Source organism: Aegilops tauschii, chromosome 5, assembly GCF_002575655.3.
Source record: "Aegilops tauschii subsp. strangulata cultivar AL8/78 chromosome 5, Aet v6.0, whole genome shotgun sequence".
Classification (NCBI taxonomy): Eukaryota; Viridiplantae; Streptophyta; class Magnoliopsida; order Poales; family Poaceae; genus Aegilops; species Aegilops tauschii.
The window spans coordinates 368,214,328-368,286,416 of record NC_053039.3 but is presented as its reverse complement, the minus strand read 5'-3'; the positions used below and the strand labels follow the sequence as shown (position 1 = coordinate 368,286,416).

Genomic DNA, 72,089 nt, shown 5'->3' with positions numbered 1-72,089 from the left:
ACCAAAACTAACACCGACAGTTTGTTTCTCACAATCTATTTTAGCATTAACGGTGTTCAAGAAAGGTCTACCAAAGATAATGGGACAAAAGTCATCTTGTGGGGAACTAAGAAAAAGAAAATCAGTAGGGTATTTTATTTTCCCACACAAGACTTCAACATCTCTAACAATCCCAATCAGTGATATAGTGTCTCTATTAGCAAGTTTAATAGTAACATCTATGTCTTCTATTTCTGCGGGTGCTATGTCATTTATAATTTCTGATATAATGTGTAAGGAATAGCACTCACACTAGCACCTATGTCACATAAACCATGATAACAGCGATCTCCTATTTTAACTGAGATGGCAGGCATGCCAACAATAGGTCTATGTTTCTCCTTTTTATCAGGTTTGACAATTCTAGCAGCTTCTTCACAGAAGTAAATAACATGCCCATCCATCTATTCTTCCAAGAGATCTTTAACCATAGCAATACTAGGTTCTACTTTAATTTGTTCATCAGGTTTGGGTGTTCTAATATAGCTTTTGTTAACCACAGTTGAAACTTTAGCATGTTCCTTTATCCAAACAGGGAAATGTGGTTTCTCTATATAAGCAAAAGGAACAACTGGATCAACATTGTAAAGTATAGTTTCTTCTTTAACTCGTACTGGTTCTTTAGTTTCTTCTTTAATAGGTGGGTGATATTTAATTAAACCACTTCTCTTTAGGGAGTTCAACATGAGTAGAAAATGATTCACAAAAGGAGGCTACTATCTCAGAGTCAAGTCCATATTTAGTGCTAAACTTTTGAAAAGCATCGGTATAAAAGATTTAACACAATCATACTTAAGTTTAATACCTGACTCTTTACCTTCGTCGAGTTCCCAATCTTCAGAGTTGCCTTTAATTCTTTTTCCAAAAGATCCCACCGTAATTCAATAGTCTTCTTCATAAAGGAACCAGCACAAGAAGTATCAAGCATGGTTTGATCAATACGAGAAAGACGAGCATAAAAATTCTGTATAATAATTTCTCTTGAGAGCTCATGATTGGGGCATGAATATAACATTGACTTAAGCCTCCCCCAAGCTAGAGCGATACTTTCTCCTTCACGAGGCCAAAAATTAAATATATAATTCCGATCACGATGAACTAGATGCACCAAAAGAATTACTCAAAAAAGCATTATTATGGCTAAAACATTATAAATAACAGTAAGAAAACATGATGCAAAATGGACGTATCATTCATCGTGGTCGGAATTATATATATAATTTTTGGCTTCGTGAAGGAGAAAGTATCGCTCTAGCTTGGGGGAGGCTTAAGTCAATGTTATATTCATGCCCCAATCATGAGCTCTCAAGAGAAATTATTATCCAGAACTTTTATGCTCGGCTTTCTCGTAATGATCAAACCATGCTTGATACTTCTTGTGCTCGTTCTTTTATGAAGAAGACTATTGAATTCCAGTGGGATCTTTTGGAAAGAATTAAATGCAACTCTGAAGATTGGGAACTTGACGAAGGTAAAGAGTCAGGTATTAAACTTAAGTGTGATTGTGTTAAATCTTTTATGGATACCGATGCTTTTCAAAAGTTTAGCACTAAATATGGACTTGACTCTGAGATAGTAGCCTCCTTTGGTGAATCATTTGCTTCTCATGTTGAACTCCCTAAAGATAAGTGGTTTAAATATCACCCACATGTTAAAGAAGAAATTAAGAAACCAGTACCAGTTAAAGAAGAAACTATACTTTATAATGTTGATCCAGTTGTCCCTTCTGCTTATATTGAGAAACCACCTTTCCCTGTTAGGATAAAGGAACATGCTAAGGTTTCAACTGTGGTTAACAAAAGCTATATTAGAATACCTAAACCTGATGAACAAATTAAAGTAGAACATAACATTGCTATGGTTAAAGATATCTTGGAAGAAGAGATGGATGGGCATGTTATTTACTTCTGTGAAGAAGCTGCTAGAATTGTCAAACCTGATAAAAAGGAGAAACATAGACCTATTGTTGGCATGCCTGCCATCTCAGTTAAAATAGGAGATCATTGTTATCATGGTTTATGTGACATAGGTGCTAGTGTGAGTGCTATTCCTTACACATTATATCAAGAAATTATAAATGACATAGCACCCGCAGAAATAGAAGACATAGATGTTACTATTAAACTTGCTAATAGAGACACTATATCACCGATTGGGATTGTTAGAGATGTTGAAGTCTTGTGTGGGAAAATAAAATACCCTACTGATTTTCTTTTTCTTAGTTCCCCACAAGATGACTTTTGTCCCATTATCTTTGGTAGACCTTTCTTGAACACCGTTAATGCTAAGATAGATTGTAAGAAACAAACTGTTGGCGTTAACTTTGGTGATGAGTCTCATGAGTTTAATTTTTCCAAGTTTAGTAGAAATCATCATGAAAAAGAATTTCCTAGTATGGATGAATTAATTGGTCTTTCTTCTATTGCTATACCACCTACTGATCCTTTAGAGCAATATCTGCTAGACCATGAAAATGATTTACATATGCATGAAAGAATGAGATTGATAAGATTTTGTTTGAACAACGTCCTCCACTTAAACACAATTTGCCTGTTCAAACTCTAGGAGGTCCTCCTCCACCTAAAGGTGATCCTATGTTTGAATTAAAACAATTGTCAGACACTTTGAAATATGCTTATCTTGATGAAAAGAAAATATATCCTGTTATCCTCAGTGCTATCCTTTCAGAACATGAAGAAGAAAGATTATTGAAAGTTCTAAGGAAGCACCGAGCTGTTATTGGATATACTCTTGATGATTTAAAGGGCATTAGTCCCACTCTATGTCAGCACAAAATTAATATGGAACCTGATGCTAAACCCATTGTTGATCACCAACGTCGGTTAAATCTGAAGATGAAAGAAGTGGTTAGAATGGAAATATTAAAACTTCTGGAAGCAGGTATAATCTATCCCATAGCTGATAGTAGATGGGTAAGTCCTGTTCATTGTGTCCCTAAGAAAGGAGGTACTACTGTTGTTCCTAATGATAAGAATGAGCTTATTCCACAAAGAATTGTTACAGGCTATAGAATGGTAATTGATTACAGAAAATTAAACAAAGCAACTAGAAAAGATCATTACCGTTTGCCTTTTATTGATCAAATGCTTGAAAGATTATCTAAGCACACACACTTTTGCTTCCTAGATGGATATTCTGGTTTTTCACAAATACCTGTTTCTCAACCTGATCAAGAAAGACCACTTTTACTTGTCCCTTTGGAACTAATGCTTATAGACGTATGCCTTTTGGTTTATGTAATGAACCTACTACCTTTCAAAGATGTATGACTGCTATATTCTCTGACTTTTGTGAAAAGATTGTTGAGGTTTTCATGGATGACTTTTCTGTTTATGGGAAGTCTTTTGATGATTGTTTAAGCAATCTTGAGAGATTTTTTAAGAGATGTGAACAAACAAATCTTGTCTTGAATTCGGAGAAGTGCCACTTTATGGTTAATGAAGGCATTGTCTTGGGTCATAAAATTTCTGAAAGAGGTATTGAAGTGGACCAAGCTAAGGTTGATGCCATTGAGAAAATGCCATGTCCTAAGGATATCAAAGGTATTTGTAGTTTCCTAGGTCATGCTGGTTTCTATAGGAGATTTATCAAAGACTTCTCTAAAATTTCTAGGTCTCTTACTAATCTTTTGCAAAAGGATATTCCTTTTGTTTTTGATGATGATTGTTTAGAAGCCTTTGAAACACTCAAGAAAGCCTTAATATCTGCACCTATTGTTCAACCACCTGATTGGAACTTGCCTTTTGAAATTATGTGTGATGCTAGTGGTTATGATGTTGGTGCTGTTCTAGGACAAAGAGTTGATAAGAAATTGAATGTTATTCATTATGATAGTAAAACTCTAGACAGTGCTCAAAGAAATTATGCTACTACTGAAAAAGAATTCTTAGCAGTGGTGTTTGCTTGTGATAAATTCAGACCTTATATTGTTGATTCCAAAGTAACTGTTCACACAGACCATGCTGCTATTAAATATCTTATGGAAAAGAAAGATGCTAAACCTAGACTTATTCGATGGGTTCTCTTGTTACAAGAATTAGACTTACATATTATTGATAGAAAAGGAGCTGAGAACCCCGTAGCTGACAACTTGTCTAGGCTTGAAAATGTGCTTGATGACCCACTACTATTGATGATAGTTTTCCTCATGAGCAGTTAGCTACAATAAATGTTTCTCATAGTACTCCTTGGCATGCTAATTATATTGTTGCTAAATATTTGCCACCTAGCTTTACATATCAACAAAAGAAAAAATTCTTCTATGATATAATACATTACTTTTGGGATGACCGACATCTTTACAAAGAAGGAGTAGATGGTATTGTTAGACGTTGTGTACCTGAGCATGAACAGGGACAAATCCTACGGAAATGTCACTCTGAAGCTTATGGAGGGCATCATGCTGGAGATAGAACTGCTCACAAGGTATTGCAATCTGGATTTTATTGGCCTACTCTCTTCAAGGATGCCCGTAAGTTTGTCTCATCTTGTGATGAATGTCAAAGAATAGGTAATATCGCTAAGCGTCAAGAAATGCCTATGAATTATTCACTTACTGTTGAACCATTTGATGTTTGGGGATTTGATTACATGGGACCTTTTCCTTCCTCTAATGGGTATACACATATTTTGGTTGTTGTTGATTATGTTACTAAATGGGTAGAAGCTATTCCAACCAGTAGTACTGATCACAACACCTCTATTAAAATGCTTGAGGAAGTTATTTTCCCAAGGTTTGGAGTCCCTAGATATTTAATGACTGATGGTGGTTCACACTTTATTCATGGTGCTTTCCAAAAATGGTTGCTAAGTATGATGTTAACCATAGAATTGCATCACCCTATCATCCTCAGTCTAGTGGTCAAGTTGAACTTAGCAATAGAGAAATAAAATTAATTTTGCAAAAGACTGTCAATAGGTCCAGGAAGAATTGGTCTAAGAAATTAGATGATGCACTTTGGGCTTATAGAACAGCATATAAAAATCCTATGGGTATGTCTCCTTATAAAATGGTTTATGGAAAAACTTGTCATTTGCCTCTTGAGTTAGAACATAAAGCATATTGGGCAGTCGAAGAGCTCTCTAGATGAATGGAGAACCTATGCTTATGAAAATGCAAAGTTATTCAAAGAAAAAGTTAAAAGATGGCATGACAAAAGAATCCAAAAGCGTGAGTTTAAAATCGGAGAATTCGTTCTTTTGTACAACTCTCGTTTTAGATTTTTTGCAGGAAAGCTCCTCTCAAAATGGGAAGGCCCATATGTCATCGAGGAGATTTACCGGTCTGGAGCCATCAAAATAAATAATTATGAAGGTACTAACCCAAAGGTTGTCAATGGGCAACGAATAAAGCATTATATCTCAGGTACGCCCATTAATGTTGAAAGTAATATTATCCAAACTTTGACACTGGAAGAACACATAAAGGAGTCCTTCTGGAACACTCCAGAATCCTTAAAATAAGAAGGTACGTGGTACGGTAAGTAAACGGACTCCAAAAAGTCTGCAAAAATATTTTTTATCAGTTTTGGAATATTTAAAATTTTGGAAATAAAGAAACTCCCAGGAAGCGTCCCCTGGTGGGCACAAGACACCAGGGCGCGCCGGGCAAGCCTGGCGCGCCCAGGTGGGTAGTGCCCACCTGGGACACCTCCCGTACTCCGTTTTTCTCCCGTATGCTTGTCCTCCAAGATAAAAAATCTATATATACTTCCCGAACCTGTTAACCACCGTATCGCGGAGAAATCCTCTATTCTCTTTTCTTGCTGTTTCCGGTCAGATTTATCAAGCGAGGCATCATGTCTTCTTGCTCCTCCAACAACATGGAAGAAGATGCTTGGCTGATGTAGATCGAGACGAAGAGGGAGGAGCCCACGAACGCCGTCAAGGGAGACAAGGGCAAGGAAGCTACCATAGATCCACCCCCGGTGGCAGCACAAGCACTGCTGGCCGAGGAGGAGGAGGAAGATATCCTTAAACCCTACCTTACTAACCTTACTCCTGCTGAGATTTAAGCTTTTCGCGTCATTGAAATAGTTCGCATACAAAATAAGTATCTCACTCGTGAAAATATTTTGCATCCAGAGCATATCACCTATCTCGAAGCGTCATCCGTCGTTTGGAAAATCTCTTGATCCTTAAGGATAGGATTGCTTCATCACCACCACCATCTTCTTCAACACCAAAAGAGAACTGAGTATCGGGTATGGGTACTCCCCTTGGCTTCCGCCAAGCTTGGGGGAGGTGCCCTGGTATCGTATCATCCCACTATCTTTTTGCTTTTACATATCTTAGTTCGATCTTTTGCCTTAGATGAAATAAAGTTTAGTTCGATCCTTTCTTCTTTGAGAGTTGCTTAGTGATCTATCCTTGTAATCGTGTGCAAGTTATATAATAAAGTTAGTTTGAGTTTTTTGCTTTCTTTACTTTCATGTTGCAAATAAAGAAAAGAAATAAGAAAGAAGAAGAGAAAGGAAATAAATAAAAAGAAGGAAATAAATCAATAAGATCATATACTAATCCTATGGTAGGTGATAGCACCACATAAGGAGAAGTATAGGTAGAAAATTTTATTAGAGATTAACAAACATAGCATTAGTCAATGATGCAACTCATGAAAGAATTAATAAGGGAAGAGAAGATTCACATATAAATATACTATCCTAGAAATATTTTGTGATTGTGAGCCCTCATCAAAATATTATATGCCAAAGTTGTTGACGTTGGACAAGGAAGACAACTTAATGATTTATGTTTGTTTATATTCACATAGAAGTCATATTGTCATACATCCTTTAACATGTGATGCTTGCCCCCTATCTTTGCTATCAATTTTGTAAAGTTCTGTTGATAAATTTTTGACACTCAAAATTTTTTAGAAAATTGTACGTGAACACGATGAACCTTTTTGGAAGGAGTTCTTCGAGGAGGCGATCCTCGGGGGCATCTTCTAGTGACAGCTCCGCTCGCCGGTCTTATGTTGAACCAAGTGAAAGTTCCACACGAGATGCCGCCACGAAACCATTCTCATGGCCTTGCGATGAGTATATGATGCGTGTGGGCATTAAGGAGGAATTTGAGAAATATGTTCGCAAGGCCGGTCTCGGTCCCTACATTTCAGATAAGTGCAAACAGCGCCACATTCTCACTGAATCATTTGTCAAAGGATTTAAATTCCATCCCCGTGAGTCTAGGGTGTCGTTCATGCTTTATGATAATCCATTTACCATCTCTCTAGAGAAGTTTGCTTACCACTGCAAATTCCCGTTCTGGGGTTCGCTTGATGAACCTCCAAGGGCTAAGTACCAATCATTCTTGACTAGCCTTTGCTGCGGTGAGACGAGGGGAGTGACACAAGGTAGAATAAAGATCATTCATTTTCCCGCAATTCAGTATTTTGCATTATTTAACGGGAAGTATAGTAGGCAAGCAAAACTGTAGTACACTCTGTGCTCCAGACTTGAGCCTCATGCGCACCGCTCTCACCGGTGAAAGGAATTATAACCTTAGAGCGATTGTTGCACGCAGACTTCAGCACAACGCTAACAGTGGCTATTTCTATGGTGGAATATATGCCATGCGTTTAGCATGAGGGTTGGGTGTTTCACCTTTGCCCTTTGATCCTATCCTACCCACGCAGTATTTAGATTTTGACACCTTAAAAGATCATAAGATCCTTAAAGGAAAGATCGATAACTTCACTTACAATCTATTATTTAACCAAACATCTGTTGTGCACACATATTTGCCTGCGCCTGCTTTTTTTACTATCACAGCAAGGCAAGATATTTTGTTCTTGAGAGCGAGGCCCGAGCTCACAACGCAGCAGTGGAGGCAGCGCGGCAGGCCGAGGCATCCGCATCAAGACCCTCCGTGAGCTACCACGCCAACTACTATCCAGGCTACTGCTCGAATACCAAGTTAGGCCAAAAGCCTAAGCTTGGGGAAGTACGTGTTTCTCACCGACATTACATTCATGTCCACTTATTCAGTTGTCGGTGTCCACACTTGTTCATTGTATCATCCATGTTTAGATTTATTTTTCTTGCTTTCTTCTTGTGTGTTTGAAAAACTTTAGAAAAACCAAAAAAATTAGTTGTAGCTAATTTACTTTCTATGCATGCTTAGTAGTAATATTAAAAAGAAAACCCAAAAAGATTTCCTTGTTCTTCTTTTGCTTGTTGGGAGCTTTCCCGTGTAAATAGTTTTTCTCGTTTTTGCTTTTCCCTTTTATTTGCTTGTTCAAGAAAACCAAAAACTCCAAAAAATATTTCAGTGTGTTTCTCTGAATTTCTTTTTCTCTTATTCGAGTTGTACCAAGGAGAACACCACGATGAAAATGTTGAGTGGCTCTCATATGAATAACTGTTGATCTAATAAAGAGCCCATTTTACCATATCTTCTCCTGTTGAATAAAATATTTTGCAGATTCTAGCTTAGTCCATGGCACTCTTGCACTATTATTATTTTCACATCGTTCGGTCGTGCAAGTGAAAGGCAATAATGACGATATTCGATGAACTGGCCGTGGCAGAGAGAAACTGGTATGAACTCGACTTGTTCTGTTTGTGTAAATATGTTTAACCTAGTATCCATGATTCAGCCCATTATGATTAAACATGTTTGAAATGACAATTAGAGATTATAGTTTCTCATGCCATGCATAAGTAGTTGGGAGTGGATAATGATTTATCTTGGATATTAACATTGCGTTAAAATGATTGTGATGTAGTATGATGATATGGTATCCTCCTCTGAATGTTCAAGTGGCTTGACTTGGTAGGTGTTCATGCATGTAGTTGAATCAAAACCAACATAGCCTCTATGATATTTATGTTCATGGTGTTCATATCCTACTCATGCTAGTGTCCAATGTTACTTATGAATAATGCATGTTTATGACCGTTGTTGCTCTCTAGCTGGCCGCTTCTCAATCTAATTGCTAGCCTTCGCCTGTACTAAGTGGGAATTCTGCTTGTACATCGAAAAACCTTGAACCCAAAGTTATTCCAGATAAGTCCACCATACCTACCTATATGCGGTATTACCCTGCCGTCCTTAGGAAATTTGCATGTGCCACCTCTAAAAACTTCTAAATAAGTATCCTTTTTTGTGTACCTGGATCGTTCATGGAATGACAGGAGGTGGTCGGTATCTTCCATGCTAAGCGGTTTATTCTCAGGTCGAGTGTTTATTCACTCGCCATCGCACGAGAAAAGGGTAGTATTAGGGATGCCCAGTCCCAAACTGCAAACAGAAAAAGAGTTGATCTCTCAAATAATCAAACAAAAACTCACAATGGAGTAAAAACCTTTACTTTTATCGCTTGGGAACCGCCACTAGCGTGCTTAGCATGAAAGATATTGATAACTCTATTTTAGAAACTTGAGCTCTGGCACCTCCGCAAATCGCTGCTTCCCTCTGCGAAGGGACTATCTATTTACTTTTATGTTGTGTCATCACCTTCTGAAACAAGCGCTAGAACCTGAGAGCACAGCTGTCATGACTTATGCATTATGTCACTACTGCAGGATGCTGCTAACGCGACACTACGATCAGAGACCCTTCGAGAAACTGTGTGTGATGCAATAATCGCAAACGGTGTTGTATGAAAACCGTCAGAAATGATGCAAAACGTTTGCGATGGAGGATGCATCAAACACGGTTCGGATTTTAGTTGCGTGTGCGATTCAGGCCACATAGTTAACCCGTTCGAACTGTTTGCGATGAGGCAGAACAACAGAAACGGGCAGCCATATCAATGTGTGTGCGATATACGGCATACAGGTCGCTCCAATGAACCGTTTGCTATTACGGAGTGCAACATAAACGATTAGCCAGATCAAGGTGTGTTATATAGGGCATACGGTTCACTCGGACGAACTGTTTTCGATTAGCGAACGCAACAGAAACGGTTCAACTTAATAAGATGTGTGTGATACGTGGCAAACAGCTGAATCGGATGAATTGCTTGCGATGAGAAATTACAATACAGACGGTTAATACTGTTAGTTCGTGTGCGATTCTGTGTGTATAAAAAACTTTGAAATATGCAAACTAGTTGCTTGCGGTGGCTAGGAATATCGCACACGATGCGTCTGCGAGTACTCGTGTGTGATGATTAGTAAGTTACACATACGTTTCCTTATGTTAACACTTGTGTGATAAATAACACGTGGCACCAGATACGATTCGGGTTGTGTGTGTGCTCCACTTAGTCTTCCCGCGCTCCAGCGAATGCTTCCCGCGCTCCACATGGATGAATTGTAAAATCCATGCCTATTCCCTCACCGGTTTCCCGCCACCAGCTAAGGGCTTGCTGCATATAACCCAGGCGGCAACGCACCGCCGCGACACTCTGCGAAGATCTAGTCCTCACCCATCTACCATTAGTTATTCCAAGCATGCCAGGCGACGACCAAAGCTTCAACATCGACGCCTACCTGCGTTACATCTTCGGCGAGGAGAACGAGCCGGAGCAGGTCGGGGAGCAAGAGCTTCATCGGCCGGTGCAGGCACCTTGGCCCATCGGCAGCGATATCGGCGTCACAGTCCTTGGGAGCACAATCGACATATTGCAGAGGAGGTGTGATGAGCAGTTTGCCATCCACCGTGCAAAAGATCCAAAGCTTCTCGGCGGCATGATCGACGACCCACCCGAAGAGCCGCCGCCACCAGTGCTCATCAAGAGCCTGATGCCCCGCAAGGAATGGGCAGAGGACCTCTGCGATTCAGTCAAGAGAATGGCAGCCTATGGCTTCATCATTGCCTGCAGCGGCCGTGTCAACCTCGATCCCGATGATGTGGTGGCCAGGCTCAAGTGCATCCTTGGCGGAGTTGATGTCCCCGATGAAGTAGAACATCGCCAACGTGATATCTTGAGGATGCAGGTGATCGGCGGAATTTGCTACCAGGCCAAAGACATGGAAATGGAGCAGTTCCGCAGAGTTGTCATGCGCGCGATTGCACGCTGTCAAGCTCTTCTAGAAGAGGCCCAGCAGCCCCAAGAGCCTCCCAGCGCCAGCAGCTCTGTAGGCGGAGGTCCGAGAAGACCATCGTCGGAAGGCTGTCAGCTCAGCCTTTTAGCTTATATTTTATTATAATTGTATGCATATGTAGGTCGTGAGTGTAATGGGCCTTGCCGCATGTGGCATTTTAAATTATCCTGAATATGTAAGACAATTATTAAGAATTATTAACAGTTTCCATTGTAACTTTGCCTCAATGGCGAGCAGAGCGCGCGCAGGGACGCTAGAGCGGAGCATGCCGCGGCCGCCTCAACGGCGAGCAACCACGTGGTCAACCTTCTGCCATCAATAAATTTTGACCTTATTTCTCGTCACATTGCTGATTACAACGCAATAAGTATAATTGCAAATCTCTTCACACCTATCAAACTAATATGTGTTCACACTTAGCACCGGGCTATAAAAACTACCCACTCGAAAATTACTTCACATTTCCTCTCCTCATCACCCACAAAACTGGTTTTCTCTGTCAAGTCGTTCCGCCATGACCGGTAGGAGGAGTTTAGGGTGGACATATAACCAGGCAGCAAAGACCAAGGCCGTGGAAGCACTAGAGAGGTCCCGCTGCGAAGCCGCAGCCGCAGCCGCAGCAGAGATGTCCTGGCGCACCGCGGAGCCCTCGAACGAGCTCTCACGGGCACGCGAGGGCTCACACAAGCGCATTTGTGGCGTCGGCCATCGCGACGAGCCGACGTTCCTAAAGTCCTTCGCCGGCGATGACGACATTCTCGCTGGCGTCACTACGCAGCAGGAGCTGGTCGACGGCTTGGTGAAGCTGCTCAAGATCAGCGATGCCTCGGTTGACAAGGCGACCGGCCTCGTCGAGCAACTCATGGATCACAATGCGAAGCTCCTCAAGTTGTTCGCCGAGAAGGAGGACGAGGCCGCCGGCTGGAAGATGCTGCATGAGCAGAGCAGTGCCTCGGAGATGATGCTGAAAGCGGTTGTCAAGGAACTGATGGGTGGCTTGAGGAAGCTCCGGATCGAGCGCGAGCAGGAGGTGGAGGAATCCGTGGCTGCTTTCAAGAAAAGTCGTGAGGAATTAAATTAGGAGCTGCAGGACTTCGCCGCCCGGCGATCCATCAACGAGTAGAGACAGTAGCGACCCAGATCGTTGTCTGCAATTTCCCTCTTCTCTTGCCCCCGTGTCTTCCGGGCTTTGCCGCATGTGGCACTTTAAATTATCCGGAATATGTAAGACAATTATTATGTGCGCCATTGTAAATTTGTCGTCGTATTATCCGCTGCCATTTTATTTGTGGTCGTATTATCCGTTACCCTATGTGGCAATTAAATTAGGGCGGAATACCAGTTGAAAACACGAACAAAGCAAATGCTGTCATGGGATCACAAGCAAACACCCTCCGTCTAGGTGCTTTAATTAACCCATTAATGGAGAAGTTGTGAGCGAGGCGGGCGGCGGCTGGTGCATGGAGGTCAAAGAGCTCGCTTCCCGGTGAGCATGGGCGGCCTTGCTGCTCGCACGTGTCCCGTCGAGCCTGCGAGGTGGACAGGATGCACGCGTCCCGTCGAGCCTGCGCGGCAGACTGCTCTCACGCGTCCCGTCGATCTTGCACGGCGGACTTCTCAAGCTCGTCCCGTCTAATCAAACAGTTGCACGCACGCCACCGAGTATGGTCAAATTTCAAGATGGTAAATATAATACAACCGTTTGCGATATTAACGTGTCAGCTTTTTGTTTCAAAAAGGACTTCGCTGGCTACTAATGTGTGCGCCTCTTCTCAAACTGGACGCTTTTTTTACCACGACATATATGTGCCATGTCATGAAACCATGCCAAGTTTCATGTTTTTTGGGTGACTTTTTTATTTACTGGGATTTAAAAGCCAAGATTCTCATTGTTTCAGGACGACGACAAGTTTGTAATTCATTCTCATTCCTTAAACGAGACCTAAACATGCACCCCATGACACATGTACGATTTCCCACCCATTTTGCTTCACTGGAGCATGTGGTTGTAGTTCAAATTTGAATTATGGACTACATTAAATGCATAGAAAACTTAGTAATTAATAATATATATGCAATGGCCGAACGAACCCTGAACAGTTTCAAATTTCAGCCTGACACTCCTGTTATTCTATGTTGCATGTAGAAAACAAAGTTCAAGGCGAGAAGAGGCATCGATTATCGTTTCGCCCACAAGAGGGGCATGTTTCCCTGCTGGAACCACGAGGGTTGCGACGGGCTCCAGTTTGTAAAAGGCTTGTAATATAGCTTCGCCCAAATTGGACAATTATATATACAATGTAGTGACACCATGCCATGTTTCATGATTTCCTGGTGAGTTTTGGATTTACAGACATTTAAAAACTGAGATTCACAATGTTTGTGGCTAGTCTAGGATGGTGAGACGGTTGAATTCGTTCCCATTCGTTCCATGGGACCTAAACATGCACCCCAAGGAAACATGTACGTTTTTTCTAGCCATTTTGGTGCACTGGAGCATGTATTTGTAGTTCGGATTTGAATGATGGACATTAAATGCTTAGAAAACTCAATTAATGAATAAAAAAGGTCAAACGAACCCTGAATAATTTCAAAGTTCAGCGTGAATCTCCAGTTGTTCCGTGTCGCATGTAGAACAAAATACGAGGCTAGAAGAGGGAGTGATTATCGTTTGGCCCACAAGGGGACACGTTTCCCTATCGAAACCACGAGGGTTCTTGTGACAGGCTCCGGTTTGTAAGAGGTTTGTAATAAAGCTTGGCCCAAATTGGCAATGTTTCTACCACGACATATATGTGCCATGACATGACACCTTGCCACCTTTGATGACTTTCTGGTGAGTTTAGGATTTATGGGGACTTAAAAACCGAGATTTGAAATGTTTGAGCAAGAGCCAAGACACTAGTACGGTTGTAATTCGTTCCCATTCCTGGCATGAGACCTAGACATGCACCCAAGGACACATGTATAATTTTTCTAGCCATTTTGGTGAACTGGAGCATGTATTTGTAGTTCAGATTTGAATTATGGACATTAAATGCCTAGGAAACTCAATTAGTGTATAAAAAGGCCAAACGAACCCTGAATAAGTTTAAATGTCAGCACGGATATCCCGTGGTTCCATGTTGCCCGTGGAAGAAAATACAAGGCGAAAAGAGGCAGTGATTACGTTTCGCCCACAAGGGGAACACGTTTCCCTATCAGAACCACGAGGCTTCTTTGAGAGAAGCTCCAGTTTTTGTAAGAGGTTTGTAATAAAGCTTAGCCCAAATTGGACAATGTTTTTACCACGACATATATGTGCCATGACGGACACAATGCCACCTTTGATGACTTTCTGGTGAGTTTAGGATTTAAGGGGACTTGAAAACCAAGATTCGAAATGTTTGAGTACGAGCCATGACACTAGTACGGTTGTAATTCGTTCCCATTCCTGGCATGGGACCTAAACATGCACCAAGGACACGTACATGTATAATTTTTCTAGCCATTTTGGTGAACTGGAGCAAATATTTGTAGTTCAGATTTGAATTATGGACATTAAATGCCTATGGAAATCAATTAGTGTATAAAAAGGCCAAACGAACCCTGAATAAGTTTAAATTTCAGCACGGATATCCTGTCGTTCCATGTTGCCCGTAGAAGAAAACACAAGGTGAAAAGAGGCAGTGATTACGTTTCGCCCACAAGGGGGACACGTTTCCCTATCGGAACCACGAGGCTTCTTTGAGAGAAGCTCCGGTTTGTAAGAGGCTTGTAATAAAACTTGCGCCACAATGGACGAAAAAAATTCCTCGACATATAAGTGCGATGTTGTGACACCATGGCAGGTTTCACGATTTTCAGCTTAATTTTGGATTTACGGGGATTTAAAAACCGAGATTCTTCTCACGAAATGTTTTCAAATAGCACACGGTTCACTCACGAAAGCCGATATTCCATGAAAACTTCGTGAAACCATATTTTAAAGTTTCATACAAATCTGAAAAAATTGTGGGATGTTAAGAAGGTGATGTTTTATTGCGACACAAAATTTCAAGTTGAAAAACATTACGAGATGTGAGGTATGAAAAAGACAAATTCCGCCATAAATAGTGACATTACTATTCGGCACTATTCAACACTGATTTTGTCTTTTTCATAGCTCACATCTCTTAATGTGTTTCAACTTGAAATTTTGTGTGCCAATAAAACATCATCCTCTTAACATCCCGCATTTTTTGAAATTTTTTGAAACTTCAAAACATATTTTTCTCGTGGTTTTCACCGGTTTCCACCGAATGTTGGTTTCCGTATGATATCCCCCCACCCCCCGCTAGGCGCGCGATCTAAGTCCTGCGTTCTGACTGGCCAGAACCCAAACCCCACGGATCGTACATGTGCACCGTTGGATGCTCCCAGATCGAACGGCAACCCTGAGCCCTTTCGACAGCACATGCAGTACATGGGTAAGCACTGTGCGCATGTGTCGTGTAGCTCACGCTTCCTTCTCTACTAGTAGGTTTTCATTCAAAACAGGCTACCGTTTCTTGCCACTCCTCTCATCGGGTTCCCGCCTCTTCTCCCAGATATGCATGATGTAGATGTTTGTTTAATTCTTATAGTTCATCTCATCCAAAATCAATTAGTTTTGTAAAAAAACTATTTTAAGATTCATGGAATTGTGCATTGTAAAGGTAAAAACAAAAAGTGACAATTCATTTAGAAAAAATGGTTCGGGCAATTAAGATATGAAAGATTCTAGAGAACAAAGGAGAAGTGCTTGTGTTTTGAGGTTTGTGCATTATGCTGAAGTTCAACCATGGAGTCTTCTAGATTGTACATGTGGCAGAATCTAGTGGAATGTAGATGATATCCAACGGCCAGTAGTGCTCGGATTTGCCATCTCTGTACCGTCGGATTGGCTTCATCCAACGAGCAACTTTCATAGTTATTCGCACACTATATATGTGTATAGATGTATATATATGTGTGTGTGTCCCATGCTAGACAAAATAAAGTTTGAGCGCATGCGTGGGACCCCCCCCCCCCGGGTTGTCGCCTCGAAGTTGGGAAACTGACATCATAGGTATTGAACCAGGCTTGGAATCGGGTACGGTGTTCAGCTTGTAATGCACTTGGCATGGCCCATAGAAGTTGTGCATTTGGTATTTAAACACATCATACACCATCGTACCCATACATATTTTCGGGCCGCATGCAGTGTATACGGGGTCTTCTGATCGACCACGTCTCCCTTGTGCGGTTTTTTGTGACGACACTGATATCTGTGGGCTCCCCGAGTGTATATATATCATCCCTTTGACCGATAATGAGGGGTATGTGTTGGCCATGAATGGATTCCTCCTAGTTCATGTTAGGGTCGGTCACCGTCAAATGTCGGTCAACCAAAGCTCAAGCTCATGCGTTGTCAGGATTCCCTCCTAGATCCTCGGATTGCTGGGTTCGACCTACATCAAACCCTGCGTACGTATCTCGTCCTTAACTACCTTGCCTTCATGATTGTTGTCTGTATCGAGAGGTAGGCACCACATCTAAATTGTACATTATTCTATATTGAAAACACACATCACCCCTTCCCAACGTACATCATTTTGGGCCGCATGCAAGAGGTGCTGGTTTTGTGGTCCCTCTCGTGCGATGTTTATGATGGTTCAATCTATTGGTCCAAGCGGTTTATCGACAACAACAACTGTCATTTGACCAAACGAAAGATTCATTGGTCCGTCTTATGGTAGGTCATGGCGACATGCATGTATGACCAAAGTATCGATCATTACGTGCATCCGCCCCGCTGACACGAAGTGGGAGGTGGTGGGCCAAGCATCCTAGCTAGGTACGACATTATGTCATTATATATATCCTAGCTAGGTGGTTGTTAGGGTGCTTTCGGGTTTGCGAGGCAGGTGCCACCAAAGTTATGCATTGTGTATTTAAAGTTTTAAACATCCTCAATATTCGTACATATATTTGGCCACTTCCAGGTGGTTCTTGACTTCTGGCCCCTCTCATGGATCTTCAATGACGCACCCAAACGTGGGCCCGCGGGGTCAAAGTTGTGCATTGGAGTTTTGAACATCACATACCACCCTTTTCACTCATATATATTTGGGCCACATGCTGGTGTGGCTGTCTTTTGACCCTCCCTAACGTTATTTTTTGCTGCAAAGACTCTGATGATCCTCAACGGACACGGGGTATAATATCTTAACCGTGTGTGATACAAGTGCGATCTGAATCGCCACGACCGCGCAAGCATGAGCAAATTAAGGTGGAGGTAATGGCTCAACCATGTGCGATGCAAGTGCGCTGAAATCACCACGACCACGCAAGCGCGAGCAAAGGGTGGAGGTACTGGCTCAACCGTGTGCGATGCAAGTGCGCTGAAATCACCACGACCGTGCAAGTGCGAGCAAAGGGTGGAGGTACTGGCTCAACCGTGTGTGATGCAAGTGCGCTGAAATCACCACGACCGCGCAAGCGCGAGCAAAGGGTGGAGGTACTGGCTTAACCGTGTGCGATGCAAGTGCGTTGTAAAACCACCACCTGTGGAAGCTAAAGGTGGGTAAGTTTATTTGGAAATTAGGACGAACCGTGTGCGTTAGACCAGCTAGCTAGAAATATAAAAAACAAACTACCCGCCTTGAGCGTTGCAAAAATCAGAGGATCCGCGCCACTTCTCCTTATTATCATACACGCATATTTCTATTGGACCGTGCGCGATCTTGGGCACTGCCGCCCCGCATCAATTCCTTTACCCAAATTTTAGTAGTCGCCGTACTTCAATCGTCGCCCACACTCCTCCAGCACCGACCTTATAGTAAAATTGCAGTAGCCGAGGCATTTGAACTGTCGCCCTCCCTCGCCCACCACCATCTCCACCCACCATTACTAAAATTTTCAGTAGCCACGGCGTATCCTCAAACACCCCCCCCCCCTCAACAGTCCCCCACCCGCCCCCTCCCCCCTTCGAACCCTAGCTCGCGGCTGCCGCCGGCGCCGCCGCCAACCCTGCCGGTCTGCCCGTTCCTCCTAGCTTAGATAATAAATTCAGGTTATCCAGCGATTCCCATACCGTTGCCCCACTCCCCTGAGTTTTTAGATGAGGCATGCAGTGTCCCTCCCTACCAGATCCGCATCCCCTGCTCCAGAATGTTGCAGCCTAAGCTCGCCACGTATCCTGGGGAGCCCGACGAGCGTTCGGCCAAGAAGAGGTTTATCATGGCCTCTCCGGCGGCCGTTGGTGAGGTGGCCGTCGTTCGCCCCGACCTGTCGATCCCGGAGCAACACGTCGCCGCGGAAGCCGGTGAAAACATTCACTACGTTGCCATGCCGAAGGCTTCATGTCAGCGGGCTAGCGTATTACTGTACCTCGGGAAAGCTGGCTACGACATCAAGCTCGTCCACACCGACGGCTTCACGTGGGCCATGTCACAGGTTAAGTGGTCCATCCCCAACACCTCTGGTTCAACCGTCATCGATCTCTTCGACGGCCCTGCCGCTGATCCCCTCCGCCAAGCGGTCAAGGATTTGCGAGCTTTATACGCCATCGATCCCATTTTGTCACTTCTGAAGGACACGTTCTACGGCGGCGGCTTGGGATCCTCAATTGCCAAGTCAGATCTCATTGACCACGACCAGGAGGAGGGCACCCACGAAGGTTCTTCCAAGGTGAAACAGCCCATCTGTGACATTAGAGAGTGCACCATGGGTTTGTGCTCTTCCAACTGGAAGGATCCCGTCCATGAAATGTGAGGCAACATTCTATCAGAAAATATTACCTTTTCTAGCTTGCTAACCCGTACCCTTTGTTGTAGTAGCATTTGTCATGCGGTGCTTTAACTGTGTCGTGTTTAATTATTTCAGTTATGCAAAAATGTATTGTTCAATAGGTCTATGTGATGTTTAAGTATGAATTGTCCACTTTAGTTTCACGAATGGCTATATTTGGTTGTTTATAGTGAGTAGATGCCTTGTTTATCTGTATTTGGTTGTTAGGTTGGTTGGAGTGAACATTTTTTCAATTATCGAGCAGATGCCTTGTTTATGTGTATTTGGTTCTTAGTTTGGTTGCAGTGAGTATTTGTCCAGTTATCAAGCAGATGCCTTGTTTATCTGTATTTGGTTGTTAGGTTGCTTTTTTTAGCATTTGTCCAGTTATCAAGCAGATGCCTTGTTCTGTATTTGGTTGTTAGGTTGCTTTTTTAGCATTTCTCTAGTTATCAAGCAGATGCCTTGTTTATCTTTATCTGCTTGTTAGGTTGGTTGCAGTGAGCATTTGTCCAGTTTTCAAGCATATGCCCTGTTTATCTGTATTTGCTTGTTAGGTTGGTTGCAGTGAGACTTTGTCCAATTTTCAATGGCTATATTTGGTTGTTATACTGGTCATTTATGCCTTGTTTATTTCAGTCATTCACAATGTGTGGTTCATTATGTGCAAGTCGGAACTGTGCCGCTCGACTACATCAATACGAGTTTGAACGGCTATATTTGGTTCTAGTTATTCCTGGTGTAGTTAACACATGCCCTTTATTTCAGTTTTACACATTTATCCAGTGTGATGTTTAAGCATTACCTACGTTCTATTCATTTTCAACAATACCAGTTTGAATTGCAATATTTGATGGTTGTTAAGCCTGCTGTCGGTAACATTGCCTTCCATTTTATATCTGCTTTAATAGCATGCTGAGACCAACACATTCAAGCTATCATTTGGAGATGATGTTGTTTACCTTTTCTATATTTTTTTGATGTTAACATTGCTATACTTATCATGTCTTTCCACTACTTATGCAGGACAACAACGGGAGTGGCCACCATTTTCCGCCGAGGTTAGCTTCATCCCTCGGCTTGTACTCCCCCCGTCGTTCCATAATGTAGTGCATATAGATCCAGGCCTGGACACTAGTTAGCTTCTAATATTGACTTGTTGCTTATAGGTACATATGCCCTTGGCAAGGATCCACGCATCGACCCTTTTTGCGTATGGGGCAATGAGATATTGATGAACAAGCATCAAGTGAGGAAACTGATAAGGATTATAGCAAAAAGATACGAATGGTGGCAAGCAAATTAGTTTTTTATGCTCTATCCAACACAACAGTGAGTTGTAGGATGGTAACTACAAACTCTGCAGCTTCTCTTTTTACTGCCCATAATGAGTTGTTAGACAACAATGTCTGAATCTTTTTTCGTTCCCAGTGGTTCCCGAAGCAGTTCACTCAAGATTACCTCGCAAAGTACATGATTGGTGGACACGCAATGAAGGTTAAAGTATTTCATCCAGACCACAATGAGCATCGAGAAGTCCTAATGAAGACAGTGAAGGATGGACGGGCAGCCATCACAAGGGGTTGGCCTAGAGTCGTGCGCGCCTTACGCATGGAGGAGGGCACAATATGGGCATTCCGCTTCACCTTCTCCAGCAACCAGAATGTCTTTCGCCTCTCTCTTTACAGTCTTTAGTACAACTGTGGTTCATCATTCTTTACATGGTGCTTCTGTAGTTCTTCAGTATATGTACCTGTGCATTGAATTATGGATTCGTGGTTGAACCTATATTTGTAATAAACATGGTTGGATATGAAATAAGTGATTGCCTACTTTCAAATTCATAACATGTGATTTTTAAATTAGGGATTAATTGGATTAATTATGGATTAAATAGGGATTACACTTAACACGGTTTTTGAAAGTGAAACGTCTGCGATATACGTGGAGATCAGAAACGTTTCTACGATCCACTACGTGTGCGATCAATCTCCACTTCACACACGACTTTCTCTTGAAAACTGTTTGCGTTAGGCCACCTTGCGCAAACGTTTATCACACAAAAAGTGTGTGTGATGGACAGCCTTTGCCACACAGTTTCTTTCTATACACCGTGTGTGATGCATTCAATAACGCAAACGATAAAATTATTAATATCGTGTGCAATGGCAACGCTATCACAAACGATTTAACGGGAAAAATTGTGTGTGATGTACCTGTGAACGGAAACGTTTTCCTTGGAGCGACTGTGTGGGATGTGCATGCGAACGGAAACGTTTAGCGGGGACTGACTATGTGGGATGTACTTGCGACCGGAAACAATTTCGCCATATAATTGTATTTTTTTAATCTGTACTATACGTGTTTCCGTATTTGAGTGCTCGCCGGTCGCAGACGACCTCATTTTCCCGAATGTGTGTGCCAGGAGGGCATATCCCCGACGGTTTCTGGGTCATGTGGGAAGGATCCCCCTATCGCCCACACTCACTTGAAGACGGTTCCAGATGCCGTCGCGGAAAGGGGTTTTAAACCGTTTGTTTAGGACTGACGCGCACCAGTGTGTGTAGCTAATGGTGGGTGCATCATGACTAGATCTTTTCTACCATGAATTACAATGTTTAGTCGTTGCTTGAATTTTGGAGGTGCTCAGCATTTATGTTTTGCGGTCTCGGAAAGGGCTAGCTAGCGAGATACCACTATTGTTATATGATATCATGGTTGTTTTGATAACGTGTTGCCGTTTGAGATATCTTATTATTGCTCGATAGCTGATTATGACATTGATATGAGTTAATATGATCTTTAAGAGTTATTGTCGGCATGGTTAGTTATAATGTTGGCTGAAAACCTGGGTGTTGTTTAAGCTTATTTATGCAAAACAAGAGCAAAAGAGTTCGTAAAAGTTTTCTTTTTCACTTTCAGTTTATCAACTGAATTGCTTGAGGACTAGCAGAGGTTTAAGCTTGGGGGAGTTGATACGTCTCCAACGTATCTACTGTTCCTAACGCTTTTCCTCTTGTTTTGGACTCTAATTTGCATGATTTGAATGAAACTAACCCCGGAATGACGCTGTTTTCAGCAGAACTACCATGGTGTTGTTTTTGTGCAGAAATAAAAGTTCTCGGAATGAAATGAAACTTTGCGAGGAACTTTTATAGAAATAAAGAGAAATTCTGGAGCCAAGACCTACCGGAGAGGGTCACCTGGGTGGGCACAACCCACCAGGGCGCGCCCCCTCTCCTGGCGCGCCCAGGTGGGTTGTCCCCACCTGGTGGCCCCGCAGACCCTAAAACTGACACTATAAAATCCTATTTTTCTAGAAAAAATCAGTGAGAAAGAATTGTCGCGATCCACGAGACGGAGCCGCCGTCACCTCCTGTTCTTCATCGGGAGGCCAGCTCTGGAGTCCGTTTGGGGCTCCGGAGAGGGGGGTCTTCGTTCTTCGTCATCACCAACCCTTCTCCATCGCCAATTCCATGATGCTCCCCACCGGGAGTGAGTAATTCCTTCGTAGGCTCGCTGGTCGATGAGGAGTTGGATGAGATTCATCATGTAATCAAGTTAGTTTTGTTAGGGCTTGATCCCTAGTATCCACTATGTTCTAAGATTGATGTTGCTATGACTTTGCCATGCTTAATGCTTGTCACTTTGGGCCCGGGTGCCATGATTTCAGATCTGAACCGTTTATGTTATCATAATTATATCCATGTTCTAGATCCGATCTTGCAGGTTATAGTCACCTACTACGTGTTATGATCCGGCAACCCCGGAGTGACAATAGTCGGGACCACTCCCGGTGATGACCGTAGTTTGAGGAGTTCATGTATTCACTATGTGCTAATGCTTTGTTATGGTTCTCTATTAAAAGGAGGCCTTAATATTCCTTAGTTTCCAATAGGACCCCGCTGCCACGGGAGGGTAGGACAAAAGATGTCATGCAAGTTCTTTCCATAAGCACGTATGACTATTTACGGAATACATGCCTACATTATATTGATGAACTGGAGCTAGTGCCGTATCGCCCTAGGTTATAACTGTCTCATGATGAGTATCATCCAACAAGTCACCGATCCAATGCCTACGAATTTATCTTATATTGTTCTTGCTAAGTTACTACTACTATCATCACTGTTACACTTGCTACAAATTACTGCTATCACTATTACCGTTACCGTTACTGCTGCTACAATTATTAAAACTATCATACTACTTTGCTACTGATCACTTTGCTGCAGATAATTAATCTCCAGGTGTGGTTGAATTGACAACTCAGCTACTAATACCTTCAAATATTCTTTGGCTCCCCTTGTGTCGAATCTATAAATTTGGGTTGAATACTCTCCCCTCGAAAACGGTTGCGATCCCATATACTTGTGGGTTATCAGACACCATGCTGGAGATAGAACAACACATAAGGTATTGCAATCCGGTTTCTACTGGCCCACTCTCTTTAAACATGCCCGTAAGTTTGTCTTATCTTGTGACCAATGTCAAAGAATTGGTAATATTAGTAGACGACAGGAAATGCCTATGAACTATTCACTTGTTATTGAATCATTTGATGTTTGGGGCTTTGATTATATGAGACCTTTTCCTTCCTCTAATGGGTATACACATGTTTTAGTTGTTGTTGATTACATTACTAAATGGGTAGAAGCTATTCCAACTAGTAGTGTTGATTATAACACTTCTATTAAGATGCTTAAAGAAGTTATTTTCCGAGGTTTGGAGTCCCTAGATATTTAATGACTGATGGTGGTTCACATTTTATTCACGGTGCTTTTCATAAAATGCTTGCTAATTATGATGTTACTCATAGAATTGCATCCCATATCATCCTCAGTCTAGTGGTCAAGTAGAATTGAGCAATAGAGAGATTAGATTAATTTTGCAAAAGACTGTTAATAGATCTAGAAAGAATTGGTCTAAGAAACTTGATGATGCATTGTGGGCTTATAGAGCTGCTTATAAGAATCCTATGGGTATGTCTCCATATAAAATGGTTTATGGAAAAGCATGTCACTTACCTCTTGAACTAGAACATAAAGCTTATTGGGCTATTAAAGAGCTCAATTATGATTTCAAACTTGCCGGTGAGAAGAGGTTATTTGACATTAGCTCACTTGATGAATGGAGAACCCAAGCCTGTGAGAATGCCAAGTTGTTTAAACAAAAAGTTAAAGATGGCATGATAAAAGGATACAAAAGCATGAGTTTAATGTAGGTGATCATGTTTTGCTATACAACTCTCGTTTAAGATTTTTTGCAGGAAAGCTTCTCTCTAAATGGGAAGGCCCTTACATTATCGAGGTCTATCGTTCTAGTGCCATAAAAATCAACAACACCGAAGGTAAAAATCCGAAGGTGGTAAACGGTCAAAGACTCAAACATTATATCTCAGGTACTCCCATAAATGTTGAGACCAATATAATTGATACCATAACCCCGAAGGAGTACATAAGGGACACTTTCCAGAACATTTCAGACTCCGAAAAGGAATGGGTATGTGGTACGGTAAGTAAACCGACTCCAGAGCGTTTCCAATGATAAATTTTCTCTGTTTTGGAATATTTAAAAAATTAGGAAAATTAAAAGTAGTCTGAAAGAGACACGAGGCCACCACAAGGGTGGAGGGCACGCCCTACCCCCTGGGCGCGCCCCCCGACCTTGTGGCTACCTCGTGAGCCCTACGGACTCCGTTTTCTTGCAGGATACTTCTTTTGGTCGGTAACAATTCATTATATAATCTCCAGAGGGTTTTGACCAGCGTACCACGCAAATATCTCCTGTTTTTGTTTCGAGCTATTTTTTGATAGATCTAGATCACCATGACGTCTCCAAGCGCCCCCAAGAACAGGTTTTTCGAAAAGGTCATCAGCCCCTACCTTGTGGAGGTGCTGCAACACCCTCAAGCCATTGAGATGCGTGAGGGGGTGCTGCACATCCGTGATGTTGAGGGACCAAAGAAGACTGGAAGCGTGGAGGCAAGACTCAAAGCAATGGAGCAGCAAGTTTTCAAGTGCCAAGGGATGGTGGAACGCGGACTCAACGCCAACCACATGATGATCGTGGAGTTCACCAACAAGAACAAGCTGGACCCCAAGAGCATTGAGGAGGCCATCTTCAGGCTTCATGAGAAAATCGAGCATCTCCAAGCCCAGATCATGACTTGCAAAACCAAAACCGTGAGTATGAATATATATTCAAGAGGATGAGTTTGACTGCAGATTCGAGGATTCCGGAGACCCGCTCATCTTTCTATGATGGTGAGCCTATGCCTTGGAAGATGGATGACAAGCCTGCTTCATCAACAACTCCTTCATCACCACCTCCAAAGAAACAGATCTAATGGCATGGGTATGGGCACTCCCCTTGGCAACTGCCAAGCTTGGGGGAGTGCCCCGGTATCGTATCAGCATCACATCTTTATCTTTATCTCTTTTCTTAGTTCGATCCTTTTGGTTATATCTTGATCTAGTAGAAGAAAGTTTTTTTAGTATGATCTAGCTTTGAGTTTGCCTTATGTTCCCTCTATGTAATCAAGTCCGTGAGATATATAATAAAGAGTAGTTATGATTGAAGGGCTTTGCTTTCTTGCTATGTTCTTGAGGGAATTAAATAAAAAGAATAAAAAGAAAGAAATAAAAAGATCATAGATTGATCTTATGGAGAGTAATGACTTCACATATAAAGAGTATGATGAATAAAAGTTATTGAGAGTTGACAAACATAGTTTTGGTCATTCTTGCAATTAATAGGAAGTAATCAAGAAAGAGAGGCTTTACATATAAATATACTATCTTGGACATCTTTTGTAATTGTGAGCACTCATTAAAATATGACATGCTAAAAGGTTGATGTTGGACAAGGAAGACAACATGATGAGTTATGTTTTCTTATATCCGAATAGAAGTTATATTGTTTTGGATCATCCAACATGATTGAGCTTGCCTTTCCCCCTCATGCTAGCCAAATTCTTTGCACCAAGTAGAGATACTACTCGTGCTTCCGAATATCCCTAAACCCAGTTTTGCCATGAGAGTCCACCATACCTACCTATGGATTGAGCAAGATCCTTCAAGTAAGTTGTCATCGGTGCAAGCAATAAAAATTGCTCTCTCTAAATATGTATGATCTATTAGTGTGAAGAAAATAAGCTTTATACGAACTTGTGATATGGAAGAAATAAAAGCAATGGACTGCATAATAAAGGTCCTTATCACAAGCGGCAATATAAAGTGACGTTCTATTGCACTAAGATTTTGTGCATCCAACCATAAAAGCGCATGGCAACCTCTGCTTCCCTCTGCGAAGGTCCTATCTTTTACTTTTATCTTCTACCCTTATACAAGAGTCATGGTGATAATCACCCTTCCTTTTTACACTTTTTCTTTTGGCAAGCTCTATGTGTTGGAGAGATCCGCATATATATATCCACTCGGATGTAGGTTTTCATAAACTATTATTGTTGACATTACCCTTGAGGTAAAAGGTTGGGAGGCAAAACTATAAGCCCCTATCTTTCTTTGTTTCTGATTGAAGCTTTGTACCCATAAGTATCGCGTGAGTGTTAGCAATTGTGAAAACTATATGATAGTTGAGTATGTGGACTTGCTCAAAGGCTCTTATATTGACTCTTTCCGATGTTATGATAAATTGCAATTGCTCCAATGACTGAGTTCATAGTTTGTTAGTTTTCAATGCTTTTTCTGATTCATACTTTACCTTGTAAACGAATAGTTACTTTAGCATAAGAAATTATATGGCAATATATGTTGTTGTTCTAAAGATGATCATGCTGCCCTCATGTTTGTATTTTATTTTATCGACACCTCTATCTCTAAACATGTGGACATATTTATCGATATCGGCTTTCGCTTGAGGACAAGCGAGGTCTAAGCTTGGGGGAGTTGATACGTCCATTTTGCATCATGCTTTCATATTGATATTTATTGCATTATGGGCTGTTATTACACATTATATCACAATACTTATGCCTATTCTCCCTTATTTTACAAGGTTTACATGAAGAGGGAGAATGCCGGCAGCTGGAATTCTGGACTGGAAAAGGAGCAAATATTAGAGACCTATTCTGCATAACTCCAAAAGTCCTGAAACTTCATAGGGATTATTTTTGGAATATATAAAAAATATTGGGCGAAGAAAGAACCAAAGGGGGGCCACCAGCCAGCCACAAGGGTGGAGGGCGCCTCCTATCCCCCTAGGCGCGCCCCCCGACCTTGTGGGCCCCTGGCAGGCCTCCGGTGCCCATCTGTGGCTATATGGTGTCTTTTACCCTGGAAAAAATCAGGAAGAAGCTTTCGGGACGAAGCGTCGCCGCCTCGAGGCGGAACTTGGGCAGAACCAATCTAGGGCTCCGGCGGAGCTGTTCTGCCGGGGAAATATCCCTCCGGGAGGGGGAAATCGTCGTCATCATCAACACCATTGATCCTCTCATCGAGGGAGGGTCAATCTCCATCAACATCTTCACCAGCACCATCTCCTCTCAATCCCTAGTTCATCTCTTGTATTCGATCTTGGTCTCAAAACCTCATATTGGTACTTGTGGGTTGCTAGTAGTGTTGATTACTCCTTGTAGTTGATGCTAGTTGGTTTATTCACTGGAAGATCATATGTTCAGATCCTTAATGATAATTAATACTCCTCTGATTATGATTATGAATATGCTTTGTGAGTAGTTACGTTTGTTCCTGAGGACATGGGAGAAGTCTTGTTATAAGTAATCATGTGAATTTGGTATTCGTTCGATATTTTGATGAGATGTATGTTTTCTCTCCTCTAGTGGTGTTATGTGAACATTGACTACATGACACTTCACCATTATTTGGGCCTAGGGGAAGGAATTGGGAAGTAATAAGTAGATGATTGGTTGCTAGAGTGACAGAAGCTTAAACCCTAGTTTATGCGTTGCTTCGTAAGGGGCTGATTTGGATCCATATGTTTCATGCTATGGTTAGGTTTACCTTAATTCTTCTTTCGTAGTTGCGGATGCTTGCGAGGGGAGTTAATCATAAGTGGGAGGCTTGTCCAAGGAAGGGCAGCACCCAAGCACCGGTCCACCCACATATCAAATTATCAAAGTAATGAACGTGAATCATATGAGCATGATGAAAACTAACTTGACAACAATTCCCATGTGTCCTTGGGAGCACTTTGCTTTATATAAGAGTTTGTCCAGACTTGTCCTTTGCTACAAAAAGGATTGGGCCACCTTGCTGCACCTTGTTTACTTTATTTGCTTGTTGCCAATTTATCTTATCACAAAACTATCTGTTACCGATAATTTCAGTGCTTGCAGAGAATACCTTGCTGAAAACCACTCGTCATTTCCTTCTGCTCCTCGTTGGGTTCAACACTCTTACTTATCGAAAGGACTACGATAGATCCCCTATACTTGTGGGTCATCAGATTACACATGAACAAACGGGGACTTTCGCCGGTTGGTTGCAGACACGTCTCATGCATGACGACGCTATTGAAGATGACATGTACTTGTTGCCCAAGTTACCATCCTCGAATATATTAACTTTCAAAGGGTACGATATAAATGAGAATACATTTTACACGATCTCCCAAGATAAAAAGGGCACCAACCAAAACAGTGGTGTCCGCTTTCATGCAGCAAACACCAATAGGCCAAAGGACACATATTATGGTTACATAGAGGAGATATGGGAACTTGACTATGGACGTGGTTTGAAGGTCCCTTTGTTTCGGTGCAGATGGGTCAATCTGACAGGAGGCGAGGTAACGGAAGACCCGCAATACGGAATGACAACAGTGGATCTCAACAATCTTGCGTATGCAGACGAACCATTCGTCCTAGCCAATGATGTGGAGCAGGTTTTCTATGTGAAGGACATGTCTACCAAGCCGAGAAATAGAAAAGATAAGGAAGCGAATACATCATACGATGAGCCAAAGCGCCACATAGTTCTTTCAGGGAAAAGAAACATCGTGGGAGTGGAAGACAAGACAGACATGTCAGAAGATTATGAAAAGTTCCATGAAATTGGTCCCTTCACAGTGAATATTGACCCGAGCATCCAGTTAAATGATGAAGATTGTCCATGGTTACGGCGCAAAGGGACACATGCGAAGAAAAGTTTTACACCCAAAGATCCCACTCTGGGATGTGACCGGCTTCACTGTCATCACTTTCTTCTCTAGTGAGTTTCCGGACTTATATATCTGGAAAGTCCCACTTCGGACAAACCAGAGGGAATCTTTGTAATAGTTAGGGTACTTATGTGTTTTGGCATTTCAAACGCGAAGAAATATTATGTACCAACAAATATTATGCAAAAACTGGATGCACTTCGTGTACAAAATGGACAATCTCTTTCGAAGTATCAGGGTTTTGGACGAAAACTCATCTGTTACGGAGGCATTTCATTTTTTTAAACTTATTTCAACTCCAGACTTTTGTGCATTCAGTATGCACCAATCAAAGCCACGTCATCAATTTTCAACCATTTCTAACTTCATTTGCTATTTTTCATGCAATTACTGATTTTTTTGAGCAAAATGACTTTGAAATTGAAAAGCACTACAAATGAACTCTGAAAAGGTTGAAAGTTGGCATGGTATCATCATTTCACCCACATAGCATGTGCTAAAAAGTTGAGAGGGTTACGCCGAAACTAGATGCACTTCATGTACAAAATGGACAATCTCTTTCGAAGTATCAGGGTTTCGGACGAAAACTCATCTGTTACAAAGGCATTTCATTTTTTTAAACTTATTTCAACTCCAGAATTTTTGTGCATTCAGTATGCACCATTCAAAACCATGTCATCAATTTTTAACCCTTTCTGACTTCATTTGCTATTTTTCATGCATTTACTGATTTTTTTGAGCTAAATGAGCCTAAAATTGAAAAGCACTAAAAAATGAACTCTGAAAAGGTTAAAAGTTGGCATGGTATCATTATTTCACCCATGTACCACGTTCTAAAAAGTTGAGAGGGTTACGTCAAAAACTGGATGCACTCCATGTACAAAATGGACAATCTCTTTTGAAGTATCAGGGTTTTGGACGAAAACTCATTTGTTACAAAGGCATTACATTTTTTAAAACTTATTTCAACTCCAGAATTTTTGTGCATTCAGTATGCACCATTCAAAGCCACATCATCAATATTCAACCATTTCTGACTTCATTTGCTATTTTTCATGCATTTACTGATTTTTTAGCTAAATGACCCTGAAATTGAAAAGCACTACAAATGAACTCTGAAAAATGTTGAAAATTGGCATGGTATCATCATTTCACCCACATAGCATGTGCTAAACAGTTGAGAGGGTTACGGCAAAAACTGGATGCACTTCATGTACAAAATGGACAATCTCTTTCGAAGTATCAGGGTTTCACACGAAAACTCATCTGTTACAAAGGCATTTCATTTTTTTAACTTATTTCAACTCCAGACTTTTTGCGCATTCAGTATGCACCATTCAAAACCACGTCATCAATTTTCAACCCTTTCTGACTTCATTTGTATTTTTCGTGCATTTACTGAATTTTTTAAGCTAAATGACCCTGAAATTGAAAAGCACTACAAAATGAACTCTGAAAAGGTTCAAAGTTGGCATGGTATCATTATTTCACCCACGTACCACGTGCTAAAAAGTTGAGAGGGTTACGTCAAAAACTAGATGCACTTTATGTACAAAATGGACAATCTTTTTTGAAGTATCAGGGTTTTGGACGAAAACTCATTTGTTACAAAGGCATTTCATTTTTTTAAACTTATTTCAACTCCAGAATTTTTGTGCATTCAGTATGCACCATTCAAAGCCACGTCATCAATTTTCAACCATTTCTGACTTCATTTGCTATTTTTCATGCATTTAATGATTTTTTTAGCTAAATGACTCTGAAATTGAAAAGCACTACAAATGAACTCTGAAAATGTTGAAAGTTGGCATGGTATCATCATTTCACCCACATAGCATGTGCTAAAAAGTTGATAGGGTTACGGCAAAAACTGGATGCACTTCGTGTACAAAATTAATAATCTCTTTCGAAGTATCAGGGTTTTGGACGAAAACTCATTTGTTACAAAGGCATTTCATTTTTTAAAATAACCTAAGGATTACCAAATTTAATATAATGATAAAAACACTGATATTAAATAGCAGAAAAAAGAATCACCGAAAAATCTATTTTTAAAGTAAAGTTATTCACAAACTAGTGATTCACACAAATTTCAAATAATTCAAATTTAAACTATTCAAGTTTGAAAACTACTGGCACTAACAGAAAGTTTATAATTTGTTTTACCTAAAGCAAAAAGATTCACAAAGAAACTCTAAATAAAGCAAAAAAAACTCAGAAACAAAAGAAAAAATAAAGCAGAAAATAAATAAATTTTAAAAAAAACCCGCCTACTGGGCCACCACAGCCTACATACGACTAGAAACCCAACCTCTAGTTGGGCCAGGATGCAGGCCCGCAAGGCCCAATAGGCCCCACAGGGCAGCGAGGGTGCGGTAGGCCCAGAAGGCCTACTTTAGAGAGGAGCTCGAAGGAGCAGCCGCGACAGGGCTTATAAACCTGTGCGGCTGCCCTTCGCTAGGCGAGGTGGGACTAAACTTCCTGCACCATGCCTGCGTGAGCACCAACCTTTAGTAGTGGACCGCGACTAAAGGCCTCCCTTTAGTCGCGGTTGGAGCCACCAACTGCGACTAAAAGCCTGGCTTCCCGCCGCTTGGCCTGGCCAAAATTCACCCTTTAGTCCCGGTTGGTGGCTCCAACCGGGACTAAAGGTGTCTCCTATATAAGCAGCACTTACGAAATTTTCGCTCCCCATTCTTCATCGACGCCGAACATACGCCGCCAGGCTACCGCCTCCGCCCGCGCCGATCGACGTCACCAGGCTGCCCCCGAGCCTGTCCTCGTCGTCGCCAACGCCGTCGTGCCTCCTCTACCATCCGACGCCGCCCCCCTCGATCTCCTCCTCGACCTCGACCTCATCCGCGCCTCGCCGTCGCCTCGACCTCGCTCGCGCTGTGAGCCCCTCTCCTCCCTCCAATCAAAGCCGCCGCGCGGCCGCAGGTGCACACACGCGCGCGCACACACACACACAAAAATTGTTCATCTTTTTTTTCATTCATAGATTGATTTTTTTACTAGATGTTGTGTATGATGTATATATGTATGAACACAATGTATGATGTATATATGTATACAATATATGTATGTAAATACAATTTGCATAGAAAACATTTGACCACATGTATCTTTTCCAAACCAGAATTAATTAGTATAATGTATGTATATAAATTTTGAGGAATTTTGACATTTGAGGAATTTTGACTATTTTTTCACTAATTTTTTATACATGTATGCGTGAATGTTTGATGTTTTATTTAGATGTTTTAGTTTTTTTTGATAGAAAGACTGTAAGGGAACCCCCTAAAGTATAATTGGTACAACAAATCCAAATTACAAGTACCATGCCTTGAACCTGGGTGGGTGGGAAGGCATCAACCCCTCCCCGTCACTAGGCTATGCCTTAGTCTGCATTTAGATGTTTTAGTTGTTTTAGATGATTATTTAGTATATATGTATCTGCAGAAAAATTTTCACTATACATGTTGGTATATTAGTATATTTGTATGTATAAAAAAAGTTGAGGAATTTTGACATTTGAGGAATTAATTAGTATATTAGCATATATGTATGTATAGAAATTAATTAGTTTAGATGTTTTAGATGATTATTTTTTTCACTATATGTATGTATGTTTTAGTTTTTTTCACTAGTGTTTTTATACAATGTATGTATGTATATATGTATATGTAGATGAACGGTGGAATTCGCATAGATTTTTACTTTTTTACTTTTTTATACTTATAGGAAAAAGTTGCATAGAAAAAAGTTGACCATGTATTAACAATCAAGCATGCTATACCTTTTAGTGTGGATTAATTTGCATATAGGTTTTTTATGTCATAGGTAGAATGGTCTTTTGAATAGAATAGTAAACTAGTAATCGTATAGGATTTTTGAATATAGGTTTACAATATAAATTTTTATGTCATTATCACTTTGTCATCAAAGAATGCTATACCTCTTAGGAGGATTGTTGATTCAGTTCCATTCCGACAAATTTTAGGCGCTCGATATGTCCTATTTTAGCAAAGGTCACTGCCGTAATTTTTAAGCTTTCAATTATGAACATATATAGGAAATGTCTGACGATAATAAGATCCCCGAGTGCGATGACTGCACCGACGAGGGGGGTATGTGTGACAGACCGCACCTAGATAACGGTACATGCTTGTCCCTCACGCTTAAGGAGGGCTTCGAAGGTTTTACGACATGTAACTTCAGTGGCACGTGTTTCTTCTGGATTAAGCATGGCTTACGATTTTTGCTTTAACGTGTAATTTCTATTTTTTTATAATTTGACTAGTGCATACCCTGCTATGCAAGACCATATGTCCTTGAGAAGCTATCTTTCAAAGAGATGTCCAAGGTGCACACGAAGATAGCTCACCTTAAAACGAAACATGGTTTCGATTTTGAGGTTAAGATCATAAATGAAGTAGGCCACACTCATTTTGGATGTTCAAATTGGGAAGGATTATGCAAGGCCTATGGCTTCGAGGAGGATATGAAAATAACATTCGGTCTTGGCAATCCGGAAGATGAAAACATTTGGCTGGATCCTAACATGATTCCGATTCTGCCTCCGTGTGAGTTTGTTAAACACATTTGTTAAATGATCTATATTCCTTATCTAAAAATACTTGTTATTTATACCTGCTCAACTTGTTTTTTATAATTGACAGCTTATTTTCTCTCTTCCCAAGAAATACAAAAGATAATAGACGACACCTACTACAGTCATGGCGCAGAGCTAACTTGGGAGGAGAAGAATTATCTTATCTCCTTTGTTAAAGATGTTCTGCAATTTAAGATCATATATGGAGTTGGGAAAAATTATGGTAAATACATGCCACTAGTCCACGAGTTGTGCGATGCTAACATTCGTGCTAGTATCATGGTAAGATTTTTACTATTGTGTCACTAGTTAGTCCATCTTTTTCATACATTCTTCTGAAGTAAACTTCATTGCTAACTATATATGTTACTATTATGCTCTTCAACATAAGCTCCCGGATGTGGTTGTGCCTCCATTTATGTTTGTCGAAGGTGAGATGATAGTTGTTTGCATACGACCATGGTTGGAGGGCCTCAAATATGCATACTCGACATCTAAAACAGATGGAGGCCTAAAGGCTCCGATACATGACCCTTCCTGAAAAGATGATGAATTGTAGTTGCAAAGTTGACTGAGAATATAGTTTGTTGATTTCTAATAGAGTTTATGCGTTATACTTCGATAGTGTGATGAATTGTTACTTATTCATGAGAAGTCTATGATAAAAGTTTTATGTTAAAGTTTATTGCTGTTATAATAATTCACATGATGCTTCTATGCCCGTATTTTGTTTTTTCGACACCTCTCTCTCTAAGCATGTGGACATGTTTTTCGATTTCGGTTTTCGCTTGAGGACAAGCGAGGTCTAAGCTTGGGGAGTTGATACGTCCATTTTGCATCATGTTTTATTACTGTTATTTATGATGTTTTTATGCATAATAATGCTTTTCAGAGTAATTCTAATGCCTTTTCTCTCATAATATGCAAGGCACACACAAAGAGGGAGAATTCCGGCAGCTAGAAATCTGGACCTGAAAAACCTATGTCAGGCTACCTATTCTGCACAACTCCAAATGAGCTGAAACTTTACACAGATTTTTTATGGAATATATGAGGAATATTGGAGCCAATAAGTACCAGAGGGGGCCCACCAGGTGGGCACATGGGCGCGCTAGGGAGCCCAGGCGCGCCCTGGTGGGTTGTGCTCCCCTTGGCCCACCTCCGGTGCCCATCTTCTGGTATATAAGTCATTTTGACCTAGAAAAAAAATCAGGAGAGGACTTTCGGGATGGAGCACCGCCGTCTCGAGGCGGAACTTGGGCAGGAGCACTTTTTCCCTCCGGCGGAGCGATTCTGCCGGGGGAACTTCCCTCTCGGAGGGGGAAATCATCATCATCATCATCACCAACAACTCTCCCACCTTGGGGAGGGCAATCTCCATCAACATCTTCAACAGCACCATCTCCTCTCAAACCCTAGTTCATCTCTTGTGTTCAATCTTTGTACCGGAACTATAGATTGGTGCTTGTGGTTGACTAGTAGTGTTGATTACATCTTGTAGTTGATTACTATATGGTTTATTTGGTGGAAGATTATATGTTCAGATCCATTATGCTATTTAATACCCCTCTGATCTTGAGCATGTTTATCACTTGTGAGTAGTTACTTTTGTTCTTGAGGTCGCGGGAGAAATCATGTTGCAAGTAATCATGTGAACTTGATATGTGTTCGATATTTTGATATAATGTATGTTGTGATTCCCTTAGTGGTGTCATGTGAACATCGACTACATGACACTTCACCATATTTGGGCAGGAATGCATTGTGGAGTAGTTATTAGATGATGGGTTGCGAGAGTGATAGAAGCTTAAACCCTAGTTTATGCGCTATTCCGTAAGGGACCGATTGGATCCAAAAGTTTGATGCTATGGTTAGGATTTATCCTTAATACTTTTCTCGTACTTGCGGATGCTTGCGAGGGGGTTAATCATAAGTAGGAGGTTTGTTCAAGTAAGAACAACACCTAAGCACCGGTCCACCCTAATACGTCTCCATCGTATCTACTTTTCCAAACACTTTTGCCCTTGTTTTGGACTCTAACTTGCATGATTTGAATGGAACTAACCCGGACTGACGTTGTTTTCAGTAGAATTGCCATGGTGTTATTTTTGTGCAGAAATAAAATTTCTCGGAATGACCTGAAACTTCACGGAGAGTATTTTTGGAATTAATAAAAAATACTGGCGAAAGAATCAACACCAGGGGGCCCACACCCTGTCCACGAGGGTGGAGGGCGCGCCCACCCCCTGGGGCGCACCCCCTGCCTCGTGGGCCCCCTGAGGCTCACCGACCTCAACTCCGACTCTATATATTCACGTTCGGGGAGAAAAAAATCGGAGAGAAGGATTCATCGCGTTTTACGATATGGAGCCGCCGCCAAGCCTTAATCTCTCTCGGGAGGGCTGATCTGGAGTCCGTTCGGGGCTCCGGAGAGGGGAATCCGTCGTCGTCATCATCATCAACCTTCCTCCATCACCAATTTCATGATGCTCACCGCCGTGCGTGAGTAATTCCATCGTAGGCTTGCTAGACGGTGATGGGTTGGATGAGATTTATCATGTAATCGGGTTAGTTTTGTTAGGGTTTGATCCCTAGTATCCATTATGTTCTGAGATTGATGTTGCTATGACTTTGCTATGCTTAATGCTTGTCACTAGGGCCCGAGTGCCATGATTTCAGATCTGGACCTATTATGTTTTCATGAATATATGTGAGTTCTTGATCCTATCTTGCAAGTCAATAGTCACCTACTATGTGTTATGATCCGGTAACCCCGAAGTGACAATAATCGGGACCACTCCCGATGATGACCGTAGTTTGAGGAGTTCATGTATTCACTAAGTGTTAATGCTTTGGTCCGGTACTCTATTAAAAAGAGGCCTTAATATCCCTTAGTTTCCAATAGGACCCCGCTACCACGGGAGGGTGGGACAAAAGATGTCATGCAAGTTCTTTTCCATAAGCACGTATGACTATATTCGGAATACATGCCTACATTACATTTATGAACTGGAGCTAGTTCTGTGTCACCCTATGTTATAACTGTTGCATGAGGAATCGCACCCGGCATAATTATCCATCACTGATCCATTGCCTACGAGCTTTTCACATATTGATTTTCGCTTACTTACTTTTCCGTTGCCACTGTTACAATTACTACAAAACTGCTACTGTTAATTTTGCCACCGTTACTGTTACTTCCATACTACTTTGCTACTAAATACTTTGCTGCAGATATTAAGTCTTCCAGGTGTGGTTGAATTGACAACTCAGCTGCTAATACTTGAGAATATTCTTTGGCTCCCCGTGTGTCGAATCAATAAATTTGGGTTGAATGCTCTACCCTTGAAAACTGTTGCGATCCCCTATACTTGTGGGTTATCAAGACTATTTTCTGGCGCCGTTGCCGGGGAGCATAGCTCTATTCCTTGAGTCACTTGGGATTTATATCTGCTGATCACTATGAGGAACTTGAAAGACAAAAAAACCAAGATTTATCCCTCAACTACGAGGGGAGGTAAGGAACTGCCATCTAGCTCTGCACTTGATTCACCTTTTGTTATGAGTAAATTTGCGACACCTACTCCTGCTATTGATTCTGGTATGTCGCATGTTATTGATGATGCCACTTCTGCTATGCATGATGCTTATGATGAAACTACTTCTGTGCTTGATAATAATGTGCCATTAGGTGAATTTCTTGATGAACAACTTGCTAGGGTTAGAGAGAATGAAATTATTGAAACTGATAATATTGACGAAAGTGATGATGAAGATTCTCCCCCTAGATATGAATTGCCTGATGTGCCTGAGGGTTATGTTATGGATGAAGAAACTACTAGAGACTTTTTTGCTTGCAAAGATAGATATGATCTTAAGAAACTGTTAGTTAAGCTAAAAGAAAAGTCCTTGAATGCTAGAATGAAATATTACCCTGCTTTTGCTACTTCACATATCTGTATTTCTAATAAGGATTATGATTTTTCTGTCGATCCTGAGTTAATTACTTTGGTTGAATCTGATCCTTTCTATGGTTATGAATCTGAAACTATTGTGGCACATCTTACTAAATTAAATGATATAGCCACCCTATTCACTCATGAGGAAAAAAATTCATTACTACTATATCCTTAAGCTATTTCCGTTCTCGTTAAAGGGTGATGATAAAACATGGTTTAATTCTCTTACTCCTGGTTGTGTGCGTAGTCCCCAAGATATGATTTATTACTTCTCTGCTAAATATTTTCCCGCTCATAAGAAACAAGCTACCTTAAGGGAAATATATAATTTTGTGAAAATTGAAGAAGAGAGTCTCCCACAAGCTTGGGGGAGGCTTCTCCGATTACTTAATGCTTTGCCGGATCATCCTCTCAAGAAAAATGAAATACTTGATATCTTTTATAATGGACTAACCGATGCTTCCAGAGACCACCTGGATAGTTGTGCTGGTTGTGTTTTCAGGGAAAGAACTGTTGATCAAGCTGAATTGCTATTGAATAATATGTTGAATAATGATAATAATTGGACACTTCCTAAACCAACTCCTAAGCCAACTCCGAAGAAAAGGGGTATTCTATTTCTCAGTCCATAAGATATGCAAGAGGCAAAGAAATCTATGAAAGAAAAGGGTATTAAAGCTGAAGATGTTAAGAATTTACCACCTATTGAAGAAATACATGGTCTTGATAACCCGACACAGGTAGTAAAGGTAAATTCTCTCCATAGATTTGATGAATGTGATATTCCTCGTAATAAGTCTGCTAGCCAATGCTTGGATGAGTTTGATAATTTTATTGTTAAACAAGAAAACTTCAATGCTTATGTTGGTAGACAATTGAAACGTAATGCTTATATGATTGAACACTTGAGTGATTATATGTCTAGACTTAAAGGTGAACTTAAACTTATTAGTAAACATGCTTCTATGGTTACCACTCAAGTAGAGCAAGTGCTTAAAGCTCAGAATGATTTGCTCAATGAAATAAATAATAAGAAAAATGATAATGCTATTAGAGTTGTGACTAGAGGGGTAGAATGACCCAGGAACCTTTGTATCCTGAGGGCCACCCTAAGAGAATTGAGCAACATTCTCAGAGAACTAATGTTGGTGCACCTAGTCCTTCTAAGAAGAAGAAAAAGAAAAATGATAGGACTTTGCATGCTTCTAGTGAACCTGTTGTTGACACACCTGATAATCCCACTGATATTTCTATCTCTGATGCTGAAACACAATCTGGTAATGAACATGAACCTAGTGATAATGTTAATGATGATGTTCATGTTGATGCTCAACCTAGTAATAAAAATGATGTAGAGATTGAACCTGTTGTTGATCTTGATAACCCACAATCAAGGAATCAACTTTATGATAAGAGAGATTTCGTTGCTAGGAAGCACGGTAAAGAAAGAGAACCATGGGTTCAGAAACCAATGCCTTTTCCTCCTAAACCATCCAAGAAAATGGATGCTGAGGATTTTGAGCGCTTTGCTAAAATGATTAGACCTATCTTTTTGCGTATGCATTTGACTGATATGCTTAAAATGAATCCTTATGCTAAGTATATGAAGGATACTGTTACTAATAAAAGAAAGATACCGGAAGTTGAAAGTTCCACCATGCTTGCTAATTATACTTTTAAAGGTGGAATACCTAAGAAACTAGGGGATCCAGGAGTACCAACCATACCATGCTCCATTAAAAGAAACTATGTTAAAACTGCTTTATGTGATCTTGGAGCCGGTGTTAGTGTTATGCCTCTCTCTTTTTATCGTAGACTTGATTTGAATAAGTTGACACCTACTGAAATATCTTTACAAATGGCCGATAAATCAACTGCTATACCTGTCGGTATTTGTGAGGATGTGCCTGTTGTGGTTGCAAATGTTACTATTTTAACGGACTTTGTTATTCTTGATATTCCTGAGGACGATAGTATGTCTATTATTCTTGGTAGACCCATTTTGAATACTGCAGGGGCTGTTATTGATTGCAACAAAGGCAATGTCACTTTTCATGTTAATGGTAATGAGCATACGGTACACTTTCCGAGGAAACAACCTCAAGTCCACAGTATCAATTCTATTGGAAAAACTTCAACGATTATTATTGGAGGTTTTGAATTTCCTCTTCCTACTTCAACGATTATTATTGGACTTTTCCGTTGCCACTGTTACAATTACTACAAAACTGCTACTGTTACTTTTGCCACCGTTACCGTTACTTCCATACTACTTTGCTACTAAATACTTTGCTGCAGATATTAAGTCTTCCAGGTGTGGTTGAATTGACAACTCAGCTGCTAATACTTGAGAATATTCTTTGGCTCCCCTTGTGTCGAATCAATAAATTTGGGTTGAAAACTCTACCCTCGAAAATTGTTGCGATCCCCTATACTTGTGGGTTATCACACCCACATATCAAATTATCAAAGTAGCGAACACGAATCGAATCAACATGATGAAAGTGACTAGATGAAATTCCCGTGTACCCTCAAGAATGCTTTGCCTATTATAAGAGACCATTTTGGCCTGTCCTTTGCCTCAAAAGGATTTGGCTACCTTGCTGCACTTTTGTTATTATTATCATTACTTGCTCGTTACAAAATATCTTGCTATCAAACTACTATGTTACTTACAATTTCAGCACTTGCAGACACTACCTTGCTGAAACCACTTGTCATTTCCTTCCGCTCCTCGCTGGGTTCGACACTCTTACTTATCGAAAAGAGCTACAATTGATCCCCTATACTCGTGGGTCATCAAGCAACCCGGTGCTTCACCTCCATGATGACCATAAGTTTTCTCTAGTGTTTTGCTTAACAAATGCATAATGACCTATACTTAGCTTATTTAGTTCATTTATGACATAATTAGCTTACTTAGGTCAAAAATTGCATAATAACCTTGGTTAGCTCATAAATGTCATATACTTAGCTTATTTTACCTAAGTTAGCTCTAAATGACCTATACTTAGCTTTATTTCCTCCAAAATGACCTAAGTTAGATCTAATATGCTAAGGTAGCTCTAATGTACTTAGTTACCTAGTTTAGCTCAATAATGACCTATACTTAGCTTACTTATGTCAAAAATGTCATAATTAGCTTACTTAGGTCAAAAATTGCATAATAACCTTGGTAACCTCATGAATGTCATATACTTAGCTTGTTTTCCTCCAAAATGACATAATAAGCTTACTTAGCTCCAAAATGATCCATTTTACCTAAGTTGGCTCTAAAATGACCTATACTTAGCTTTGTTTCCTCCAAAATGACCTAAGTTAGCTCTAATATGCTTAGTTAATTACCTAGGTTATCTCAATAATGACCTATACTTAGCTTACTTATGTCAAAAAGGCATAATTAGCTTACTTAGGTCAAAAATGGCATCATAACCTTGGTAACCTCATAAATGTCATATACTTGCTTATTTTGTCCAAAATGACATAATGAGCTTACTTAGCTCCAAAATGATCCATTTTACCTAAGTTAGCTTTAAAATGACCTATACTTAGTTTTGTTTCCTCCAAAATGACCTAAGTTAGCTCTAATATGCTTAGTTAATTACCTAGGTTATCTCAATAATGACCTATACTTAGCTTACTTATGTCAAAAATGGCATAATTAGCTTACTTAGGTCAAAAATGGCATCATAACCTTGGTAACCTCATAAATGCCATATACCTCTTCTTCTACTACTTCTTCTTCTTCTAGTCTTCTTCTTCTAACTTTCTTATTTCCCATTTTGCAGATTTGATTCACTTCACGGAAGCTTGCATTGATGGATTGTTTGTGTTTACTTTCTGTTTTGATTTTGTATCGATGAACAATGTGGAACTTGCTACCTATGGATGAAATTATTGTAATATGGATGAAACTATGTATGTATGGATGAAACTTATGTGTTGGATATCATATATTTGCTGTGAGACTTGTTCATATTGTTTGCCCTGTGAAATATATATATATATATATATATCATATATTTGCTGTGAAAATGCTTGGATATAACAAAAAACAGAATAAAAAGGGGCAATATAGGCACTTTGTCGTATGCCACCGACGGCAAAGGTGACACGTGGCAGCAACCCGTGCAACCTGGGAGCACTAGGTCCGAGCCATTTGGTTACTTTGCCGTCGGTGGCCGACAGCAAAGGCTAGTGTGACTTTGCCATTGGTGGCGGACGACAAAGTCTGCCAGCCCCCACCTGAGGTCAGCTGACGTCACCTGGCAGACATCAAAGGAGCTTGTCGTCCACTAGCTTTGTCGTCTGTTTTGACTATATGGCAGACGACAAAGATCTTTGTCGTCCGCTTTATTTATGCAAACAACAAAGCAGTTCTTTACCGATGTTTTCTGTGCTAGACATGGGACCGTGGCAGACGGCAAAGGCTTTTGCCGTCTGTGAACCTGTCCTTTGCCGTCTGCCATGGCAGACAGCAAAGTACCTGATTCCTGTAGTGACTTTGTGATAGCCATAGTGTTTCATGATATATATCTTGCTATCACTTAGTTGTTTATCTTGCTTTGCATAAGTCGTTGGTGCACATAGGTGAGCCTAGTTGTTTTAGGTTTTGTGCTTGACAAATTAAATGCTAGTTTTATTCTGCATTTGTTCAAGCATAAACCGTAATTATTTTAAAGCGCCTATTCACCCCCCTCTAGGCGACATCCACGATCTTTCAGCTTGTGTGATCATGCACAATATGATTGTAGATGATAAGCGCCCGAAATGTATCTACAATCAAGAGTTTTAGTTTTAGGGTTAGAATGTTGTGCCTGAGCATGGAGGAGCCGCAACATTTGAACAGTTCGCCCAATTTTATCATGAAGTGCGTGATTGGGAAACTCACATGTAGGTGCAAAATGATTTGGTTGAGCATATGTGGGCTCATGTTAGCAACCAATATATGTATCTTTTTTTACATGTATTTGAGACAAATTAATTTTTATTTGATTTGTAAAACTATGCTAAAAAATTTGGTTGTGGAACTATGCTTTATTTGGTTGTGAAACTATGCAAAATGTGTGCATAGTGTAAAAAAAATGACGGCCAGCCGGCCACGCCGGCAAATATGGGTCGCGGGCGTTGGACACTCTGCCGATTCAAATGATAAACTGGGCGGACACCGAGTGGGCGGCCGATCCAAACATACAAACAAGTGGACAAAATCGCCGTCCGTTTGGGTCAGGATCGGCGCGGCGGAGTTGCTCTAATATAATCTGATTCACAGGTCTGTTGGAGGCCTCAGTTGTTCCTGTGGAGCAGTGACATTCAGAGTGACTGTTAGAGCATCTCCACTCGTTTCGCCCCCCAGCGCAACCGGCGAATGCGTTTTCGCTTTTGTGCCGTGGTTTTTTCGCCCTCGGGGCGATCGAGTTCCCAGCCGCGCCCCTAGGTTTCGGCCCCAAGACGCCCAAAAAAACAAACTTGTCTTTCCCCCTGCCAAAAAAACGTCAAGTTCGGCGATCACCATGCCACAAGTCGGCAATCATCGTGCCACAGTTCGGCGATCAGACATGCCTGAAAGTTCGACGGTCAAAAGGGAAGAAACATAGACACGAGGCGCATCAAACGCCTGGCTCCTCCGGCGTGGGACTGGCCGTGGTCGGCATGGACACAGTGCTCAGCATCAGCGTCACTTATGTGCTCGGGCTAGCGGTCGGTGTAGGCGTGCTCGGCGTCGGCGTGGCTTCATCGCTCGGGCTGGGCGTCGGCGTTGCTATCGGCGTGGACATTGGGGCGATGGTTGGCGCTGGCCCGGGCATCTGGTTCAAGATGAGGCCACGCTCCGACAGATACCACGCCTTGACCTGCTCGTCCATCGTCGACATGTCTGCCGCCACCAAGAACGCCATGTTGGTGTTCCTCTTCTTCGCGATGATGTTGGTCCTGAGAAGGTCCAGCTTCACGTCCTGCTTCATCATCAACGCCGACCACCACACGTCGGTTTTCTTCTCCCTCTTTGCGGCATTGTTCTTGGCGTTAGAGATGCACTGCTCGATCGATGACTGCAGCCGTTCGGCAGCGGGCACCACATCCCTCACCGTCTTGGCTCTTTTGTTGCCATTAGGGCGTCCATTCGCTGCCCCCGGGGCAGGCACACCCGGCTTGTACGTCTCCTTGGCCTTGGCGAGGGTGAGCCGGACATCCCTCCACTTCTCGCACAACTTGATCCGGGAGAACACGTGAAGGAACTTGAACTCTTGGTCGCTGCTGTCCTGGCGATACATGTTGAACATCTGAACCATCTGCACAGCCGAAGAACAAATGTCGGCGACGTACACGGCGAAAGAGGCGAGCCGGCGGCTAGACATACCTGACCCTCAATGTTGGCACCGCTTTCCGGCGAGCCGCGGTCTCCTCGACGATCCCATGCCACTTGTTGCAGGGCACCTGGATGATCGCCCAATGGTTCGCCATAGCCTTGTCACCGCGCTCCATGTGGATGCTGGTGAAGTAGGGGTCAACTAGCTTGCGCTCATCGAATGTCGTCTTGATCCGCCTCTAGCTAGTACGTGTCGGCGTTCTGATTCGCGCCGGTGATCGGGTCGATACTGACGGTCTTCCATGCTTCGGCGAGGCACTCGTCTTCCTTGGACGTCCACTTGACGCGTGGCTCACCCGGCCTAGCACTGGTCGCCCGCTTCTTCTTTCCCCCTTTCGTCGCTGGCGCCGGCTCCATCTCCTCCTCCGCCTGCTCTTCCTTCTCCCCCTCCTCGGCGTCGTCGAGCTCCTCGTCCATGTCGACGGCGGTGTCCATCGATTCGTCTTGCGCGTGGAACCCGAGGCATGAGAAGGTGGCGGTCGAGCTGTTCGTGATGATCTCGTCCATGGCGGTGTCGGTGGCCTGTGCGAAGGATAGGGCGCCCCGGCGCAGAGGCGGCGTCGGCGAGGCTGAGTACACCGGCGGCGAGTAGATGTACTGGGTGTGGAACCCGGCGTTGAACGCGGGGGACGGAGTGCGTTGGTCGGGGTTCAGGCCGGAGGGGGAGGCACGCGTCGGCGCGCCATGCGGGAAGGTAATGTTGGGGTTGAAACCGCCATGCGTCGCCGTCGGAGTAGCCAGGCGAGGGCGTGCACCCCCAGTTCGTCGGCGGCGGCAAGAAGTTGGCCGGCGACGACACGACGCTCTGTTGGCTCCCCCACGTAGCTTGTGGGTAGTGGCCGGGCGGATTCATCATCCCCTCGTGAGACGCCTCTGCTTGCTCCGCCGCTGCCAAAGCTGTCGCGTCCCTAGCCTTCTTGGCGATGAGCCTGTTCCGTCGGTCGGTGGTGACAGCCTCCCGGCGCTGAACCTCCGCCCTCCACACAGCGTTTGACACGCCCGGTGGTCTTGCCATCGGCGCCCTCGGCTTCCTCTGCTTCGGCTGGGTGAAATCGACAGCGGCAGCGGGGCGAGGGGCCGAGTACTTCTTCGGCGGCATGGCGGCCGGATGACGGGAGCGGAGGGGAGGAGAATGGCGGGAGCGACAGGGCAGAAGGGGGGAAGTGACGGGGAAATGGAGGGAAAGAGGGAAAAAAACGGCGGGAATAGGCCTGTCTGTCGCCGACAGAGCGGGCACACGTGCCTTTTCGCTTTGCCCCCGGGGCTTGGGTTCGGCTCGAGTTCGCCGGCTGTTATTTCGGCCCAAACCGGCGATAAACGAGGAGTACTCCAAGCCGAGTGGGCACGTCCTGAACCCAAGGGCATCTGCACCCATTTTTGACAAAATGCATTTTAAGCATGTTTTAAAATGTCAAAAATATAAAAGAAAATTTCATGCATACATGTTCGCAAATGTGTGTGCGCGGCACAAAGTTTTGTGAAGAAATATCTTTTTGGTTTGCCTCCATAAAAAAGACAAATGTCAGTGCTTCTAAATAGCGTGACGCAAATTTTTGTCTTTTTTGCACATGTTACAAAAAAATTATTTTTCCGTGAAACTTTATGCACGCATATGAAACATGAAAACATACCATGCAACTTTTTCAGATTTTTTTTAGCATTTATAAATATGTTTTCAAAATGGGTTCACTTTCCACTCCGAAGCCTCTCTTGTATCCCGCGGATCACTGCTCGCCAAAAAGAAGGGGAAAAAAGGCGCGAGCCCAACTCCAAGGACCACGACAGGGGCTACGAACGCGGGATTGACCGCCGCTCGCCGTAATCGCTTCCGCGGAGACGCGCAGAAGCTTCGCCGCCTCCATAGTTTACCACTTTCGTCAATGGGTCAAGTTCTGCCCGCTCCCACTTCCACTTTCCAACCTCGCAGCCCTCCGGCGGTCCTCCCCAACTTCCTGCCTGCGGGCCTGCGGCCGTCCTGCTCGCCGGCGGTGCGAGGGGAGGGGGGAGGGGGAGGGGGGCGCACCCACCAGCAGCGACCTACCTAGCAGTTTCTCCGTCTCTACAGTAGCTACTGTCGGCCGTTGACGGCGACTCCCTGCGCCGTATGTGCCATGCCACCGCAGGTACAGAGGTAAGGGCCCAGATCTGTTCTTCGGTTCTTCCTCCCCCTTTCTCTGGTTTTGTGATGTCTCATAAGATTTGCTTCACACACGTCGCCGGCGACATCCATGTACCCCTAGTAGTTTTTCCTTCTGGGGTATTTTCTGCTAAGTTGAGAGACATTATTGTAACCAACTCTGATTGGGCCCAAAGTTTAGGCTCTATAAGCCTTCAGTAAAACATATGCTTGGATGTGTGGCTGCAGCAAAATGTCCATTCTTTGTTTAAAATTGTGCATATACGTTCCTAAAATAATACATATACATGCCCATATCTTCTCTGAAAGAATTTTTGTAGTATTATTAGGTCGATGGTATGTAGAAGTTGTCCTACTAGGAAATAGAGTATACCATGGAGAACGAGTCGCAGCTCGCAAGTGCGACGCCAAGGGATTTTACATTCCAATTGTTAAAGCAAATTACAAATGATTTTTCTGAGGACAACAGAATTGGTGTTGGCGGGTACGGAGTAGTCTACAAGGTATGATTGCTATATACCATTTTTCTTTTCAAATGATACTATCACAAACTACGAGAACCCATGTACCATATTAACACGATAATTTAACAGGGAACACTCGACAATGGTGAAGTGATTGCTGTGAAGAAGCTTTATTACAAGCATCCAGGACTTGACAGCGACAAGCAATTTCAGAATGAGTGTACTAACCTTATGAGGGTCCATCATCAAAATATAGTAAGGTTAGTTGGCTACTGCCATGAAATTCGTCATATATGCGTAGAGCACAATGGGAGATATGTTTTTGCTATGGTGGAAGATAGAGCTCTCTGCTTCGAATACTTGGAGGGTGGAAGCCTTGACAAACATCTCACGGGTATGATATGCTCTACTTAGACAGTATTCCTTTTTTGCATGAACGCAAAAACAATCCCCCAATTAAGGCTTGGTAGCATATTTTTGTTTATCTCTGCAGACGAATCCTGTGGATTTGGTTGGCACACGCGTTACAAAATCATTAAAGGAATTTGTGAGGGATTAAATTACCTTCATAATGGATCAAAAGAATCGATTTTCCATCTGGACTTGAAACCAGCCAATATATTGCTGGATAGGAATATGATGCCAAAGATAGGAGATTTTGGTTTGTCCAGACTCTTCGATTCAACAGAAACCTGTTCCACAAAAGGAATTATAGGAACACCGTAAGCTCATAACCGATGAAAAGTAATCGACTTCTTTGGTTATAACTTGTTATTAAAGTAAGTGTATTTGATACATGCAGTGGATACATGCCACCAGAATACATCAATAGATTCCACATCACACCAAAGTTTGACGTATTCAGTTTGGGCGTTACAATCATAAAAATAATGTCAGGACAAGAGGGCTACTCCAAATTTGCGGATATGTCTTCCCAAGAATTTATTCAACTTGTAAGAAAATATCTTATGTGTTGACCAATATTTCCCCCCAAATATTATGTTCTAGACTTACCAGTGTGCATGCATGTCATCTTCCAGTATATTATGTCTCAATTCTGTAGGTACATGAAAACTGGGAAAAGGCGTTGCAGACAACTGTGTTGGCGCATACATCACATGGAGTTAAGAAATGCATTGAAATAGCATTAAGATGCGTGGAGGCTGACCGAGTGAAAAGGCCTACTATAGCCGAGGTTGTGGATGAATTGAGTAAGATTGATACTACCATTATCGATGAACTAAATAAGATTGATACAGACAGAAGTTCACCAATAGAGCAGGTATATTCTCACACTGCTGGAACTGGTGATATCTTCATCTTTGACTTGCCTTTTTTTGCTTCTGTCCACAGGATTTGTCTTTCCTCTTGCTATGTGGACATATACAGAAGAGTTAAATTAAACTCCTAGCCGTATTCTCTAAATAGCCACTAATTTACCACTCATACACTTCTGCCCTTTAATTATGATTTTCCCTTCATTACCTATACTATTATTAACTTAACCTTTTTTATATAATTTTTCATATAATTATGCAATCCAGAAGAAATGGAAACGAGATCTTTCTATAACACTATAACTTGCTAGAGTTAAAAGTAAATTATGTTGTATGTGCTGATTGGACTTAATATTTACTCCCTCCACAAATGTGAGAACATTTGAGGGGGCAAATAACTAATTTTTCTTCCAGCTAAGCCCTCCACTTAACATTCCTTCACAGACTTGTCCAAGGAGCTCCGCCACTGCCGCTATGCCCAACCTTGTATGCACTGAGAGCGTCATTCCCCTGTCATCTTGCCACAGTAGTAGCACCCAGGTTCGCATCAGGGCTGCACAGCTAGACTGGACAACATGTGCCGCTCCAACTAATAAATTTTCCTTAAATCTTTTAGGTCCTCATAAGAGCTAATTGCCAAACATATCAGTAGTGCTCTGTGGTGGAGGAATGCCAGATCTGACCATACACCACGCAAAATGCGTGAACTAATAGTCAAAGAACAAGTGCTGGACAGATTCATCATGTTCGCAAAAAGCACATTTCTTACTACACCCTACCAATTCCATTTTTCTAAGTTACCTTTATTTAAATATACGCTTGAGAACCAAAAAAGATCTTTATCTATGGAGGGACCCTCATCTTACACATTCGCCTATTTTATATCGGGATGTTCTCTAAAAATACATCGGGATGTTCTGATACATAAAATAACCAGTTAAACTGAAAGTAGATCGGCAGCTCTTTCATATTTCAACCAACCACTGTAATGCATAAATTATCCATAGGAATACATTAACTTCGTGACATGTACAATAAGTTCAAAATTATTTGGCTGTGTCTTCCCACCTGACAAACTGAAAGTAGATTGCCAGCTCTTTCATGTTTCAACCAACCACTGTAATGCGGTTTAAGTGCATCTACAGAATAGGACTAATAACTTTTAAATACGTCTACAGAAATACTGCTATATTTTTTTGTGGGAAAATACTACTATATGTTCAGTCTAAGAGAGACTCATGTAAACAAGAACTGAAGCTCTAAAGTTCGTTGTTGTAGGTCACCAACTTACAATGCAATCAGGCCTTCACCCCATGTGTGAACTCAGGTATGCATTTAGTACTTAAGACCTGACTCCAACTAAGTAACATACTGGACTCCCTCCTGGACCTTTCCATCTGTTACTATGCTTCTCTTCGCTCGTACCATTTTTAGATGATGGCCAAGTGAGTGAAGTGAGCATAGCTTGCTTCAGCCGGTTCCTAATTTCTGTGCAAAGTTTCCCTAAAAAAAATAGAATCAAACACTTGAATCTTGCAGAATATGATAACTATGGACCTGAGGTAGATCAATGCAAAAGCGTATCCACCAGAGAACATTTTCTTTTAAAATATTAAGCTAATTTGGTATTTTTGTGTATGTTTTGTTCCTTAAAAAGTACTGAAGACATGATATGCAGGAATGTTCTCAAAAGATGGTGGTAAAGATGGGAGTATGATTAGTTCCTGCAGCAGTCAAGCCATTCGAGCCTCTTCAGATTCGGTGCTTCTAAGAGCAAATATTAAATGCCCTATCTTGTCATCAACCAGTGTTAAAATCTTCAGTTATGATAATCTCAGGTTAGCCACAAGGAAGTTCCATTCTAACTGTGTGCTCGGTGAAGGAGGATTTGGATGTGTATATAAAGGATGGATTGATGAGAACACATTGTCACCTTGCGAACCTGGCACTGGTATACCTGTTGCAGTGAAAAGATTAGGGCAGGAGAGTTCGCAAGGGCACAAAGAGTGGTTGGTGAGCATAACTGTTATTCTATTTTGTGTTGTTGTCCTCGAAGCTATGTAGATTCATGTCTGGTTTAAGTGCAGTTTCGAAATCCTATCTTGAAATGATAACTTCGAATTTATCAGTTACAGCTTCAGAAGTGCTGATGAAATATTGTATGGTTTTAACTCTGTTAAGTTTCCATTTATAGGCAGAAATTAACCTAGCTCACCTTTCCCACCCCAACCTTGTGAAGTTATTTGGGTACTGCTTAGAGGATGAGCACCGGCTACTAGTGTACGAATTCATACCACATGGGAGCTTGGACAATCATCTTTTTAAGAGTAAGTTGAAGTAGGACTTTGTGCTCCACTGTTGTCCACTGTTCTTCGTACTGCATAGAATAATGCCATAGTATGTCATATTTATGAATTACTACATAAATCATTGATGTAGGAGACTCATGTCAACCTCTGTCATGGAACCTGAGGATGAAAGTTGCACTTGGAGTTGCAAAAGCACTAGCTTACCTTCACTGTGCAGAGATAAATGTCATTGTTAGAGATGTTAAGAATTCCAATATTCTCCTTGACAGAGTAAGTGAATCCTCAGAACATCGTACTTCACCTATATGAGCATGTGATGTCTACTGAAACGAATGCATCATACTATTGTACAGGACTATACCGCGAAGCTCTCTGATTTTGGAGTGGCAGTTAATGGTCCTGTTGATCAGGAGAGTCATTTATCCACAGCGGTTAAGGGGACACGTGGTTATGCAGCTCCGGAATACATTGCAACAGGTAATCTTCAAAATACAACTTCAGACATTATGCAAATATGTTTTTGGAAAACCTTTTAAAACGTTGGCGCATAACGGGTCAATTTGCACGTTGCTTTCTACCACAACATTTCAAACGAAGTTTTACCATCACAAACATTCCGTCCGATGGGTCAACAGTGATCTTCACTATATCAAAAGTGTTTGCACATGCAGAAATTTAACAATGAGGTCATCTGGTCCGGCACACAAGAGGTATATATAAGGTTGTGTACAAGTGAGTTCAGTTGGAAGTAGAAAGCTAATCCACTAATAGGAACAAATGAGTAATCCATACCGCGGGTGCTTCGCTCTCTGCACACCCGGCCTACCGGCCTTCGCTACGACAGGTGCTGACCTCTGATAGAGTTCTGATCATATATGTACAATCTTCAATCCAAGACTAATTCCGTCCTTATAATAACATGTAAGGAATCGACAAACTCGAGTCCTTCATTAACAACTAAATATCTACACAGCGTCAAAAGTTCCTCCCGAAGTCCAGAATCCTGAAAGTTACCGACATGTATTTCCGAAACTTCATGAAAAATGGGAAGTTACAAAAGAGGAAAGTGCCAAAAACACAAAGGCTACTAAAAACGAAAAAGAATTGGTCAGGAGCTGACCACGTTGGGGCTGGATAACAGCTGCCTGCCACTTGCCTTCCATTGCTTTAAAAGCATTACTCCCTCCGATCCAAAATAAGCGTCGCAGTTTTGAACTAAGGTTGAACTAACCTTAGTTCAAAACCGCAACACTTATTATGGATCGGAGGGATTACTGTACTTACTATGGGCTCGAAAAGTTGTAGATGGTCTTTACTTGATAGGTGTGAATGGCCTTGTTTATTATTTTGAACGAGTTTATTTTTGTTAATCCATTGGTTGACAAATATTGTTCACACTTTGTGGTTTGTTCTTCATCCAGAGCTCATATTCAAGGTGTAATAAGCTTATATATAACAATTCTACACTGGCAGGCCTACTTACACAGAAGTGTGACATCTATGGCTTTGGAGTACTGCTTCTGGAGTTGTTGTCAGGTCGCCGTGCCCTTGACGAGAACCGACCAGGGATGGAGCAGAATCTTGTGGACTGGGCCAGACCATATCTCAGGCATAAGCACAAGATACGTTGTGTCATAGATACCAGTCTAGGCGGTCTGTACTCGTTCAGTGCGGTCCAGAAACTCGCTGCCCTTGCCCTCGAGTGCCTGTGCACGGACCCCAAGAAGAGGCCGGCCATGGACTCGGTGGTCTCTATCCTAGAAGGTGTTCAGGAAGACGAGGAACTAGAAGCAGCGGAGCACCAGGAATCAGGCAAAAAGGTCACTGCGAGTGCAAGCAGGAAGAACGGCAAATCTCGCTGGAATATCTTCGGAGGGGGGCGGTCGTGATCCAAAGCCATTCCTCCGAAGCCGGAACAGGTTTTATCTGAGATGCAGGCTCAAAATTATGAAGGCATCTACAGGCTATTAAACACTGGACACTGTCTCGAAGATGTAACGTTGACTGCTAAAGCGCCTCAGAATTCAGAATTAGGCAGGATTTTACCCGCGAGAAGCAAGATGGCTTGCTACAAACACTGATCAGAAGAAGACGACACCAGTTTTGATTTTAGCTGACGAAATTGACGTGGCAGGTTTCATTTTTGGGGCATCTATTCTCCGCCCATCATCTCTGTCTTCTTCTTCTCTAATACTACAACCACACACAAGAGCTTCTTGCGGGTTCGGAGAAAACATGCTTGAACTGTAATTTCTGGATTTCATAATAGCAACGAAACTGAAAAACCTGTTGTCTACCCTTTACCAGTTTATAGAAGTCAAGATCATTAACAGATGGAGAGAGGATCCTCTTTTATTGTTGGATTATGAGCTCAAGAGGATAATGCAATCTCGCCGTTGCCGTGGCTGTTGGACATGGAGTTCCCTGGGCAGGTGGCAACTTGGGTCGCGGTGCTGACCAAGTCTATATTTTTCCATGGTTAAGAAAGATCACAGTTGGGAATGGTCAGCGTGTTTTTTATAGGCGTGATAGGTGGGATCCATGCTTTTTTCTGCTGGAGACATGGGCCTCAGAACCACATTTGGCGGGCAATACAACAAGCAGCTCATGCGTCGGCTATGAACGCGGCGACGCGGTCCATGAGCCGCTTGGCGTTGTCGCACTCGAGCTTCCCAAGGAAGAACACGTGGCCCTCCCCCTCCAGCTCCAGCCACGCCGCCCTCCCGCGCCACCCGCTCGCGGCCACGGCGTCGTAGTACGCGCGGTTGCGCGCGGCCAGCCCGTCCTCGAGCCCCGTGGTCACCAGCATCCTCGCGCACGCGAGCCTCTCCAGCGCCGGCGACGCCAGCGGGTTCATCCTCGGGTCGTCCGCGCCGCCTGCCGCCGACCCCCGGCACGCGTAGGACCAGAGGAGCCCGGTGACCCTGGCCGCGGCCGGGGGCTCCCCCTCGATCGCCGCGTTCCCGCTGAACCACGGGTGCAGCAGTACCGCGCCCTCGATCCTCGGCCCGCCGTCCCTCACGAGCATCTCGTGTGCGATGTTGGCGCCGGCGCTGTCGCCCGCGACGAACAGCCGGGAGGCGTTGCCGTGGTCGGCGATCCATTCGTCCTGCGCCGACGCCACCCACCGTAGCGCGGCCCAGGAGTCGTCGTACGCGGCGGGGAGCGGGTGCTCCGGGGCGAGGCGGTAGTCGACGGACACCGCGAGGACGCCCGCCGCGGAGGCGAGGGCGTTGAGGTACTTGTGGTACGTGGGGTCGCGGGCCGACCCGATGAGGAAGGCGCCGCCGTGGAAGTAGACGACGACCGGGAGCTTCGCGGAGGCGTCCTGGAGCTTGTTGGGAAGGTAGAGGCGCACGGAGAGGCCCGTGCCCGCGTCGAGGACGACGTCCTTGGAGGCGACGCCGGTGGCCTCGTCGACGCCGGCGGGCAGGATGGTGGGGTCGTTGAGGCGGTCTATCTTCCCGCTCCTGTAGATGCGGAAGCTCCCCGGGGCCTCCAGCAGCACCTCGTCGGCGGCGGCGGCATCAGATGTCCCCGGGGCAGTCACCGGAGGAGCCCCACTCGTGTCTGAGGTGCAACGGACTCTCGATCGCCACACGCCTTGACATCTTACTTGAGGCGAGAATGCGGTGGACAAGTATGGTGGTTGGAGTTGGAGTAACCTTCTTGTCCGATCAAGTGGTAGCCGCCGGCAAGGTCGGATGGCAGCCCAAGCAGTGCAGATGGTGATGGTGACTCCGCTCCTGATGGTGGTGGCCATGGAGGCCGAGTGTTCTTTTTTGTCCGAGTGTTTGCTCAGACGGCCTTGGTGTAGTAACAGGCTAACAGATAAGAGCCAGGTGTTGCTTAATGCTTAGGCCGGCTTGGATGCAGTAACAGTGCTAACAGATAAGATTTTGTGTGGTGGCAAAGGTCCGGCCGCCCAGGATCATCATCATGCAGCATGCCAGGAAAAGTACGTGCATGGACCTGACCGACCGCATGTGCTCAGGACAAACATAACCTAACGGTGTAGTCCCGCAAAAAAAAAACATAACCTAATGGTCACGTTCTAAAAAGGACACGTCGGGAACGTTACGTCAAAAGATCGCGTACGCCGAGGGAGACATATGTACGTGAAGATCTCCGTCTGTCCGTACCGCGCAACTGTGCTGTCCGCGCGATTTTCCCTGGTCCCCGGTTGAACAGCCCGCTGGCCGCGCGCAACCACCAGCGATGCCACGTTTTGCTCGGCGTGGGTTCAGATACGCCGGCCATGTTTTAAAATCTATTTTCAGTTAATCATGACACAAGGAAACGAAAATGCCGGCGCGTGTGTGAAACGGACAAGTTTACGACACATACCAAACTGACATGGCACATCATGGTTGACAAGGTAGCATGAAACAGACCAGTTTACTTGGTCAACAGAAATGACAGTTTACTTGGCGCCTTTTTACACTTTTTGATAACCGAAGCGCATAAACCCATCTAACACAATACAAAGTAACAAGACATGACAAACACGACCGAACAATGCCTCTTTACTGTACACCACAGGAGATGATTGCGTTGGTGCTACACAAAATTGCTCTCTGCACAGTCATATATCCCCTATTGGACCGCTAACCGCTGGAGATGGTCCATGAACACCTCGAAGCTCACGTCATCTGTGAATATCACGTCTCCTCCGGGAGCAGGGTTATCAGAGTTATATGTCACGGATGGATTTAGCTTTGCCAGTAAAAACCGAGCCTGCAGGTTCAGACGAAAATGATATTATCTATTTCTTCAATACTCTAATAAAATCACAAGTGCAGAAGAATTACCTGAGATCCATATTGATCACAAACAACCAAACGGGGCACAGGAAACCGCTCTTTGATTATGGCATCAGATTCGTCATGTGGAGCTTTTAACAACTGGGCAAACGCCTGAAAATCATGCAAGACGCAAGATTAAGCACTGGAAGGCACACTGGATGAAGTCCTTCATGATCGATGAACTAGACTCGTGTGCATCTCAGTAAACCAACATTATTCTGCAGTATAGCTGACAAACAATTACCTCGTGGCCTTCTTGATCTTGGTAACCAGCCTTTCGCCATTGTGCAATGGTTATCCCATGGAAGATGACGACAGAAAAATAAGAATCCAACAAAAGGATCTTGTCAGGAGCAATTGCAGTTGCATCCAAGAGAACAGGCATTGGCCCTGATTGAAAGGAGTAGGATATAAGTGAAGGTTGAATCATTGCAACTGCATTGCCCACATTTTCCCTCTCCAACATCATCCTAAAATATGCGGTTTCATCGGGGCTATTATTGAAAACCTGCATTAAGGTAAGCAATTCAGTATGTATAAACATGGAAATTTCCATCTTTGTAGCATTGTTTAACGAAGAAAGGCCAGAACCCTCAACCTGGACAAACTGAGAACGCCTCAAGTTAAACATAAACTGGGGGAATATTGATAGACGTGGAGACAAACTGAAAGATGAGGGTGTTTCCTTCTGATAATCTCCAAATTTGGTACATAAACGTATCAAAGCACGGTCAAGCCATCTTATTGGATCAAAATCAGCCTGAAAACATCCAGATAAGGTGGTGTTACATAAATATGGAACTATAACTTGAATTTATAATCGTTTAAGGCCTGAATTATTTCAGATAATCTATGTGACATCAACAGCCAAGTCACTGCCTAAGGCTCAAGTGCTGAACAATACTGCTAAAAAAATTATCCATATCAGCAGAAGTAAGAAATGCATTCAATTTGTAAATTCTAAAAATGGAGTAATATTGTGAACTATTTAATTTAATTATGAAACACATGGATGTACCTCAGTTTCCATCTTAAATGAGACCAAGCGTGCCACAACTGCGGCTGCGGCTTCTTGATCAAAGCCATCTATCAGCTCCTGAAACACGGAAAAAGTTTATTAATAAACAAATAAGTATTTTGTTCAAAAGAATAACAAGCAAACACCAGAAAACCCGTCGGATTCGAAAGGAACTGGCATGAGCAACAATATGGCTGTTTTCTGAACATAGATTGCTTGTTCATATCAGCAAAATCAACTAATATGCTCACTAGATGGAACGACACACCTCTTCGCACATGTCTCTTGCCTCCTCTTCTTTCTTTCTTTTAGCCTTTGCAATTTTATTGTAGGTAGCTAAGTTAAGCTTTCCATTCAGTTTTGTTGTTGTGTTTTTGTACTTTTTATGGTTTTATTCGGTTTAGTCGTTGGCCACCGTTTGTGGATTGTACTTTTGCGCCTTGTACAGAGTCCTTCTAATAAGGAACACCAAATATTTCAATGCGAAAAAAGAATTATGCTCACTAGAAGAAGTGTCATCAATAATTCATGATTAGCAAAGTGATCAAAGATAAGAGAAACTAGCCTGCACAGTAGCAGCACCAGAAGCCCATTGTCTGGAGATCGTAGTAGTTCGCAATCTCATCTGGCCCTCATGATGCTGATAACTGAATGTGACACCCTCAAGTCAGCCAGGTAAGTACATCTAAAGCAGAATCAGATTGTTTGGAAAATTGAAAAGGAAAAAAAAATGTTCCTTACTAGGTTACAAATTGAAGGTAGAGCTGTTCGCCTGTCTGCTGAGCGACTGTATCTGGGCCAACTTTTCTTGAGATGTCATATACAAAGCAAAGCGATGTTTTCTTGTCAAGACCACACATCTTCCAGGCGCTGGTGTTTCCCTGACCAATAACAGTGTCTGCAGACAGAGGACTTTTCTGCATACGATAACTGCAACATTAGAACAGCACACAATTGCAGTCTTGTCATTGTATACGCTTTACAGCTAAAAAGTTAACAACATGGTTGTACCTTCTCCAGGGAAGAACAAGGCCCAATAATGCCTTGAATCTTTACATCTTTTGAGCAGTTAATCTCGAGAATACCACTGTTGAGGCAATTCAAAAATATTAATGTAAAATTCAAATAAAGATGTCACCTTCACACAAACATTGGGTGTATTATATTGATTGATTGATAAATTTTAGATTCATTTATGGTATCTTCGGAACAAGGGTCGATCCAGGTGGCCTTGATATGCAGCAGAGCAGTTGAGCTACCTTGAAAGCTTCACTGGCACATGTACGACTTTATAGGATAGTATGGAAATTTTAAATGAGGAACCCTCACACTATGGTGAAAAAGAGGTAGGCAGCAGTTTGCCAACAAAATAAAAATAAGAGCAAGAGAAAATAATTGTTTACTTGAATGATAATCCAAGGCCGTTGTCTGCTGACTGAAAGATGCGAAGAAGTGAGTCTTTGAAAACAGAGTGACCAAAACTTTCAGCAAGCACAACAATTCCCCCAGTCTTCTCAATTGCAACCTTCATTTCAGCAACACCAACCTGAAAACTCAAGCATAAAGAAAATATTACTTCAGACAAAATAACCATGCATCTAAGTCACGCATCAAATAGTGGACACAAAGGTGAGTTTCCATGGCTTCATTAGGCAGTGTAGTAGCTTTTCAAAAGCACGTGTTTTCAATCAGTTTTGGATATAGCAGTTAGTTGAGAGCATTTTTTATCCACAACAGCAACATCTTACTAGAATAAGCAACTACTGATATAAATAACTAAATGCCACGTGCAGTACCACACAATGACCGTGGACATACCCTTCATAACTGACTGTCTATCAACTCTGTGGTCCTATTACACAGCCACTGGAAGCAACTAAGTGTTTCTTACATTTTATTACTTGCAAACATTGGATATAGTACCTGTGTTGAGGTCCCTCACTAGCATACAACTCACACAAATACACAGTAATAGCTGAGCTATTGCTTTACATAAAATGGACCCATTTGGCTAAAAAAAAGGTTGCTAATTTGCATTATGGTGATACTGCCGTTGGTCAGGAATCTAGTTCATGTCTTAGAATTGTGCATATGGCTGATATCTGACGTACTAACATGGATATGTGATATTGATATGGACTTTCAGCACAAGCAACAGCTAAATAACTACAAATTCTAGACACGTAAGCAATAATCAACGGTTCTAGCTACACACCTCTAATAGTAATAGCTGCAAAATCAAGGAGAAAAGGGTGAAAGCGTTAGAGAATGCATTCGACAAGCTGATTTCTATCCATACAAGGGTATGTGTGCCTCATACTTAGTAGTACCCTCTCCATTCTCTTTTGCTTGTCATTATAGACATCTGTTGAAGTATATGTGGATTGTGCAAACTTTCTCCATTAGTTCAGACTTTTGGTTCTACTGGTTGGTGCATGAAACTTAATAATATAGATGTTGTCTCCAGTACACAACTTTGATCATACCTTTTCTAACTATAAATGCAATGATACAGAAGTACTTATGATGCCAATTCTACTCAATATAATTTTGACAAATCTAAATAGCTGTATATGCTAGGAAACAGTTTACAGGTTTAACTGCACTAAGACGACATCTATACAAGAAGTAAGGAGTATAAATAAAATAAGCAACAGACCTGATCGACAGCACAAGCAAACAAATCCAGCACATGTCCTTGGTGCACAAGCTGCTTGGCAATCTGATCATAGAACTTAACAGCTTTATCAAAAAGTGGAGCCGAGTCTTTATCGAGGTCTTTGTGTGAGCGAATTGGCTCTGTTAAGGATTTGGATACAATCTGGAAATTTTGCACAACGGTCATCACACTACACAAGAATCATATAAAAGAATACGTATGCATTATACAATTATTGTGATATACGAAAATCATAGATAACATAAGTTCCAAGCATAATCAATATATGTACTCAGAGCAATTTGGCAGAAAACAGTGCATATTGCTGTCCTTCAATAGGGGAGCTTTTGGTGCAGAGATTTGCTCTAAAACCAATGAAAACAGTGAGATAAACATGAGTTTACCTTTTCAAGAAAAGAAACAATAGTATTTTGTCACAAAGCAAAGGTGCATGCTAGAACATGCAAAAATGACTTAATGTTCAAATATAAAATAGTACTGTTTCTTAGAACATGAGGAAAGGATGGTGCTCCAAGAGTAAGAACCTTTCCAGTTTCACATCTAAACACGTGAACCCAAAATTGTGATAGTATGATAGACAACCAAATAGCTCAAAAGATGGCAATCATTCAATATTAATTGGACTTACAGAACCAGGTCCCTCTGTAGATGGACCCCCAACAAATGCCATGATCCTAGCACCTGATCCAGGGACACAAACCCCCAAGAGACTGGCCGCCACACTTAATGCAGCTCCAGTGCATCTTGATGCACGTTGATCAGCTGGAATATGCCAAGGGTCCTTTTGCAGCTCTTCAATAACCTATACATACAGTGAAATCATCGTATCACGGACTTGCCACATTAAAAATTTGGGATAAGAACTGTTATATAGACAATATGATTTTCTACTGAATGATATCGATTCTTAACTGAGTTCAGTACAAACTCGCACTCTGAAGCAGGCACAAGGAACCTAGAGATGCTCTCTGATGAAAGACCATCCCTAGTTCCAGCTATAACCCCTGTGGTGGGCTTTTGTTTGCCTGCAAAGAAGCACATTTGCTCCAATATTTGTTCCTTGCTGACCTCCTTTGTTCCCTTGAACACATATGACTTCGGCAACAAACCAAAACCCAATTCATGCACCTACATGCACCAATATTGAAAATATATTGCTAAATAAAGCATTGGATACAGAACAAAACATTTAAGGACAGAGCATTATGAGTAAACACAGAACTATACCTGTACATATGTCCCAAAAGTAATGAATCCAATAAGGGAATTATCTGGCAATAGCTCAGTAGCCTGTGCCAGAGCAGACTTCAAATAACCAATTTCTTCCTCGATAATGCAAGTATCCACAACAAAGATGAAAACAGGAGGCATTACAGGACCTGTTTCTGCAGTGGATATGTACTCAATTGTGGTATACTGAGGAAAGAGTTCTGGAGGGAGATTGTTTTCTGAGATCGAGGAATAGTGTTGAGGGAACTGATTGCGCTGAAAGCAGAATGTACAGAGCCAGATCTTAGCATTATAGTCGACTCTGGAGAAGGGATTGAGGATGGAACGACACATGCGGCAGCGAAGGGGAGCATATGGCACTACTGGCATATCAGGAATTGACTTGAGAGGAGTATAGATGGCAGAAACAGGGACGACACAGCTCACAGCATCCTCCCTTGTGCCTGGAATAACATTCCATGGCATCCTTATCCCATCCAGAGCCTCAAGCTCAAGGAATTCAGACATTTTGTATACAGCAGTCTTATGTGCTAACAGTGTCAGGCGGCCTCCGCAAGTGAAATGGTACCCAACCTGCAAATTTCAGATCAATAGCAAGTGAGAAGTCGGTGAGCATAAGCAAGCGAAAATAGAATGAAGACTACCACAGAAAGACAGGTCAATCCAATCTGCTCAAATACTATATCTGATACTACAATAGTTCTTGTACATCAAAATTATAATGTTGTACATTCCTAGCAATCCTATTTCACCGAAACCAAGTTGCCGGCAGTAGACAGTGAGCTCGTTTAACCAATGATTCAGCCTGATCATACAACTTCGAACATGAATACCCCAACCCTTCGAGCAGATCGCAGCATCGATCACTCCTGATAACTCTCCAGCTTACATACATACATAACTTAAAAAACTCAACTCCAGATAGCCGCACGAAACGATCACATGAACCTTTTTGCATTCGTGTCAAACAAATAACCGAGTGTGGTGACACGCAGTACGAAATTGCACCCAGGTAGCCCAGAATTCTCACAAACTATCTTAGTGGCCAGGGTTGATTTCGATTTGTTCTTCTAGTGTGACAAAACCACCACAAAATATTCGAGATCGCAATTGCTTCCCGCCCCCGCCCACCAGACACAACCTAAAATTCTCGCAGCTGAACACGGAGAACGCTAGTCCCTAGATCTCCAAGAACGGCCTCGCCTTCAGGAAAAGGAAAGGCAGGAGCTGCAAGCAGAGGCGGCGCTTACCGGCGGATCACTCGCGAACACTGCCGCGCAGCGAGAAACTGGAGGGCAGGTCGCCTCCTGGTGCCGGCCAGCCGCGCCCGCGTCGGAGGAGGAGGCGATCGAGGCGGCACGGTGGAGCGCGCGATGCGATCCGGATTCAGGAGGGGACTCTGCACTCAGGCGACAGGAGGAGAGGGGTGAGGTGGCGCCGGACTGAGGTCTTGTGGGGCCGATGTTCGGGGACGAAGGGCTCGGATGGGCGCGTCGGAGGCGAGGCCGGATCGGACGGCTCGTACGAGGCCTGCCTGCGTGGCCTGTCCTGTGTCGTCTGGTTGTTGTTCTGGACACCGGCTGTCTCGGCGCTGGCAAATTTATGCCGCCCCAACTTTTCCGACAACGGCGAGAGTCGGTTTCACTCTTCATGTCTGAGCCGGAGTATACCGGACCGTCCGGGAACCAAAACCGGTCTTCTCTGGGTTTTTTCACAAAAAGCTAGTCAAAAAAAGAGGCACGCAGCTACGCGATTCTAACTGTTCTTGGTTTTGTAACTCACTGCTCTTGGTTTTCTACGTGGGAGTGCGGCCAAGGTCTTCCATAGGAGCTCGAAGAAAGAGGTCCTGAATAACTATACAATTTATAAGATGCAGTGGATTAGCTAGACATGGAAAAGCTGCCACTTAGGGAATTTGTTTGCATAAGCTACAAGTGCTATAAACCAATCATGTACTGAGTACAAAGCTATTCCATTATAGTGAGCAGTATCAAATACGTAACAAGCAATAGAAGCGTCCTGGCAGGTGTATAGAACTAGCAAAGTGGTTTAGGAAAGGGCATATGAATAGGCAGTTTGGCAAGTGAGTAGTTTAGGTCCTTTAGACCAAAGAAAAGGCCGGGAGCATTTAGGTAGGCCCATCACTCGACCGGCGGCAGCAGATCGACTTATACTAACCGCATTGGCAGAGCTACTCAATGACTCATTAGATCCACGAATTTCCCCATCTGCGCATGGCTTCCGCAAGGTTCTCAGCCCTTCTTCCGTGCATTAACTCAATGGCCGTCTATGGATTATATGGTTCAGGTGGACGTGGTCAAGTGTTTCGATAGCATAGACCATGGTTACTACTTGAACATTTGTCTAAGCTCTTAGGTACAGATAACGCTCCTCTCATTGACCTCATCAATTGCTTTCTCAAGACACCGATACTTTCTAAGAAAGGGAATGACTACTCAAGGTCTTTTAGCATGGCAACCACACGCCAAAGCCCAATACCGATCGGGCTCGCTATATTTTTGCCTGAAATCTTAAACGCGCAGCTGCGCTCGTTCGTCGCGTCGAGCGCAGGCACGTCAACCGTTCGATGCGGTGGAGCGATCCCACGCGCGCGATCCGCTTCTGACCAGGTGGCTTTACGGGATTACGCGAGGCGTGCGGCGCGTGATGGGCCCGGCACCTTTATTCCAGGCGAAACCGCAGGCACCCCCGCTCCTCTTGTTCGAAACCGTCTGCCCGCACTCCTACAGCGATTTCATTCGAATTCCTCCCCGTCTCCCTTCCTCTCCTCTAGCAACGACGCGACGAGGCGAGGTGCTGCGGTGGTGGATCCCGCGCGGAGTCGCCGGTGCGGGAGGCCGTCCGCAAGCGCCGTGAGTCGCCGGCTACAAGTGGAGGTAAACCCGGCACGTATTCCCCCCTATTCTCGCTCTGCTTCCCGGTTGCGGTCCATGACGTCCATGGCGTTTAGGGTTTCGGTGACGGGGCGGGCACGAGGTTGTCCATGGCGTCCTCGGGCTCCGCATCGTCAATGCCGGGGAAGGGCGCGGCGTTGCTATGGCGAGGGGGGTGGGGTGGTGCTGGGGGGAGGCGGAATTGAGTCGCTGTAAGGCAGGTGTAAGGGGATACACGTGACCGAATCCTGGTGACTTGGGCATAGGATTCGTTTTTTATGTTGCTTGCTTCTGAGGTCGCAGTTGCTCATAAATTTGATGGCGGTTGCTTAGATTTTCCCTGTAGTTTGCGAGATGGAGGGGCAGGGTAAGGGGATGCATTTGACTTGGGCAGTTGTTCATAAATTTGATGCTAGTTGCTTAGATTTTTCCTGCAAATTTGCGAGATGGGGGGGGGGGCAGGGTCAGGGGATGCATCTGACTTGGGCAGTTGTATAGAATTTTGATGGTAGTTGCTTAGTTTTTTTTGTGAGGGGAGGGTCAGGGTAAGGGGATGCATTTTACAGGGGCACAGGATTGGTTTTTTTTTTCTGATGTTGCTTGAATTCCTGATTGAGTTGTATAGAGATTTGATTGTAGTTGCTTAGTTTCCCCCCGCATTTTTTTTGTGATGGAGGGGCGATCGAAGTTCATAGTATCCACAGTTGCACTAATTAGGGGCAGTAGTCGCCTTGTGTTCAACATTAAAGCAGCACACTGTTTTTTTTGGGGGAGATGGTTTTTTTGGTTGGTTGATTTTTAGTTATTGCCATCTCATTATTGTCCAATTGCCTAGATTTGCAGCACCAAGTTGTTATCATTTTTTTAGTGTTCTTTAAAATTACTATATGAAACATGACTTTGCCTATATTCACCATCGAGTTGCGGTTTTTATCACAACTATGAATAGGAGATGAGATATCTCTCACGAATAAGTGGCAACTTTTTATGAGTGTTTTTGATGTTTTAGCTAATGTGATGAAGATGAATATGTGACCTTTTTTGTGATGAGGAGTTTTTTATGTGTTTGTTTTATGTCATTTTTTTAGTTGCCACAAAATAATGAGTAGTTGCATAGTTTTCAACACCAAACTGCTTCTGCAAGCACTAGCATTCAGTAGTTGAGTTATCTCTGGGTTGGACTAAATGGAGATCGTTCATCTCCAAATGACAACGACGTTACCTCCAAATGCAAGTAGTATCATTGAGCAGTTGAGTTATAGGGCTTTGTATCTTTTTTCATCAACATGGCATTTTTTTGGTGCGTTTCTTTTACAGAATGGCTCCGAAAAGCAGAGGACTGCGGCAAGAACTGATGGTGAAAATGAGGCAAAAGAAGTGGTAGCTCAATCAGCAAGGAGTAATGTTGGACACAAGCACGGGCGGACGAATCAGGATCCTGTACGTGGTGGTCAGGTAGGGAAACGGGCCACCATTCTGTCCAGGGTGGTCGGGCGGGGAAACGGGCCACCGATTCCGCCCCTCGTGATGAAGGAGGGAGAAGTCCGAAACGTGCGAAGAAAGTCGTGGACGAGGTATTTTTTTCATGAAAAACTTGAAAGAAGGGAGGCATCTTTTTTTTTGAAATATGTAATGCTCAATCAGCATGCCATTTTCTTGGTATATGCACTCCTATCTTTGATAAGCAGCAGAATAGCAGTGTAGCAGTTGCCTAGTTTAGTACTAGCATGTAACGCCCACGATGCGGCTATATCTCCCACGTGTCGAGGCACGACTTAGAGGCATAACCGCATAGTGGTTTTGTCGCAAGAAGGGTCATCTTCACACAATCCCATGTAATGAACAAGAATGGGATAAAGAGTTGGCTTACAATCGCCACTTCACACAATACATAAATATATCTCATACATCATCCAAAATACAATCATATAGACCGACTACGGTCAAAATCCAGATGAAAATAAGACAACCCCAAATGCTAGATCCCCGATCGTCCCAACTGGGCTCCACTACTGATCATCAGGAAAAGACACATAGTAACGACCACGTTCCTCGTCGAACTCCCACTTGAGATCAATCCCATCAACTGCACTGGCATCGTCGGCACCTGCAACTGTTTTGGTAGAATCTGTGAGTCACGGGGACTCAGCAATCTCACACCCGCGAGATCAAGACTATTTAAGCTTATAGGAAAGGATGGTGTACTGAGGTGGAGCTGCAGCGGCAATAAGCATATATGGTGGCTAACATATGCAAGAGAGAGCGAGAAGAGAAGCAACGGAACGGTCGTCATCTAGCAATGACCAAGAAGTGATCCTGAACACCTACTTACGTCATACATAACTCAGACCGTGTTCACTTCCCGGACTCCGTCGAGAAGAGACCATCACGGCAACACACGCAGTTGATGTATTTTAATTGGGTCAAGTGACAAGTTTTCTACAACCGGACATTAACAAATTCCCATCTGCCTCATAACCGCGGGCACGGCTTTTGAAAGATAATACCCTGCAGGGGTGTCCCAACTTAGCCCATCATAAGCTCTCACGGTCAACGAAGGATAAACCTTCTCCCGGAAAGACCCGATCAGTCTCGGAATCCCGGTTTACAAGACATTTCGACAATGGTAAAACAAGACCAGCAAAGCCGCCCGAATGTGCCGACAAATCCCGATAGGAGCTACACATATCTCGTTCTCAGGGCACACCGGATGAGCAGTCCGTACAACTAAAACCAATCCTCGAGTTTCCCCAAGGTGGCGCTGCAAAGGGCTCTACTTTGGACCAGCACTCAGAGGAACACTGGCCCGGGGTTTAAAATAAAGATGACCCTCGGGCTCTAGAAAACCCGGGGGAAAAAGGCTTAGGTGGCAAATGGTAAAACCAAGGTTGGGCCTTGCTGGAGGAGTTTTATTCAAGGCGAACTGTCAGGGGGTCCCATAAATCACCCGACCGTGTAAGGAACGCAAACTCAAGGAACATAATCCCGGTATATCAGTAACTAGGGCGGCAAGAGTGGAACAAAACACCAGGCATAAGGCCGAGCCTTCCATCCTTTACCAAAATATATAGATGCATTAATTAAATAAGAAATATTGTGATATCCCAACATATCCATGTTCCGACATGGAACAAACTTCAACTTCACCTGCAACTAGCAACGCTATAAGAGGGGCTGAGCAAAAGCGGTAACTTAGCCAATCAACGGTTTGCTAGGAAAGGATGGTTAGAGGCTGACATGGCAAAATAGGAGACATGATATAGCAAGTGATAGGTAGCGGAGCATGGCAATAGAGCGAACAACTAGCAAAGCAAAGATAGAAGTGATTTCGAGGGGTGGTCATCTTGCCTGCAAGGTTCTCAGAGTTGTCGAAAGCTTGATCCTCGTAAGCATACTCAACAGGTTCCTCGTTCACGAACTCGTCTCCCGGCTCTACCCAAGACAAGAACACAAACAAACGGAACCACAATCAACAACGAGAAATGCACAAGCAACATGATGCAAAACATGTATGATATGCAAGATATGATATGCGAAGCATATGCGTGCTCCGGAAGAAAAATGATGAACATGGCAGTAACTTGGCAAACCAAGCATGCCACTGGAAAGATGAGATGATTTCGGTCGAAATCGATATAAAGATCACCGGAAACGGATGCACGGTTTGCAAATGGCAAGCAAAACAAGAATGACACGAATCTGCGATTAACAGCAAGATAGCACTTAAAATGCAACAAGCAACAATGCTACAGCACTCCAACATAGCAACAAAGCATATGAAAGTAATCTACAGGAGATGCTTGACAAAAGATGAACACTGAGCTACGGCTAGTTCACAACATATCAAGCTCAAACAAGCATCGCAAAAGTGCAAAAGATAACAGGATCACAGACTTGGTGAAAAACCGGACATGGCAGAAAACAGCATCAGGTAGCAATGTACAGAGCACGAAATCAACATGCTACAGGAACTTAACATAGCAAAACAAGGCATGGCAGTGTTCTACTAAATGCATATAACAAAATTTCCTTACTGACCATAAGCCAAAAAGGACCAGAAGATATGATGGCAAGCATGTAAACATAGCAAGTTTCGTTATCAGGTTCCAGACTTAGCAGAAAACAGAGCATGGCAGAAATAATAATATGTAGGCCTCTTTGTGAGCTTAATGCACTCACTAAAGAGCAATGCATGAAAAACCAAGCATATCTACAGCAATATGGCATGTTTATGAAGCTAACCATGGCAAGAACAAAAGCATAGCATGTATAGATCAACTACAATTAGCTTGGCAAAAATGAATATCATGTTAAGAATCTGCCAGAAATATTTTATAGCAAAAGTAGAGCAAGATTGAGTCATGCTATGGCACTCCATAATTGCAAACAAGGGCCGGAATGGATCAATTACAACTATAGCTACAAAACATCCTTACTGAACATCTCCAAAATATGCATGGATCTCTCTGTAGCATCAAGTTTACATGGCAACAAAATAACAGCAGACAAAGACTTAGAGAAATCACTAAGTCCCTGAAATCAGAAACATTACGGAGCCTACTTTGCATGCTTGTACTTGTCACCACAGAGATCACAAAAATACATGGCATACACCACTGGAAATATGGCATGGCATACTTCAAAACACATGTAGAGCTCATGCCCATAAGATGCACATATTTAAAGATACAAAAATGACAAATCTCCAAGTTCTGCTAAGAACCAGCAGATAACAGCAACTAGCCCTCTTCCAACAGAGATTTGGGCATCAAGATGACCTCTAATGAACATGGTGCAATTGAACGAAATGTAGAGCATCACGAGACGAACATTTTGACATATTACACGTGCGAATCGGAGCTACATGCAAGGAGTTATGGAGCTGTGAACAGAGGCATATGCTGTAGGAAAATCATGACTTAGAGAAAAATTAGGGGGGCGAGAAAGTCAACGCGAGCTACAGTACCAGATCCAATCGGGGCTCGGGCTCCCGAGGTCGAGCTCGAGCGAGGCCGGCGGTTGCTCACCGGAGTAGGAGGGAGAGGGGCGCCGGCGGGGCACGGTTGCGGCGGCGGGAGGCGACGTCCGGCGGCGGGGCCGACCGCGGCGGGGCGGCGCCGGCCGGCGGGGAGCCGCGGCGAGGAGGAGGTGACCGGAGGGCGGCGGCGCTCGGCGACGCCAGCGACGGGCGAGGTGGCGGCGGTGCGACGAGCAGGCGGCGGCGCGGCAAGGCGGAGGAGCGCGGGCGCGGGGCGGCAACGGTTCGGGCCGGCGGGCCCGCGGTGGGCCGGCGCGGCGGAGATCCGGCGGCGACAGGTGGCGGCGCGCGATTCGTCGGTCGGCGCGGGCGGACGTGTCCGGCGCGGGTGGACTTTGTCCGGCGGCGCGAGGTGGAAGACGCTAGGGTTTAGACTGCGATTTCGTTTCGGGAGGGGATGCTCTTTTATAGCTAGAGGGAGCTAGGAGAGTCCAAATAAGGTGCGGTTTTCGCCCACACGATCGTGATCGAACGACCTAGATCATGGAAGAGAGTTTGGTGGGTTTTTGGCTGGTTTTAGAGGGGTTTTTTCTGGACACTCAAATGAACTTTGTGGATGCCCGGATAACCGTTGGAGTACCAAACGACCTCCAAATGAAACGAAACTTGACCGGTGGTCTCCGGGTGGTATATTAAGGCCACTTGACAAGCCTCGGTCCATTCCGAGAAAGTTTGACACCCGCACACGAAAGAAAACAAGAGGGGTGCGCCGGGGAAGATAGGAGCGCCGGATTGCAAAACGGACAACGGGGAAAATGCTCGGATGCACGAGACGAACACGTATGCAAATGCAATGCACATGATGACATGATATGAAAATGCAAGACATGACAAAAAACAAAACGAAAGACAAAACCCGACCACGGAGGGAATATCATAACACATAGCCGGAAATGGCAAGAGTCGGAGTTACAAATATGGCAAGTTACATGCGGGGTGTTACATAGCAGTTGCAGTTCAATATAGATCTAATTGCTTAGTTTTTTAGCAAACACAGGTTGCTTTTTTTAATTACGGTGTGGTTTGCTTAGTTTAGTACAGTGAGTTGCTCAGTTTAATATAGCGGGTTGCTCGATTTAATATAATTGCCGCTGCCTTTTTTTAATATGAGTTTTCCCTTATATTTTTTACGCATATTGGTAGCAGTGGGCCACCACTGTGGAACAGGGCATCACCTTCAAGACTTTTTGTCCTAAACAGTGGCCTTGATGATATACAAAAGGATGCCATCGGTGATATAAGCTTTGGGGGCGTGCTTGATATTGGCACAAGAACAATGAAAGGAGATCTTGTGAAGTTTCTCATGAAGTGTTATGATCCAGAGTTGTCGCAGCTTGTTATCCCAGATAGGGGGAAGATCCCAGTTGATGCAGCAAGCATAGAAAGAATCTGGGGTTTGCCAAGGGGGCAGAGGAAGGTTGCGTATGAAGTGGAGCCAGACGTAGTTAGGTTGTTCAATGAGACGTTCAACATCCCGACAAGGCCCGTGCCAACAGTGACCGAGTGGTGCAAAATGATAAATGATATGGGAGTTGTTGCGGACGACAAGTTCTTAAGTGCCTGGCTAATTGTTGTTTATAGCTGTTTTCTTGCACCGACCACCAGCTTGAAGGTGTCCCCGCGCGCATACTCAGTTGCGCAGAATCCACGTGAGGTTGTGAATTCAAATGTTTGCCAGTTTTTCGTCGACCAACTTAGGCTTGCTTTCATGGGTTTTGGAGACAAGAAGAATACTATATGCTGCTGCCTTTTTCACCTAGTGGTAAAATGATCTAGACCTCCACCCCTCTTTTTTCGGTTCATTTTGCGTTATATGTTTCATGCTGAAGTTGATAGGTCTTTTCGCAACTCACATGTGTTGTCTATTTTTTGAAACAACTCCTCTACCTTGACTCGCTTGATGTGGACTACAGGACAGTCCATAAGGATTATGTGGACGAGAGGACGACAACTGTTCTTCCAAGGGTCAAAGCATGGAATGACGGTCTGATCAAAGCAGTAATTAAGAAGGACAGGATTAGGAAGGGTGTTTATGGAAAGTTGCGAGTAAGTGTTACTTTACTTTCTGAACAGAATTTTTGTAGTTGCATGATTTTTTTCATGCAGTTGCCCATCCATAGGGATTGTGTTGCCTAATTTTAGGGAGCTAGTTGCTTTGAGCTAGTTTCATGACAGTTTTTTTTGCATGGAAATTTGTATGGTAATCTTCCTCATTTTGTCTCCAAGTAGTCATACATGTCCAATTACATGAGTTTTTTTAAGCAACAGTTGCCCAACTATAGGGATTGTGTTGCCTAATTTTAGGAGCTAGTTGCTTTGAGCTAGTTTCATGACAGTTTTTTTTGCAGGGAAATTTGTATGGTGATCTTCCTCATTTTGTCTCACAGTAGTCATACATGTCCAATTACATGAGTTTTTTTAAGCAACAGTTGCCAATAATTTTTAGATTTTTGTAGTTGCTCAATTTATCGTGGTTGCTGTAGGTGCTGTAGTTTTTTTGTGATGTCCATAACTGCAGTTGCCATCAATAGTGCTGGTGTTGCCCTAAGTTAGGGAGGCAGTTGCTCATCCATCACCTATTTTGAACTTTTTTGATCTTTTTGCTAACTGAGTTTATCATGTACATTTTTTTACAAAAAACAGCTCAAAGCCGAGTTCTCGAGGTGCGCAGAAGATAGTATTTTTGGGAGCATGGATCACATCCAGAAGTTTGTCGTTGCGAGGCTTCCTCAAAACTACAACACCAATGTATTTTTTGCTACCATGGTTTTGTTCATTTCATAATAAACGGACTGCTTTTTTTTGTTCATCATTGTTGTTATATAGACTGTTCATCTTGAGTTTTGCATTTTTGTGTTTTGCATAAACAAAGGAGGTTGTCAATGCTGGTCCATGATATGTGCTCTTAAACGGAAGCGTTATAACAACGCGGTTGATGTAGTCGTACGTCTTCACTATCGACCGATCCTCAGCACGGAACGTACGACACCTCCGCGTTCAGCACACGTTCAGCTCGGTGACATCCCGCGAACTCACGATCCAGTAGAGCTTCCGGGAAGAGCTTCGTCAGCACGACGGTGTGGTGACGGTGATGATGATGCTACCGACGTAGGGCTTCGCCTAAGCACCGCTACGATATTACCGAGGTGGATTATGGTGGAGGGGGGCACTGCACACGGCTGAGAGAGATCAATGATCAAATTGTGTGTTCTAGGGTGCCCCCCTGCCCCCGTATATAAAGGAGCAAGGGGGGAGGCCGGCCGGCCCTGTAGGGCGCGCTAGGAGGAGGAGTCCTCCTCTTAGTAGGAGTAGGACTCCCCTCTTTCCTACTCCTACTAGGAGGGGGAAAGGAAGGGGGAGAAGGAGAAGGAAAGGGGGGCGCCGCCCGCCCCCCTTCCTAGTCCAATTTGGACCAGAGGGGGAGGGGCGCGCGGCCTGCCCTGGCCGGCCCCTCTCTCTCTCCACTAGGGCCCAACAAGGCCCATTAACCCCCGAGGGGTTCCGGTAACCCCTCCGGCACTCCGATAAAATCCCGATTTCACCCGGAACTCTTCGGATGTCCAAATGTAGGCTTCCAATATATCAATATTTATGTCTCGACCATTTTGAGACTCCTTGTCATGTTCGTGATCATATCTGGGACTCCGAACTACCTTCGGTACATCAAAACATATAAACTCATAATACCGATCGTCACAGAACTTTAAGCGTGCGGACCCTATGGGTTCGAGAACTATGTAGACATGACCGAGACACGTTATCGGTCAATAACCAACAGCGGAACCTGGATGCTCATATTGGTTCATACATATTCTACGAAGATCTTTATCGGTCAAACCGCATAACAACATACATTGTTCCCTTTGTCATCGGTATGTTACTTGCCCGAGATTCGATCGTCGGTATCTCAATACCTAGCTCAATCTCGTTACCGGCAAGTCTCTTTACTCGTTCTGTAATGCATCATCCCGCAACTAACTCATTAGTCACATTGCTTGCAAGGCTTATTGTGATGTGCATTACCGAGAGGGCCCAGAGATACCTCTCCGACAATCGGAGTGACAAATCCTAATCTCGATCTATGCCAACTCAACAAGTACCATCGGAGACACCTGTAGAGCACCTTTATAATCACCCAGTTATGTTGTGGCGTTTGGTAGCACACAAAGTGTTCCTCCGGTAATCGGGAGTTGCATAATCTCATAGTCACAGGAACATGTATAAGTCATGAAGAAAGCAATAGCAGTAAATTAAACGATCAAGTGCTAAGCTAACGGAATGGGTCAAGGCAATCACATCATTCTCCTAATGATGTGATCCCGTTAATCA

The 72,089-nt window shown here is 43.2% G+C and overlaps 3 protein-coding genes across 8 annotated transcripts; 1 reads left to right on the top strand and 2 right to left on the bottom strand.

Annotated features, from left to right (window-relative positions):
- The first annotated feature begins 45,652 nt into the window (after positions 1-45,652).
- Positions 45,653-52,380, top strand: LOC109779535 (uncharacterized). 5 transcript variants are annotated; one of them, XM_073500402.1, is made up of 13 exons: positions 45,689-46,039; positions 46,366-46,548; positions 46,639-46,903; positions 47,003-47,231; positions 47,312-47,462; positions 47,573-47,791; positions 48,231-48,326; positions 49,065-49,113; positions 49,465-49,799; positions 49,981-50,113; positions 50,226-50,365; positions 50,449-50,572; positions 51,569-52,380. In XM_073500402.1, exons 2-13 carry the CDS (start codon positions 46,420-46,422, stop codon positions 51,982-51,984), a joined length of 2,286 nt encoding a protein of 761 aa, XP_073356503.1. In that variant the 5' UTR covers positions 45,689-46,039; positions 46,366-46,419; the 3' UTR covers positions 51,985-52,380. The 5 variants fall into 5 exon arrangements, with proteins under 5 accessions (XP_045084883.1, XP_045084882.1, XP_073356503.1 ...); XM_045228947.2 differs by having other exon boundaries at positions 45,688-46,548; XM_073500403.1 differs by lacking the exon at positions 48,231-48,326.
- A 210-nt stretch (positions 52,381-52,590) lies between these two features.
- LOC109779537 (probable carboxylesterase 2) lies at positions 52,591-53,858 on the bottom strand. The gene has a single exon (XM_020338156.4). It carries the CDS (start codon positions 53,856-53,858, stop codon positions 52,701-52,703), a length of 1,158 nt encoding a protein of 385 aa, XP_020193745.1. The 3' UTR covers positions 52,591-52,700.
- A 570-nt stretch (positions 53,859-54,428) lies between these two features.
- LOC109779538 (protein transport protein SEC23 C) lies at positions 54,429-61,378 on the bottom strand. 2 transcript variants are annotated; one of them, XM_020338157.3, is made up of 14 exons: positions 61,079-61,378; positions 59,826-60,401; positions 59,511-59,726; positions 59,227-59,400; positions 58,578-58,739; positions 57,322-57,464; positions 56,930-57,005; positions 56,660-56,835; positions 56,484-56,565; positions 55,919-55,996; positions 55,499-55,660; positions 55,145-55,408; positions 54,907-55,011; positions 54,429-54,832 (listed from the first exon to the last, which is right to left on the bottom strand). In XM_020338157.3, the coding sequence occupies exons 2-14, from the start codon at positions 60,333-60,335 to the stop codon at positions 54,692-54,694; spliced, it is 2,289 nt and encodes a 762-aa protein (XP_020193746.1). In that variant the 5' UTR covers positions 60,336-60,401; positions 61,079-61,378; the 3' UTR covers positions 54,429-54,691. The 2 variants fall into 2 exon arrangements, with proteins under 2 accessions (XP_020193746.1, XP_073356502.1); XM_073500401.1 differs by having other exon boundaries at positions 55,145-55,660.
- Between the last annotated feature and the right edge of the window lie 10,711 nt (positions 61,379-72,089).

What these genes read in the sequence shown, in the direction of transcription:
- LOC109779535 (XM_045228947.2), top strand. Translation starts at nt 46,420, where the DNA reads ATGGAGAACGAGTCGCAGCTCGCAAGTGCGACGCCAAGGGATTTTACA. An exon ending in CCCAAGAATTTATTCAACTT is followed by an intron (nt 47,463 to 47,572) that starts GTAAGAAAATAT and finishes TCAATTCTGTAG; the next exon opens with GTACATGAAAACTGGGAAAA. An exon ending in GAAGTTCACCAATAGAGCAG is followed by an intron (nt 47,792 to 48,230) that starts GTATATTCTCAC and finishes ATTCCTTCACAG; the next exon opens with ACTTGTCCAAGGAGCTCCGC.
- LOC109779538 (XM_073500401.1), bottom strand. Translation starts at nt 60,335, where the DNA reads ATGTCTGAATTCCTTGAGCTTGAGGCTCTGGATGGGATAAGGATGCCA. An exon ending in CTGGTGCTGCTACTGTGCAG is followed by an intron (nt 55,997 to 56,483) that starts GCTAGTTTCTCT and finishes TCCGTGTTTCAG; the next exon opens with GAGCTGATAGATGGCTTTGA. An exon ending in CATTTAAGATGGAAACTGAG is followed by an intron (nt 55,661 to 55,918) that starts GTACATCCATGT and finishes GGATGTTTTCAG; the next exon opens with GCTGATTTTGATCCAATAAG.
- LOC109779537 (XM_020338156.4), bottom strand. Translation starts at nt 53,858, where the DNA reads ATGGCCACCACCATCAGGAGCGGAGTCACCATCACCATCTGCACTGCT.